This window comes from Zingiber officinale, chromosome 5B (assembly GCF_018446385.1).
Source record: "Zingiber officinale cultivar Zhangliang chromosome 5B, Zo_v1.1, whole genome shotgun sequence".
Classification (NCBI taxonomy): Eukaryota; Viridiplantae; Streptophyta; class Magnoliopsida; order Zingiberales; family Zingiberaceae; genus Zingiber; species Zingiber officinale.
In genome coordinates, this window is record NC_055995.1 from 24823115 (window position 1) to 24884750 (window position 61636).

The window sequence follows — 61636 nt, forward strand, 5'->3', positions numbered from 1 at the left end:
GACCTTGCGACCGTGAGTGCGCCTGTGGCAGGAGCACCCAGGGCACCACCTAGCGAGGGAGATTCTGGGATTTGTGGTTACACAACGAGGACGTTGTGTCTTTAAGTGGGGGTGATTGTAATACCCCGGTTCTAAGATTATGGTTAAGTATGGCCTAAAAGGTTAGATGGTACTATCCATATCACCAAGGTGCACCTTCCTTTTCGGAAGCCCAAACTCAAAGAACTCCAAAGTTAAGCGTGCTTGGCTTGGAGAAATTTGTGGATGGGTGACCTCCTGGGAAGTTTTCCAGGGTGCGTGCGAGTGGGTGGTCTGTAGAGCTAGTCGTCAACCCGATGGGCAATTTAGGTAATGTTCCCGGTTCGGTTCGGGTGGGGTCCGCCCGGGCCGGGGCGTTACAGGAAAAGTCCAAGTATGGAGACTTGGCACTGGAAAAGTCCAAGTATGGAGACTTGGCACTGGAAAAGTCCAAGTATGGAGACTTGGCACGGAGAAGTCTAAGCAGGGATGTTAGGCGGTTGGAAAGTCCCGTGAGTGAAGTGGGAAAGTCCTAAGCAGGATGTTAGGCGGTTGAAAAGTCCCGTAAGTGAAGCCGGTGAGAAAGTCCTAACCGGATGTTAGGCGCTGTGTAAATCCAGTGAGTGAAGCGGTGGAAAGTCCCGTGAGTGAAGCGGGCAAGGGAAAATCCAGATGGATCAAGGGTGATCGGACATCCGTGTTGAGAAGTCCAAGTGAGTAAAGCTTGGCATATGGAGTCGGAGAGGGCTCGGTAGCTCGTTCTCGAACTAGGTTAGAGAGGATCTAAACCTAGGAGTTGGATCGGTCTGCACCGATCCGGTGATACTCGATGTTTCTGATCGGTGGTGACCGATCGATTCCACCAGCATCGGAGTTCTGATCGGTCCACGCACCGATTAGGCAACGAGAAGCGAAGAAGCTCGATCGGTCCAGGACCGATCAGTGTATCTGATCGGTCCACGACCGATCGTGAGATCGATCGGTCTCTCAGGGAGCTGGATGCGGGGCCGATCACAGGGACGATCGGTCGATCACTGATCGGTCCATGGACCGATCGAACAAAAGGCTTCTTCCCGATCGGTCCATGCACAATCGTGGTTCTAGCTGCTAGTTTCTTCAGTCTTCGCGCGGTATAAAGGGGCTGCTGCATTTTCTCCTTCCTCTTCTCTCTTCTTGGCCGAAACCCTACTCTAGCTCTCATCACAAGCTCGCGTGGTGTTCTAGCTGCTGGATCTGAGAAGCTGCTGCTTCATCAAGGTTCCAGTCGACAACAAGAGGCAAGCAAGTGTTTTACAATTTCTGTTGTTCTTGTTTGTTGTCTCTATTATTGTACTCCTTTGTTTGCTGTTGCAAAAGACTGTGGCGAGGTTTCTCCACCCATAAGGAGTATTTATTAGCCGAGTTTCCGGGGATTCATCCACCGACGGATTGACAGGGCTCGTCCACCTTACGGACACGCCGAGGAGTAGGAGCCCTAATCTCCGAACCTCGTTACATCCTTGTGTTAAGGTTTGGTTTTCTTCTCTTTCGTTTCTTTGTTGTATTTTCCGCTGCGCTAACCCTAGTTTGTAGAAAGAAACGCGAGCGTTTTGGGGTCGACTATTCACACCCCCCCTCTCTAGCCGTACGAAGAGATCCCAACAGTAATATGGGATTGGTGTGGTAGTTCAATAATAATTCTTTAGTGGAATGAGATATTATTGATGAACTCGAGTTGGGTGTTCGGGGCGAACACGGAAAGCTCAAGTTCATCGGGAGACCAAAACCAATTCCTCCTCTCGGTCCCTATCGTAGCCTCTTATTTATAAAGTCTTATACTCACCTATACCCACCTTCTTACCCACCCTAAGGTGGCCAGCCAAGCCAAGCTTGGAGCCCAAGCAAGGGTCGACCAAGATTAATCCTTGGATGGACAAAGTGGTGGTCGGCCCTAACTTGGAGCCCAAGTTGGTGGCCGACCACAATAAAATAAAAGAGGATTTTATTTTTTTAAAAAAATCTTTTCTTATGTGGAAGCCATGGTTTTAAAAGAGAGTTTAAAATTTAAATCTTTCCTTTTATAGCTTTCTACACAAGATTAAGATAAAGGTTTGATATCTTTCCTTATTTGTAGTTAAAAGGAAGATTTTAATTTTTGATAAAACTTTCTTTTTTTATAACCATCCTCATGATTTTAAAAGAGTTTTAAAATTATAAGTCTTTCCTTTTATAGTTTTCTATAAAAGATTAAGAGAAAGATATCTATCCTTATTTGTAGTTAAAAGGAAGATTTTAATTTCGGAGAAAATTTTTCTTTTTTTAATCATCTACATATTTTAATAGAGAGATTTTTAATTTATAAAAGTTTCCTTTTATAACCAACCATGAAGGAAATTTTTAAAGAGAAATTTTATTTTTAAAATTTTCGGAAACAAATTAGGAAGTTTTAATTTTGTGTTTAAAATTTTCCTTGTTTGGAGGAATTGAGGTGGCCGACCACATTAATAGAGAAAAGGAATTTTTTTTAATTAATTAAATTTTTCTTTTCAATGGCAAGGAAAATAAGGAAGGTTTTATCAAAACTTTCCTTATTTGCCAAGGCCAGGGAATATAAAAGAGAAGGTAGAGGTGCCTCACCTAATAACAATACATCTATTATTTCTTCTCCTCTCTTCCTTGGTGGTGGTCGGCCCTCATCCTCTCCTCCTTTTCTTCTTCTTTGGCCGGCGACATCAATTCTCTAGGAGACTCTTGGTGGCCGAATTTTGCTTGAAGAAGAAGTAGAGAAAGGAGGATTTGTTTCTTAGCATCCCTTGGAGTTTGGTTGGTGGCCGAAGTTCTTCATCTCAAGGAGTTTGTTGATTGGCCGAAACTTGCTTGAAGAAGAAGGAAGCTTGGGTGGATTCTCGTCTCGGTAGATCGTCGCCCACATGACGTCCGAGATAAGAAGAGAAATACGACAGAAGATCGTGAGGTCTATTAGCTATAAAAGGTATAACTAGTTATTAGTTTCCGCATCATAACTAGTTCATCCTTTTATTTAGATCTTGAAATACCAAACACAAGAGGCTAATGAATCTAGGTTATCAAATTTATGTTTTCGATTTTGTGTTTCTTTTGTTTTTCGAACTTGTGATTCGATTGTTCTTTTTGGTTAAACCTAGGGTTACTATAAGGAAATTAAATATTGAATTTCGTTGAAAGGTTTTGTCTAGGAAGTGGTGAATGCTCCCATACCCAAGAAGGCCTAGTGTCTCTCCATGTTTAACCTGAAAGTCGATCTCTGAAATTAATATTTAATTGAATTTGTAACATAGGTGGATTTGGATTAATAATGTTAAGTATTGTTTGCGATCCAAGTCCAAACCTCTAAGAGCAGATAAGTTGAATTTAGAATCAATAATGCTAAGTTCTGTTTGCGATTCCAAATTTAATTTCTAAAGAACACAATAGGTTGTTAGGAATGGTTCAGGACTTGTACAAAATTTTTGTATAGGGGGACCGATACGATATTCTGAGTAGCAACCAACACTAACAATCCTTTTTAAAGGTTCCAAGAGTTATCGATTCAATGGCAAATCACACTCATATATGCATGTGTTTGCAAATGATCACTCTAAATATCGGAACCTAAAGAAACTTTATTATTTAATTTACTAAATTCATCAATTAAATTCTTTTTTGTTTTGTTTTACTAATTTTTTAATTATACAAATAAGTGTAGTCCTAGGAACATGTGTTAGCACATGAATTAAGAGATTATTTATAAAAATATTCAAATTTGCATTAAGATTCAAAATTAAAAGAAAGATGCTTTATGGAAATAAATTTAGCTAATGTTTTTCTTAATTTATTATCGGAATATAAAAATAAACTGGAATCAGTACTATCGCTAGTTGAAGAAAATCTAGATAATTATGTTTGAGAACGGTCAAGTCTATATTCTGTCGGATGCTTCGCTTCTACGTGTTGTTTCAATGACTCATAGCCGCCACTGACTTGAAATTTGTAGAAAACATTACAGTGCTTATATTCTTCACACAATTTTCTTGAAGGAAGAGTGACATTCTCAAAATATTTAGTAAAAATAGAAGATCTTAGAAGAGGAATTTTCCGAACTTTAGAAGTAATTGTATCGGTATCTCCTTGTGTTTCGGGTGTCGGAATTGGAAAGTGTTCAGTCTTATCATCGGTGGATTGAATGTTGGGATTCTCGTGTGAATTCACTATTTCCTTTCTCCTCCGAGATCGAGATAATGAACCTCCACGACCTCCTTCCATTGTAATTAAAAATTGGAAACAAAAGTGCATAGAAATGGAGATTTGTAGTCGAAAATATGTACAGAATGTGAAATTGAATATGAGAGTAGAGAAGATATGTATGAAAATGATGAAATGAACTCTCTATTTATAGAGTTTGGATATTAATGGGTACTAAATCATAACTATTGATAAAAAAATGACAAATGATCTTAACCATCAAAAAAATACCCCCAAAAAATATCCTCACCCCCCTTGATGGCTAGGAACACCGACGGTTCCAACGACTAGGAGCGACCAAAAAAAAAAATGAGCCGAACTAGCAATTAATAAGGGGTCTGGAACTAAAACCTGCTCGACATCCTATCGGGTCGGTTCCACTTCAGCCTGGGGATCCGAGTCAATGGGCAACCGACACGTTGATCCAGTTACTGACCCAGCCGGGTTTGGGCTAAACTCGACCAGGGGTCAGGTCTACTTAGTGTTAGGATCCTTTGAACGGCTAGAGAGGGGGTGTGAATAGCCGACCCCAATCTTTCGCGTTTCTTCCTACGATTAGGTTAGTGCAGCGGAAAATACAAAGAAACGAAAGAGAAGAAAAACAAACCTTAACACAAGGATGTAACGAGGTTCGGAGATTAGGGCTCCTACTCCTCGGCGTGTCCGTAAGGTGGACGAGTCCAGTCAATCCGTCGGTGGATGAGTCCCCGGAGAACCGGCTAATACACTATACTCCTTGTGGGTGGAGAAACCTCGCCACAAATGTTTGCAACAGCAAACAAAGAGTACAAGAACAAAGAGTAAGCAAGAAATACAATAAGAATACACAAGCACTCTACCAATCTTGCTTTCTCGTCGACTGGATGAAGCAGCTAAAACTAGTCGAAGAAGTCGAGGAAGCTCACGCGAAGCTTTGACGAGCTCAACAAAACTCAAGCACAGCAGTACTTAGCAACCCCTTTATACCTGCGAAGAAGACGGCGAAGAAACTAGCCGTTGCGTCGCAACGGCTAGAACCCTGATCGGTCCGCAGACCGATCAGAAGCCTCGAAGGGCTGTGGACCGATCAGGCAACAATCTGTAGCTTCCTGATCGGCCTTTGCTTCTGTTTCGTCCCTGATCGGTCCATGGACCGATCAGAAACCCCTGATCGGTCCACGGATCGATCAACCTCTGATCGGTCTACGGACCGATCGAGCTTCTTTCTCCGCGCCATCGATCTCTCCCGATCGGTCTCCGCGATCGATAACCATCGATAGCATCGATCGATATCGGTCACGGACCGATCGAGCGATCATTGGATCGATCCAAACTTTTCAACCCTAAACCTAAGGCTTCCACACCAACATCCGATCCTTGACTGTTGGTACATCATGCCTAGCATCCGGTCACCCTTGACCGACTCCCGCTAAGTGTCCGGTCAATCCTTTGACCCACTTAGACTTTTCAACACTAAGTCCGATCATCCCCGATCCATCTGGATTTTCCCTTGCTGGTTTCACTCACCGGGACTTCCCAACCGCCTAACATCCCGCTTAGGACTTTCCCACTACCTAACATCCCAGTTAGGCACTTTCCGGCTTCACTCACAGGGACTTTCCAACCGCCTAACATCCCAGTTAGGACTTTCCCTCGTGTCAAGCTCCCTGCTTTTCCGATGCCAAGTCTCCATACTTGGACTTTTCGCTGCCAAGCTCCTGCTTGGACTTTTCCGTGAGTCTCCATACTTGGACTTTTCTAGTGCCAAGCTCCTGCTTGGACTTTTCCGCCAAGTCTCCATACTTGGACTTTTTCCCGAATCAGGTCAACCAGGTCAACTTTGACCTACGGTTGCACCAATAATCTCCCAAACATCTATTCTTGTCCCATATCAAGAATACAACTCTTCCACGAGTGTCAAACATCAAAATACAACTCAACTAGGTCAACCTCGACCTAAGGTTGCACCAACAATCTTCTAAGTCAAACATCAAAATATAACTCGAGTCGGTCAACTCGAGTCGGTCAACCAGTCAACCTTGACCTAAGGTTGCACCAACAATCTCCCCTTTTGATGTTTGACAAACCATAATCAAGTTAGGTTAACCCGATAACCTAACTTAGGTTTCAATCATCTTCCAATGTCCAATGTTCTTTCCTTGAACATTCTCTGGACATTCTCCCCTTAGGTTAACCCGATAACCTAACTTGGGTTCTCCAATAATTCTCCCCTTTTGACATACATCAAAAGAATTCCAATGTTCTTCCTTGAACATTCCTTGACATTCTTTCCTTAGCTTAGGATAACCTAACTTGGGTTCTCCAATAATTCTCCAATGAACACTCTCCCTTTTTGCACATCAAAAAGAACAAGGAGGGTATCAAGGTCAAGAGTTTCTTCCTAATGAAAGTCTCATACCTTTCATTTGAAACTCTTAATTTCCCCCTTGATACTAAACCCAACAATCAACTTAGTGACAATCCCATATCACTAATCCTTAAGAGTCTTTTGGAGTAAAAAAAAAACTCCCCCTAAAAGTCAACTTCCCTTGACAATTAGGTAAAACTCCCCCTAGAGGTCAACTCCCCCTTGACCATTGCACCAACAATGTCTTTGAGAGTTCCAAACCTTAGAAATCCACAAAAACCCAACTTCCAGCTGAAATTTCAGACCAACAGCTGAAAAATCAGAAACTGGCACGCACTGATCGGTCCCCAAACCGATCAGAATCCCCCTGGATCGGTCCCCAGACCGATCCACGCTTCACTGATCGCACTGGATCGTCACTGATCGGTCACCAGACCGCCTGGATCGGTCCGTGGACCGATCCACACTGAAATCAGAGATTTCGATTTCCTTCCGGAAATTCAGAAACTCCTAATAAATTCCAGAAAATTCCAAAAATCGTAAAATTCTGAGGATACACTCCTCATACCATATACTATCACGGAAAAATAATTTTCTATGAAAATAGTTTCCATTTTTCAATCTTAATACAAAGTTCAAAAACTTTGAAATAGTTCAAAGTTAAGTCAACTTTGTATCACAATGTTCAATGATGAATGCAATCACTAAGATGGCTTCATCAAGGTTTTCCAAATCAATTTCAAAATGATTTTAAAATCATTTGAATTTAGGACCATAATCTTAGGGCTAGATGTACATGACTTGTACACAAGCTTTCCCTATGATCCTCCATTTCTTGAATTAGGCTCATCTAGGTACAAGGACTATGCACCTTGATCCTAACTCATGATCCTAATATCTCACACACATCTAAAGTGTATCAAACACATCCAATTCAATTTTGATATGAGATATGGGTTTAGGTATCTTAGACTAAGGTCTCATGCATTTTCTAAACACAAATTTGATCTTAATATCAAAGTGTGTTTTTCATCCTTAAATCAATTCAATTGATTACTAATGCAAGAGATGATGACATGGCATAAAATGGTATCATAAATGAAAACATGTGCCAATGTCATGATGTCATGGCATAAAGTTTGAAACGAAACTAACACATGACATATAGATAACCTAAGCATTATCATGACATTTCAAATGATAATAAAATAAATATGATGTCATGGCATGGCATATGGCAACCAATCATGGCAAGTTAGCACAAATAAAATACCTAAATTCCCTATCTAAGTATCCTTAGCCTTAGCTAACTTAGAATCTAACCCTAGATTGCCCATATATCCCTAAGAGACAACCAAAATCCCAATTATGGTATTTCTCTAGGTTTTCTTAAATTTTGCCAAATAAGATTAAAATCGATATTTTTCAAATATGGCACAATTTACTCTTCAAGGAGTAAATAATAATTCTTTTTCATTTTCAAAAGTTATCAAAACCTTGAAAATGCTCCTTGAGTGTCAATTTCCTCAAAGTTGGGTTAACTACCCTTCTAATTGGAGTTGACACTCTCTAACCCATCTATGGGGTAGAGAAGATGCTCCTAGGAACCCAATACCTATTAGAGCTCATTGGGTTCACTAAATATTCACTAGGGATAACTTTCCTAGCAACCCTCCTAATGACCCTCTTAGGCTTTGAAGCCTTGGTCATTTGGGTCTCATCAAGGTCAACTATAGGGGTGACTCCCCTTGTAACCTTGGTAATGGTCTTCCTAGCCCTAGGTTTTGTTCCATAATCAAATGGAACATTGTGGTAAGTGGGCTTGACCATTTGGGACTTAGGTTTGTGACCCAAACCTTTCTTGTCCTTGGACTTGGGTTTTTGACTCTTAAACCCTAGAGATGACTTCTCCATGTTTTTAAGAGCCTTTTCTAAATTATCAAGTCTTGACCTCAAGACTTGATTTTCCCTCTCCAATACCTCAAGTTTTAATTTGTCATTTTCTCTTGAGATATTCCTAGGCATGTGTCTAGTCTTCTTGGGATTTCTACCTAGGTTTTCCTTAACTTTAGAAGTGTTAATCCTAGGGTTGGTATTTCTAGTGTTATCCTTACCTAGGCTAACATGTTTAGCTCCTAAGCACATGTATTGGTTCCTAAAGTTAACATGCTTATCATTATTAACAATTGCAACAAAACTACTAGCATGAGTTTTATTAGAATTGCAATAATGAACCTTAGAGGTTACCTTAGGGTTTGCCTTAGCTCCCCCTATCGATGTGCCCGGTCTCTTGCCCTTGTGAGGTTGCCTCCCCCTCGGACATTGGCTCCTATAGTGTCCCCTTTGCTTGCATTGGAAGCACACCACGTGCTCCTTGCCTTTGCGTATCGGGACTCCGGCTTCCTTGACCTTTGGCGCCGGTGGAGTCTTTCTTACCCTCTTTGGACACTTACTCTTGTAGTGCCCAAATTCCCTACACTCAAAACACATTATGTGCAATTTACTTGAACTTAAAGTGTTTGAGTTACCTAGGGTTGAGGATGAATGGATGCTCTCTTCTTCATCCCTCTCGGAGGTAGAAGCTTCTTCTTCGTGCTCCGATCTTGAAGAAGAACTCACTTCCTCTTCTTCTTTAGATGTTGAGTAACCCTCAACTTCCAATTTGCTCTCTTCATGATGTGAGCTACTTGGCTCACTAGGCTCCTCTTCATGGCTTGAAGTGGAGCTCTCTTCATGGTACTTGGCCAAGTTATCCCATAATTCCTTGGCATTGTTGTAACCTATCTTACACAAGATGTGAGTAGGCAATGAAAATTCAATTATTTTCGTTACCTCTTTGTTGATTTCGGATTTGTGAATTTGTTCTCTTGTCCACTCCTTCTTCTCAAGTGGTTTTCCTTCCTTATCCACCGGAGGAGTAAAACCTTCTTGTACACAAAACCAATTCATTATGTTAGTCATAAGAAAGTACTTCATCCTTACCTTCCAATACGCGAAGTCGCCGCATTCGTAGAAGGGTGGAATGGTGATGTCTTCTCCATAGAGATCCATCTCTAGCCCGTGCTCCCCCGGGTGTTGATCCGTCGAAGAGCGGCCTCGCTCTGATACCACTTGTTAGGATCCTTTGAACGGCTAGAGAGGGGTGAATAACCCTCATGGCTGCGTTTCTTCCTACGATTAGGTTAGTGCAGTGGAAATACAAAGCAAAGAGAAGAAAAACAAACCTTAACACAAGGATGTAACGAGGTTCGAGATTAGGGCTCCTACTCCTCGGCGTGTCCGTAAGGTGGACGAGTCCACCAATCCGTCGGTGGATGAGTCCCTGAGAACCGCTAATACACTATACTCCTTGTGGGTGGAGAAACCTCACACAAAATGTTTGCAACAACAAACAAAGAGTACAAGAACAAAGAGTAAGCAAGAAATACAATAAGAATACACAAGCACTCTACCAATCTTGCTTTCTCGTCGATCGAGTCCGGATGAAGCAGCAGCTACAGGAAGCTCACGCGAAGCTTTGGACGAGCTCAACAAAACTCAAGCACAGCAAACAGGAAGGAGGAAGAAGTTTTTGCGTACTCGACCCCTTTATACCGCGAAGAAGACGGCGAAGAAACTAGCGTTGCGTCGCGGCGGCTAGAACCTCGATGCGACCGATCGAGTGTCGCGATCGAAGCCCGATCGGCCGGACCGATCAGCAACATCCTCGATCGGTGCGGACCAATCGTGAAAGAAGCCTATGCTTCGTTTCGTCCTCGATCGGTCCATGGACCGATCAGAAACCTCCGATCGGTCCAGGCATCGATCAGAACCTCTCGATCGGCCTACGGACCGATCAGGCTTCTTCTCCGCCGCCATCGATCTCCCGATCGGTCTCCGACCGATCGAGATAACCATCGATAGCATCGATCGGTCACCGATCGGTCACCGGCCGATCGATGAGCCATGTATCATTGGATCGGTCTGCAGCCCGATCCAAACTTTTCAACCCTAAACCTAAGGCTTCCACACCAACATCCGGTCAACCTTGACTGTTGGTACATCATGCCAGCATCCTTGACTTGCTAGCACTCCCCGCTAAGTGTCCGGCCAATCCCTTTGACCCACTTAGACTTTTCAACACCAGAAGTCCGATCACCCGATCCATCTGGATTTTCCTTGCCTGGTTTCACTCACCGACTTCCCAACCGCCTAACATCCCAGTTAGGACTTTCCCACCGCCTAACATCCCGTTAGGACTTTCCCAGTCACTCACCAGGACTTTCCAACCGCCTAACATCCCGCTTAGGACTTTCCTCGTGCCAAGCTCCCTGCTTGACTTTTCCATACCAAGTCTCCATACTTGGACTTTTCGCCAATCAGCTGCCAAGTCTCCATACTTGACTTTTCTAGTGCCAAGCTCCCTGCTTGTCCCCGCCAAGTCTCCATACTTGGACTTTTTCCCGAATCAGGTCAACCAGGTCAACCTTGACCTACGGTTGCACCAATAATCTCCCAAACATCTATTCTTGTCCCATATCAAGAATACAACTCTTCCACGAGTGTCAAACATCAAAATACAACTCAACTAGGTCAACCTTGACCTAAGGTTGCACCAACAATCTTCCTAAGTCAAACATCAAAATATAACTCGAGTCAGGTCAACTCGAGTCAGGTCAACCAGGTCAACCTTGACCTAAGGTTGCACCAACACTTAGTGCTGATTGCCTCTTCCATGATAAGTTGTTGAAACTTGGATTGAGATCAAAGTCATAATTGAAGGATTAGTTGGAGTGGTGGTGATTGTGCTCTTACTTTGGCTTGATCGAAACTCTAGAGGAGATCAAAGTCTTCTCTGCTATTGGCACATTTACTCTAACACTTCTCGGATGCATTTGTCCTTATTGATAGGGGTGAGTAAAAATTCAATAAAATCAAATTAATCCAAATCAGATTGAATTTAGAAATTCTATTCGGTTAATTTAATTTTCATTTAAAAAAAAATTCAGTTCAATTTTCAGTTAATTCGATTCTGTTTCGATTTTAAAATTAGTAATTCAGTTAAATCAAATAAATCAAATAAAAATATTAATTTAATTATTTTTTATTTTAAAATGTAATTAATTAAATCAAATATAAATTTGATTAATTTAGTTTTAAAATTTTAGTTAATTCGGTCGAAAATTAAATTAATCGGTATTTAATCGGTTCGATTTGTTTAGTTTTCATAGTAAAATTTAGTTGGTTCAATTAGTTAAAAAAATTTCAGTTTGTTCGATTTGTTTAGTTAAAATTTCAATTTGTTTGATTAGGTTAACTTTAATCGAATGCTCAATCCGGCTGGTTGACGAAGGAACTCAAACTCAAATGATAATCAATTGCTCAAATGATGTTCAACAAAATGGATTGCCATGCCCAACGTATAAAATAATTCTCTATTCAAATGGAAATGGCATCTACAGCTCAAATCTAGACTGAGTAGCTTCATTCGAAATGAGACTGCAATCAGCCACATAAACTTATTGAGGCTTGACCGTCTCTCCCATGAATGCACCAATGAAACTGCACCTTCATTGGATTTATCAAGTACCCTAAAAGCATTTGAGGTCAATAATTTTAATTAATAATAAAACGTTATATTATAAATTAACCCAAAAAATCAATAATATTTTAGCACAAATATTTATTCCTCGCCAAAGTATTTTTTTTAACAATAAATAGCTTGAGACTTGTCCATAAAACAGAAACAATTTATCTCATAGTCGTGTTATTTAAAGAATAGAATAGTGACAAAAAAAATTATAAAAAAAAAAACTTTTGTCACAAGTATAATCTTTGCCGACTACTTTCTCAATACATATACTTTTAGTGCAGCTAAAATTATTTCGTTGTAACACATAGGGATGCCACAAAAACTACAGATGAAAATCTAGAATAAAGGTGTAAAATATAGTGTACAATGTGCATGAACATATTGGATTACTTCATGGTCAAAACAGAACTATAAATGAGAGCAGCCAGTTCTAAGAAATGGGGCAGATAAGGAAGAAACTGCCACAAGCTTTCAAATCTGTGCCTCTGCAACCTCTATGTCACTCAGTTTCTGCAAATCAGATGAAATTCCCATCTCTTCCATCCTTTTCTGTAGGATCAGTAGCTTCTCCGGACTTCCAAAATTACGATAACCAGATATCATTGCACTACAAATACCCTTGTCAGGAAGCAATTTCTTCTGCAACATTTCTTCAAATAAAGTTTCAGCATCTTGCATCCTTCCTTCTATACTCATCTGAGTAATCAAAGCGTAGTAAGTTGATAAGGTTGGTCTGAGGCCTAATTTCTCCAACTGTCGGTAAAGCTCAATGGCTTTCTCTGCAGAGCTTGTATCGCAATAGGCAGATATGAGAGTATAATATGTAATTGCATCAGGGCTAAGGCCTTTATCTTTCAAACTAAGGGCCAGGTCTTGAGCTTCTGTTATCTTTCCACTTCCACATAGACCTTTTATGATAATATTATAGGTAACAATGCTAGGCGATAAACCGGTACTCTTGATCTCCTCTACCGTTTCGAAAGCCTTTTGCAACTGACCCTGTTTACAATATGCATCAATTAGAATATTGTATATCTTCAGACTAGGTTGAATATCTCTTAACGACATATCTAGAAAAAGAGCCTCTGCTTCAACAAGCTTGTTGTTCTTGCAAAATACATTGATCAGTGATCCATACGTCACAGCATTTAGTTTCATTCCCATATCATTCTGCATCACATTGACAATATCGAAGCACCTCTCAAAATTACCAGCTCGCCCATAAGCATCAATGAGAGTGTTATATGTTGCTACACAGGGTGAAACGCTCTTCTCTATCATCTCCTTGATAAGACCCTCTGCCTCTTCCATCCTCTGCAATTTGCATAGACCATTTATCAGTGTATTGTACGTAATATTTTCGGCTTTCAATCCAAGTGACTCCATTCGTCTCACTGCTTCAAAGGCTCCGTCTATATCACCTATCCGACAATAGCCATCAACAATTGTATTATAGATCACATTGGTTGGAGCTAATCCTTCCTCTACCAGCCTTTGCAAGACCTCCTCAGCTTTGGCAACTTTCCCATCCTTACAAAGTCCATTCAGCAGTATACTGCAAGTGTGCCCTCCAATTGGGACGCCAGCTCTAACTAATTCCTCAAAGAAAACGTCGAGGTCGCCAAATCTTGAGTGACCATCAAAGAGAACACTATATGTGAACCCATCAGGTGTTAGACCTGCTTTTCTCATCTCATCCAACAAGGCATTTGCATCATCCATCCGGCAGGCACGACAAAGCCCAGAAAGCAGAGTATTATATGTAATGAGGTTTGGCTTCAGCTTGGAAGCCAACATCTGATCCCGAATTCGAAAACCAGCATCCAAGTTCCCGACTTTGCAGTACCCATCAATCATCGTATTATAAGTGACGAGGGTAGGTGCAATTCCCCTCTTCGTCATTTCTTCATACCACTTCTGAGCGTCATCCGAGCGCCCTTCCTTCCAGCAACAAGAAATAAGACAATTAAAGGTGAAAAAATCTGGCACTAACCCATCCTTGTGCTCCATGCACTGGAATAATTCGGTGGCTCGGCCAAGATCTCCAAATTTGACAGCTGACTGGATGGCCTTGTTGTAGGTGAAGGTGTCTGGGCGGACTGGGGAGGCGACCACCCGGTAGAATAAGGACAAGGCGTCGGAGTACCTCTTCTGGGAGACAAGTGTCTCGAGCAGGAAATTGCAAGCCGAAAGAGAAGGGAAAAGGTTCGGGCCTTCTCGTTCAACCAGAGAGAACAGATGAAGGGCGTCGTCGGGCAGGTTAAGCGAGGCGTACGCGAAGACGAGAAAGTTGCAGGCGGATTGGGGGAAGTGTGTGTGACGATTAGGGGATGCGCCGATGAGGGATCGTAAGAGGTGGGAGGGGGTGGGGAAGAGGGCTTTGTGACAGCGGATGAGGGTTTGAGCGAGGGAGAGGGAGGAATGGGATCGGACATCCTTCTGCTGGATCTGGTAGCGTAGCTTGATCAACAGCTTCTCCGCTACCTCATTCGCACCTCCTCCTGAGCCACCGCCTTCGGCGGCGGCGGCCTTCTCCGTTCCTCTTCTGAGGCCATCAGCTTCAATGGAGGAGAAGAATCTTCCTCGAGAAGACGGAAGGAGGAAAGGGGGAGTTGTTAGGGCTCCGCCAAAAATGCGACGGACGAACTTCGACATTCCGCCGTACCTTTCCTGACTGGCGGCGGCGTTCTGTTTCGACGCTTTGGGGTTTTTGACATTTCAAAGGGGGCCAAGAAATTTCTTTTTTGTATATCCGAAAACGTAAAAAGATATTAAATTTAAAATTTTTAATATTAAAAATAATTTAATTGATATATCCAAAAAATTGTCTAACTCAAAATTTAGTATTTTAGAAATTACTAACTCATGTAATTCAATTATAAGTATAATTTTTAAATTTATCAAGTATACTGCCACTTGCCACATTTACCTCCGAATTATTTTTTAAAATTAATACAGAATAACCTTTTTCGGCTTAAAATAATTCTCTATCACCGCCATTTCTGCGGATTCTTTTCAATCTCTTATTCGTTTGTGTCGCTGCCGCTTTGTGTTGAATCTTATTGATAGGGAAGAACAAATTCTTCCCAATTCCTTCTCATCCCCAAACCTCCACGAAACCCTATTCCCGATTGATTCCATTGGCCTGACCTCCCTTGGCCGAATTCGATTCGCCTACGCGACCCGGAAGTGATAAATCTCTGCCCCTTGAGACCCGGATACCCTAATCTTTGCACCGTTGTTCAAATCGTTACTTCGATTTTAATTCAAGAGCGGCGAGAGGGTAGGTTAGGTTGCCAGATTACCTTTTTGTTTTGTTTTGTTTTGTTTTGTTTTGCAGGTAACGAGGATTGGAAGCTAGAGGCGAGGATGGTTTTCTACTTCAAGGCCCGCCCGGATGTCGGGGACTACACCATCTTCATGGGGTTAGACAAACACGAGAACGAGGAGCTCATCAAGTATGGTTTCCCCGAAGACATTTGGTAATTACCTTTTTCCATAGTGCTGATTACTTAATCTTGTAGTCGATGTTTCAGGATATATCTATTTGTTGTCTTCTTCTCAAATTCCAATGTTATTGCATATTCATAGTCGATTGTGAGTTTGTATCCGTAGTCATTCTTTGTCCAGCCTGTTGTCATGCCAATTGTTATTCTACATTTTATCTGTTGTCTGCATGGTAATTTGTTTCAGTACATAACTTTTCCTGTACGGACCAAATCTTGCCAGTCATATAAATTTAAGAGAATTTGAGGATTATCAAAATGGAGAATTGAATTAGATGATTCTACTATGGTCACAAGGATAGGACTGGTCCATGCGCAATTGGGGTTCAGCTTATTTGGTGTTTTGGTTCATGTCCATCTTCTAAGGGGTTTCTGCTTTGATCATTGTCTAGTGCCTTTTAACTTTTCTTACTATCCATGTGTTGTAAATTCTAGGCTCCTGGTGTCGAAGTACATAAGGTTAGGACCAAACATGTTCAACCGTCTAGTCCCTGATATGAAAACAAATCTTGTTAGGGGGTGAATTAGGAAATTAACTGGTATACCTTCTTTGCCTAGTAGTATGTAGATCCGTAGGCTAAACCTAATCCTCTGAAGTCATTCTCAATTAGTGATCCTTACCGAAAAATTTGGCTTCTCATCTCATTCTAACTTTAGTTTGGTAGCTAATTGTTGTTGATTAAATTATGTGTGCTTCTTGAGTTAATGAGGACCGAGACAAGATGTGAGCAAATGATGGCTGACTCTTGCATTAGTTGAGATTAAGAGTCCCTTTGATGGCCATTATTGAATATTTGAGAGCCTTCTTGAGCATCTACTCCATCTGACATGAACAAGCAATTGCGCTTGTTCTCCCATGAGAATGGTTCATCAAAATTGAGGAAGAGACTTCTTGCACATTGTTTGACCATCTCAAATTGTTCAAGCATCAGATAGATAGTTTTTTTTTTTTTGCCTTAAGTTCTTGCAGTGTTGTCATTTCGTTAGATCTCTAATATTTTTTGTTCATAGAAGCAGGCAAGACGTGGGACACTAGTGTGATACTTTGGATGATGTGCCTTAACATTTATTTGTAGGTGTGGCAATAGCCTAGAGGCGAAAAGGTCCACCTCTTAGTTGGTTAGTAAGGGTCCTACATAAGTAAGCACTCGAACTAGCACAGGTTCTCATTGACTGAGCATGTATGTCGGAGCTTGGTTAGTTCTCTTAACATCCCATCTTGATCTGGTTGTTTGAAGTGATTGTAGCAGAGCTCCTTGAATTATTTCCACCATTCTCAATTTTTAAGAATCATAGTTGTGCATTTCCTTATAATTGGTAAGAGATGATGTTAATTTTTTCATATTTATTTCCGGTGTATGAAGAAGAGACCACACCATAATAACCATGTGAACAGGTCTTCTCCAATCATATTAGTGGAGTCAAACCTCGGGGCTTGATGTTACAAATTTACAATCACTAGGGGAGGCACTCCTAGGAGAAAGGGTTCCCTTCCTCAGTTTCCTTGATTGCCCTCTGATGCTTATGGTCCATTGGAGCCTTCATGAACTGATATTGTCGTCTCTTATTAATGTAGAGGTCTAAAGGGCCTACAAATCCGGGGTTATTGTCAAGACTTGGGTGGCTAACCTTGCACTTTCTTCTTGACCCTTGGCTCATTCTTCTTTTAGTTCCTCCATAAACTCCAGCACGCTTAGTTGGAAATTGACACCCATGGCTATCTCTGATACTAAGTTGTTGTGGACACGAGCTTAGGAACAAGTTTACAGGCAATTGAGCTTCAATTTGAGCTCAAAAGTGGGAGCAGTGATCTTTGGTTCCCCCTTGGAAGCCAGCGTAACTAAGTTGCAAGAAGAAGAGGTGGCCGGCTAGATGCACAAAGTGTAGAAAGAGAGAGACCAAGGGAAATAGACAGAGTTAGAAGAAGATAATTTTATTGCTTCCATTATATCATTATGCTGCATTTCCCCTCCTATAAAGTAACTTATTCAATTTGGTTGCAATATTTTTGCTAACTAATGAGAAGCTAATTTTTTGCAAACTATTTTTTTGTTGCTTTGTCTGGTTGGTTGCTATTAGATTGGTTACTGTCCCATCTTTTCTTCCATCCTTCTTAAGTACCTCTTTTATCAAATTCTTTGAAGAATACCATAGACATTGTAGGCTTCTATGGTTCCTTTGTGGTGCTAGGATATGATGGTTCAATTTGGCTATCTTTCCAAGAAATTAATGCTCCTGCAAGAATATCAAATTCTTACTGAGTGTCATTATGAGTGTAGGTTTCACGTAGACAAAATGTCTTCTGCACATGTTTATTTGAGATTGAACAAGGGCCAGACTATTGATGATATAAGTGAAGGTTTATTGGAAGATTGTACCCAGCTTGTCAAAGCTAATTCAATACAAGGTAAATATATAATAGAAGAATATTGTCTTTCCTTTTCTGTAAAATTTTAGAAAATATGTTACATTTATTTTATAATCCTGTGTATTTCTCTGTAGGCAATAAGATGAACAGCCTTGATGTTGTTTATACACCATGGTATAATTTGAAGAAAACCCCTTCCATGGATGTTGGCCAAGTTGGTTTTTACAATCCTAAGATGGTAAAGCTACATATTTGTGCTCACTTGATGGCTGTATCTTTCTCAATATTATATGTTGGCTTGCATGGAATTTCAGTGTTCTTCACTTACAAAGTTTCATCTGAAATGATCAACTTAAAATTTACATTTTGCAAGCTGAAGTGTTTATTACTCTAGTAACCATTTGGATCTAATAGTTTATGATGCACTCTTCAGCTATAGTCACACCATAGCACCTCATCGTGTTCCTTTCATTGAAATGAAATGAGATTTAACGTAAATTTATTGGATTTGTGTAGTGAGATAGAGGCCTAGGATATGATCTAATGCAATGATATTAGTGGCCTCTTGGCTACTTTCGTAGGCGGCTTGGTAAGCCAGGGCTAGGCTAGATCGCATCAAGCTTATCCTAGGTGAGCACCTTTCAAAAGCATGCAGCACCTCACTCTAGGCACTCAACTCTTTAAGGGCACCTCTTAATGCAAGGAAAATAATGCTTTTTTTTTTCTATATTGCCCTTGAGGTTCAAAATCTTGAGCTGTGCATTCGTGTAGAAGTTTTGGTCTTTGACTAGAACAATATTGTTTTGATAGTGTGCCAACGCTTTGATGTACCGTGCTGGCGGCAAATTAGAGGTGGAAGGAGGAAGGAGATAAAGATGACCAAAAAAAAAAGATTAGACAACTATATACTTGAGTTTGGAGTTTGTGTTACATATTTCTTATACAATTTTGATATTATATATAGACACAAGCTAAAAATAATAATAATATTATGATGCAGATTTAAAGATTCTATCTTTTTTTAAAGTTATTTTCCTCTTTTGTATTTTTTTGATTTTTGAGTCAGTAAGGGTTTTTAGGATTTTGAGTCTGTTAAGATTTTTCTTTCTATAAGGATTTTTTCTTTTTATTAAGATTGTTTTTTCTTTCTTTTGCATCTTAGGATTTTGAGTCTATTTAAATAATTGTTTAGTTGATGCTAAAGTAAGTTTTTGAATGAATAATATTTTTGTATGTGCCATTTTTTTCTATCGTCCCAATTTCCTAGTATTCTTCCGGATCAACAAGTTTTAGAAGATTATTTCCGATATTCCTATTTGAACCATGGGAATGAATACAGCTGGCAAGATAATTGCTATCCTGTCTAGCGTTAGTTGATATTATTCATTCAAAAACTTTCTTTGGCATCAACTAAACAATTGTTTAAATAGACTCAAAACTCTAAGATGCAAAAAAAAAAAAAAAAAGGAAAAATAATCTTAATAAAAAGAAAACAAAATCCTAATAGAAACAAAAAAATCTTAATAGACTCAAAATCTTAAAAACTATAAACGGACTCAAAATCAAAAAATGCAAAAGAGGAAAATAACTCTAAAAAAAGATGAAATCTTTGGATCCTCCTCCATCACATTATTTCAATTCATCTTAACTTCTATTGTAGCATCCCATTGGATGTTGAATGTTGGCATAAGACAATATTCATTAACATGATTGACATAATGATATAAGAGATATTGTTAGTGCCAAGTAATATTAAGTTCTAGTTATTCATGGGAATAATATGTTTCGTATCACATGATGTGGTACGAGATTTCAAATCATGATTGCCCTTTTATTCTTTAGTGTTATGATAGTAATTTCTAGAGATTCGTAGTGATGATGAAAAGATACTAAACATGGAAAGGAGAAAATAAAATGTTATTAAGCAAGGACTCATATAAGATTACATGGTAAAAAGAAAGGTTTTCTTAGCTATGTCTATTGTTATAATGTCTATCAGGGTTTTTGTTATGATGCATCCACAAGATGAATTTTTTACTTAGTACACATTCAAGGTATGGGAGAAGATGGACACACCGAGTTTCGACTCCAAGACCTCATGTGACAACACCCATGTCTTAACTACCGCACCGCCACAAGGGGACCTTTTAGCACCATTTTATGTACTATGCTACATTAGATTCTTCCAATATTTTTTTCTTGATCTGCAGTTGTCTATTTTGTATTTTAATTTGATTTTGTTTTGATCTATTCTGTTCAACCTAGTTTTTTTTTTCCTTCTTATCCACAATTACCCTTTTTGATAGACTGGACTATGGAGATGGTTATATTGTAATTGTGATTACATTTGTTTGTTATTTGAAATGAAATTTGGTTTGATATGTCTGTCTTTGTCTTCCTTCTTTTGAAATCTCTGTAACTGGCCTTGTTTATTCTGATAGGTTAAGACAGTCAAGGTAGAAAAACGCATAAATGAGGTTGTTAACAGGTTGAACAAGACCAAGGTTGAGAGGAAACCAGACTTGAAAGGTATCAATTTGCAGTTGAAATTTTTGGGTAAATATGAAAACAATAGACATTATATTCATTAATATGATATAATTATAAGTTGAGAGACTTAGCTTATATTGCAAGCATGGCTGAGATTGCACTTTGCAAAACATTGTTATTTGAATTTTTCTCTTTTCCAGACTCTCATTGTATTTCATTTGAAGTGCACAGTAGAAGAGAATCACTTGTAACTAGCTTTTATATTCCATTCCGGTACATATATTGGTATTTTGTTTGAGCTTGACAATTAACTTTCTTTGTTTGAAGCTGAGAGAGAAGCTATCAATGCTGCAGAAAGAGCAGAAAGGAAGGCCCAGCTAAGGGATAAAGTGAGTTGTTTTTCATGTTTAATGAATAAGCGCATTTTGACGACATACTTAGGAAATTGTTAATTGGGGACAATAGGCAGCTCTATCAAGTACAGCTAGGTTTCTTCTATATTCATGAGGTTCAATTTGTGCTATGAATTATCTTATTCTGCATGAGTGACTAAAGAATGTTTGGAACATTACTTGTTATTTGAAAAATCTATTTTCTTCAGCCCCTCGTTTTCATGGTCTTGCAGAAGAAGAGGGAAGAATTGCAGAAGCTTGAAAAGGAAAAACAAGCAGAGGTAAGAAGCTACAAGAGTCTGATGGTCTCTGAGAAGATGACATCCAACAAGCAGATTGCATCTGCTAATAAATCCCTGCAAGAACTTGAAGATGACTTCATGTGAGCGTTGACAGAAAACTGTTGGTTGATAGAAAAGTTGAAGCTTTTAAAGATCTGCTTGATCACTCTGGAGATGAATTTTGTGATTCCGGTCTACTCCAAGACTTTCATTCCCTGGCGATGAAGCCCTCACTGATCATTCATCGAACCTGTAACTGTACTACATGGTTTCATGGAATGTGAAGAGATAGTTGGAACTCTACCAATATTCTGATCAGTAATATTTTTGATAGCAGCATGCGACCAATTGGATTTGCAAAATTATACCGTTACATTTGTACTTATTTTTCTATTAGACTGTACTTGATGAGAAAACTATGCTTCATACTGGGAATCAAGCTGTGTTTGTGCATTCATATGAGAATAAGTTATTTATCGAAATTGAATTTGTTTATTTGATCAAAGGATGATCAGCACATTGCTTCATACTGTCCGGTCAAGTGCAAAGCAAGCCCCATTGATACGTCAGTGTGATTAGTCTTTACATAATTCTGTCATGTTGTTTATTTTTTATTTTATTTATTTTATTTTGTTTTAGTTGGTAAATCCGTTCTTCGAATGATTAATATTGTACGGATATTTTTCACCATCGGTTATCAGGTGGGAGGAGCTTACCTATAAATGTGCTCATACAACATGATTGGGCTTGATTCATTCTTTTCGGGACGGTCTAGTATCTAGCACATGAGATGTTATCATCATGAGATCTAGGATTCGAATATCGATAAAGTTGAGATAAACGTATTCTTTATGTGTTAGTCACTATTCCAAAGACTAGTAGTCGTTCATGATTTACTTCTTCTATATTAATCTGGGGATAAATTGATAAATATTCAGATGAATATATTCATCTTTCGTCATGATAATTAAACTTATCCAGAAATGAATTTATGAATCAGTTTCACTTTAATGGTTGATTTGAACTTTTTAACTACTTTTTAAATTTATGTTTTAGGAAGTTTGTCATCACGTAAGTTGTCATCTCCTAAAAAAACTGACAAATTTTAGAATATTTTGTATGATTTATATCGGTACGAATAATGTAATTTAAGGTATGATATTTAAGATACGATCAATACATAAATACTGAATCGGATCGGATTTTCCCCCACGGAACAAACAGCCAATCCAATGTCAACACATAAAAACATTTCATTGGCGGCGCCCCAACAAATAAAAAAGGCAAAACAATAATAAAAAAAAAAAGAGAACGCCGACTTGCCTTCTCTCTCGAAGATGAGGGGAAAGCGAATTTGAGTTGTGTGCGCCGGCTTCTTCCTTAGGGATTCGCCTTCGACGCCGTTTCGCCATCTCGATCCCCCTCTTGAGTTGATTCCCTTCCGGCCGCATCCTCCTTGATAGGTTCGTTTACTTGTTTGGGGTTTTGGGGCTTCGGCGATGGCGGGCGCTCTGGTGGATCGAGCCACGAGCGACATGCTCGTCGGTCCGGATTGGTCGATAAACCTTGAGATCTGCGATGTCCTCAATCACGAACCCGGGTATGTGATTCTGCACTGGCTTCTGCTTCCTCTTTCCTTACGTTGTTTATTTCTTTCTTCTCAGTCGGAGTTCCTGCTTCTTTTGTAGCGGATTTCTCTTCAGAGTGTAAATATTGATTTTGGTTGTTGTTTCTTTCGTCTGTTGTTTGCATTTTGCCCCTCCAAATTCTTTCTTGTGGATGTCGGGTTTTATGCTTTTAAGTTAACCTTTTAATTATAAACAAACATAAGGTTTATCGGCCTGGAATTCTCGTCCAATGGGTCAGGTAGGAACTACATCAGAAAAATTGCCTTTTATTTCAATTGTTATGCTTTGGATGAGACTAATGAATTGGAACCATCGTATTCTTATTTAGTATCCAATACCAAAAAAGAATGCTTTGGTTTAGTTGCACTAATAACTGATCATTTCATTTTGCCTTTATTTTTATTTGTACCTTTCCATGTTTCATATTATCGTAGACACTGATCATCTACTACTTTCTCTTTCCTAGAGAAAGGTAACAAAATATATCCATTAAGTGATTGTAATTATCCATTAAAGTGGAGTTTAAAATTTTGGCATACATGTGAATGTTGACTGGACGCCAAGTCAGTTTACTTAAACTGACCTTGCTTCATATCCTGACCGGCATACTTGATGCTGGTATTTTACAGCTCAGTGACATCCTGTTAGCTCCAATCTTCAGTAGTTCATTGTTACTCTATTAATAATTCAAATGATAGTAAGGCAAGAGGCTTGAATGCTGAATATGTTATTCTTCGCCAAGTTCTGAATATTACAGTTGAACGAGTGCAACTGGATTGTTATTGGTGAAACTAGATTGCAGCAAATGATTAATACTCTCACGGGAGGTTGTTTAATGGTTTATGGCATCTTCAATACAAATGTTATTAAGCAGAATTGGTAGACAATGTGATGAGAAAAGTGCAAACTTTGGAGTCTGTTTTTTATGTTTTTTTTTGGGGTGGGGTTGGGGGATTAAAGTTCAAAATTTCAAATTATAATTACATTTGTTACATACTTTAATCCTTAACCTATTTAGATGAGAGAACTAACTTATTAACTTGTCAGACTGCACCATTGATTTAAAATCCTTAAGTCCAAGTTAATAATATCAAACTCATCTAATCTTATAGAACTCCTCTATTAACCCACAATTCACCATGTGGGGCTAAATTACGGTGTTATAATCTCCCCCAATTAAGGCTTGAATCATCACTATTTATTGGCATGTGAGGCATAATGATGGCTCCACTATCGCGGATGCAATCGTTTCCAATACCTCAGCATGGTTTGAATTAGATTGGCTATGATACTAATTAAGTTTTCATAATGTCTTTGTTTGAAACAAATTGCTTAGCAAGTCTTGACAAGTCTGATAACAAGTGATCATGACATTATTACATAAGGTGAACTAAAAGAAGATAATAACGTCTCTAACTTGCTCTTTTTTGCAGTAGGCTCACTATGCCGCTCATTGTAATTTAAAAAATTGTTTATGCAATTGTGGTCAACACAACCGGCAGCTGGATAAGGTTTTCCCCGAGTCAAGGTTAAAGTAATTATATAACAAATGTAAGATCAATAAAATATATAGAAGTGATTAAGAAAAGCAATAGTGGTGCATTTTACTATGAAAGCATAAAACTATAAGGGTATGTTTGGTTCAAGTTATCATGTATAACCAAGGTTATCGGGAATGAAAGATAACTAGAGGATGTTTGGTTCGATTTAGGTAATGCAATAAAACCTCGTTTGTTTGGAGGTTTTAGTACATAACTTAGTGTGATATTTTATCGTATTATTCTTGGTTTAATAATAATAATATTATTATTATTAATAGTGATATATATATATATAAATAAAATTGGATAATTTTTTTATTATTTTAGAATCTTTTTAGATAATTTTATTGGGCTTTAGATTATATCTATTTAATTTATTCCAACTATAGATAGAAGTTGATTCATTTAATTAACTAAAGTTTTAATCAAATACCCAAGTTTAAAAATAAAAAACAAAAAAAATACCATCATCATCTTCCTCCCCTTCGCTGCCCCTTTGTTGTCGCCGCCCACTTGCTGCCTGTCGCTTGCTGCCTGCCGTCCACCGTCGCTCATCGTTGCCACCTCCGGCCGCCACGCTATCGCTGCCCACGGCTCGCCTGCTGCTGCCGCCCACTGCTGCCACCTCCACCACCCACTGCTGCTACTACCACCTCCGTCACCCACTGCTGCTGCCACCTCTGTCACCCACTGTCGCCCACCGCCCATTGTCGTTGCTGCCACCTCCAACTGCCACGAAGCTTCGCGGCGATCTGCACGCGTGAAGGAATGCAGCGTCGCTGTCTGTTGTCACCTCCGCACTGCCCCGTTGCTAATCCGGCACCGCCCGCCGCCCACTGCCCACTGCCCACTGCCGCTCACTGTCGCGGGCGTCGCCCACTGCTGTCGCCCACCACTGCCACCTCTAGCCACCTCTCCACCGCACGTCACATGAAGCTTCGCAGCGAACCTTCGCACCACACCGCCCTGTTGCGCTCCGATCCTTCTTAGGGTAATTTTGAAAAAAAAAAATTGTTTAACCTTCGAAATCGAGAAAAACCTTGGGTGACCCATGGTTTTTTGATTCCAGGTTTGATGCCGAGATTGATGATGTTTGCTGACGTTTCGGAATAAAAAAAAACTTCGGAATCAAGAAAACCCTCGAACCAAACACGGTTATCCTAGATTGCCGCAGGTGGATAAGAGTATAGAATGCAAACCTGAGACACGAGTGACTTGTTGAGAAATGCTGACACTCCTTTGGAGTGGTATACACACCTACTGCAATGTGCCGCAAATTCATGCAGTAAACTTGTTGTTGCCATGTTTGACAATGAGGTCCCAATAAGGGACTACCATGTAACATAATCTACCAATCTTGATTTCCCACATTGTAGGGTAAAACGAGTATTTGGGTATACCATTAATAAGAATATTATTTCATATATATATATATATATATAAGTTGCCATATTTGTATATATTTATTACCATATTATCGGTAATTAATTAGTTAATATATATATATATGGGTCAATTAGGCTAATTGTAAATTAACCTAATTATAATTTCGTAAAATAGATCCTAGTTTGTATATAAATATGTCTCCCTCTTCAATAAAGTTTTATTGTATTCTCTTGATCTCGAATTACATGGTATCAGAGCCATTAGAAATTAAACTTGGATTCTCCTTAGAAATTACATTTCTTCTCCCGTTCTCACTCGCACGATCGATAGATAGGCGTCGCGACCAACGATCGATCGCCACTCCCTGTCCTCATGTTCAGCCACTCGCCGTGTCACTACTCCTTGTCCTCGCTATCAGTCACCGTCTGACTTTCCCAATCACACGCCATCGCCTCGCATCATCATCTTGCGTTGTCGCCTCGGGCCACTGCTGCGGTCTGCCACGCTTGCTCATATCCCATCTCTTCTTTTTGTCTGCCATCGCCTTGCGTTATCTTTCCTTCCTCGTTGCTGTCTTTGCCACGTACTTGTGTGGTTGAGCCCTAGCCGTCATTGTTGGAGACAGGGGCTTAGAGCTCGTCGGCAACAACCTCTTGGTTTCTTGTCATTAACACTACTCGCCGTCCAGTGCCATTGCTGCTACCAAAGGGAGCATCTCTAACCATCTTCATCCGTTGGGTTCATAGCTAGGGGTTTCTTCTTTAGGTTAAAAGAGGAGCCTCCACGTCTCCACAGATCGCAGCAGCTCATCGTTGGTTTGCATCCATCCGGACGACCAACTTCTTGTTCATGGTAAATTTGTGATTCATTATCATTGGTGTTTGCTCTCAGATCCTCCCGTAGCTGTGCTTTCTTCCGTTGCTACGTTTATACTTGTTTTGTTGTTGTGCTTTCTTCCTGTTGCATTTTTTCTTTCCCGCACAAGCTACAAATCTGTGCACCAAGGCTCCATCCTTCTGTTGCTGCATTGTCGTAAGATAAAATCTTATGGCCAAGTATAAGCCTTATATTGTGGCGGATGTAGTGCTCGTGATGTCTAAGATCACAAACCATAAGCTAAATGGTTTGAATTAGTTAGATTGGAGTAAGACTGTTCATCTTTATCTTTAAAGTATTGATAAAGATGGTCATTTGACTGATTATCCTCCTAAAGATGATTCAAAATAAACATGGCTAAGAGAGGATGCTCGCTTGTTTCTTCAGATTTGAAATTGTATTGATAGTGAGGTAATTGGTTGATCAATCACCGTGAATTTGTTAAAGAACTAATGGATTATTTGGAATTCTTGTACTCTGGAAAAGGGAATCTCTTCCGCATGTATGAGGTTTGCAAAGCCTTTTACCGTGTGAAAAAACAAGATCAACCTTTGATCAATTATTTTATGGCATTCAAAAAGACATATGAGGAACTTAATATGTTGTTGCCATTTAGTCCTGATGTGAAGGTTCAACAAATCCAACGAGAGAAGATGGCGGTCATGATCTTCCTTGCTAGTCTATCTCCTAACTTTGAGTCTGCTAAGTCACAAGTTCTCTTTGGTTCTGAGGTCTCCTCTCTACAAGATGTATTCAGTCGCATTCTCCGCACAAAAAGTACTACACCCACTCCGCTTAATGGTGCTTTAGTAAGTCACAATATTAATTATGTGCTTGGAAAATCAACTAGTCACATTGGAAACAAAGGGGAGGTTTTCAGGACTTTCAAACTTGAACGCCTAATTCAAGTGGTATTGTGTGCAATTACTGTCGTAAGCAAGTCATATAAAATTTGAGTATAGAAAGCTTCAGTACAAAAATCAGCAAAGACACTTGGCCCATATTGCATCCACTAATGATGCCTTTGATAAATCAATACTTATTTCTGCAAATAAATATGTCAAGTTCTCAAAATATCAAGAATCATTTGAGTCATCATCTCCCTCTGTCACTGTTATTGTTGATTTAGGTAAACAAAACGCATGTCTTCTTTCCTCATCCTCCAAATGGGTCATTGATTCTAGTGCCACATATCATATGACAGGTAATTCTAGTCTCTTTTCCACTGTTCAGTCCAAAGTTAATAGTCATACTAATACTTTAGCTAATGGGTCTACATCTTGTGTTCGTGGGCTTGGCAATATCAATCTTAACTGTCTTACATTTTGTCTTACATTTACCTAATTTATCAGTTAATTTGCTCTTTGTTAGTCAACTAATTCGTAATCTTAACTGTTGCATCTTATCTTTTCCTAATCATTGTTTATTTTAGGATCTTTTGATGAAGAAGATTATTGGTAAAGGATATGAGTCTGAAGGCCTTTACATTCTTGACACATCGCTCCTAAATTATTTTTCTTGCTCTAGTGTCACTTCTCCGTTTGAGGATCATTCTAGGTTGGGATATCCATCTCTACCTTTGCTAAAAGCTTTGTCCACAATATGGCAAGGTGTCTTCATTAAATTGTGAGTCGTGTCAGTTTACAAAACATCACATCTTAGTTCTTGTCCTAGAGTAAATAAACGTGCTACTACTCTTTTTGAATTAGTTCATTCCGATATTTGGGGCCTTGTCCTGTTTATCTTAATCTGGCTTTAGGTATTTTGTTACTTTTGTCGATGATTACTCTCGTGGGACCTGGTTATATTTAATGGAAAATCGTTTGTCCGGTTTATTTCAGTCGTATATGGGTCAAAATAACATGACCTCTTGCGTTGACGCTTCATCCCAAAATGGTGTAACTAAAATAGGCATCTTCTTGAAACTTCACGGGCCCTTTTATTTCAAATGAATGTTCCCAAACTTTTTTGGGCTGATGCAGTTTCTACAACATGCTTTTTCATTAACCGCTTGCCATTCTCTATTCTTCATGATGAGATCCCTTATAACATCCTTTTTCCCAATAAGTCGTCGTTTCCTATTAATCCTAAGATATTTGGTAGTACTTGTTTTGTTCGAGATGTTCGTGCACATGTCACTAAATTAGATCCCAAGTCTTTGAAATGTATCTTCCTTAGTGATTCTCATCTTTAGAAAGGTTATAGGTGTTATTGTCCCAGTATTAACAAATATCTTATCTCAATTGATGTTACCTTCACGAAAGACACACCTTATTTCTATCCTCACCTATCCCGACTCATCAAAGGAAGGATGATGATTTATCAGTGTATTCCATCACATCCTCCACACTTGTTCCAGAATCGGCTCGTGTCAAGCTTCCTATTATTCAAATCTACTCTAGGCATCACCCCCTAGATTCATATCCTACACCTACTACTTCGCCATCAGATCCAGTCCCAAGCAATGATCTTCCTATTGCGTTATGTTAAGGTAAACGACAATGTTCTTATCCTACTTCTTTGGTTTCTTATAACGGCTTGTCTTCTTCCTCTTGTTCTTTTATTACTTGATTCTCTCTCTATTCCTAAGACTGTGCATGAGGTCATATCTCATCTTGGTTGGAAAGAAGCAATGATAAAGGAGATGAATGCTTTAGATAACAATGACACTTGGGACTTGGTCAATTTCCCTTTAGGGAAACGGGCTATTAGATGCAAATGGGTATTCGTAGTTAAAGTTAATCGGATGGGTCAATTGCTAGATTAAAAGTTCATCTTGTTGCTAAAGGCTATGCTCAGATCTATGGGGTAGATTATTCTGATGTTTTTTAAAGTTGACATTTGTTCAATTATTTATTTTGATGGTTGCTACTTATCATTGACCTTTACCTTAGCTTGATATCAAGAATACTTTTCTTCATGGTGATCTTCACGAGGTGTATATGGAGCAACCTTCTGGTTTTCTTGCTCAAGGGGAGTCATAGCAAGTTTGTCGTTTCGAAAATCTTTATATGGTTTGAAATAAAGTCCTCGTGCTTGGTTTGGAAAATTTAGTAAGATTGTTGAAAATTTTGGTATGTCGAAAAGTAAGTCTGATCATTCTGTGTTCTACAAGTAGTCAGAAACTGATATCATTCTATTAATTGTATATGTAGATGATATTGTTATCACTGTAAGTGATACTACAGGAATTTCATCTCTTAAATCTTTCATTCATACTCAGTTTCATACAAAAGATTTGGGGGTGCTAAAATATTTCTTGGGAGTTGAAATTATGAAGAGTAAAAAAGGTATATTTCTATCTCAAAGAAAATATATCCTTACTTATTAATTGAGGCGGAAAAATTAGGGGCAAAGCCTTGTAGTACTCCAATGACTCATAACATGCATCTCACAAGAGATGAGGAACTATTTAAATATCCTGAATGATATCGAAGGTTGGTTGGGAAGTTGAATTACCTTACCTTAACTTGTCCAGATATTGCATATTCAGTTGTCATCAATTTGTCATCTCCAATCATTCATTATTGGGCAACATTGCAGCAAATTTTGTGTTACTTGAAGGGAGCACCCGGAAGGGGTATTGTATATAAAAATCATGGACACACTCGTATTGAATGTTTTTCAGATGCAGATTAGGCAGGTTCTAAAATGGATAGAAGATCTACTTCAGGTTATTGTATCTTTATTGGAGGAAATTTAGTTTCATGGAAGAGTAAGAAGCAAAATATTGTGTCATGATCTAGTGCAAAGTCAGAATACAGGGCTATGACTCTGTGTGTGAGATAATATGGATATATCAACTCTTAACTGCAATAGGACTTAAACTTTTAGTACTACCTAAACTATGGTGTGATAATCAAGCTGTTATTTATATTGCATCCAATCCTATATTTCATGAGCGAACTAAGCACATTGAAATCGATTCATTTCGTTCGTAAGAAAATTTAACAAAACTTGATTTCTACTGGATATGTGAAGACTGGAGAACAACTCAGGGACATCTTTACAAAAGCTTTAAATGAGGTTCGGTTTGATTATCTTTGTAACAAGTTGGGTATGATTAATATTTATACTCCAACTTGAGGAGTATATATATATATATATATGGGTCAATTAGGCTAATTGTAAATTGGCCTAATTATAATTTCCTAAAATAAATCCTAGTTGGTATATAAATATGTCTTCCTCTTTAATAAAGATGTATTGTATTCTTTTTATCCCGAATTACAAATATGAAGTTGATTATCAAGAGCAAGATAATATACAAATAAAAAAGAATTATTTAACTTTTTATTATGCGAAATAAGTTACTATGTTATGTTATTGTGACGGATGATTTATTAGCCTCCAATCTATTTGTGATGGGTCAATTCTTTCTAATTTTTTTACCACAATTTATACTTAATCAAACCTAAATCAAAGAGTTTGGTTTCATTAAGAATGAATATGAACCTTGTGTCTAAAAAGGATTAGTGGGAGCACCATTATTTTTCTAATCTTGTATGTAGATGATATACTTCTCATTGAAAATGATATCCCTATCTTATAGTTTGTGAAGACTTGACTTGAGAATTATTTTTCAATGAAAGATTTAGGTGAAGCAGTCTTTATTTTAGGCATCAAGATCTATAGAGATAGATTTAAAAGATTACTTGACCTAAGTTAGAGTATATATATTGACAAAGTACTTAATCATTTTTCCATGTAAAATTTTTAAGAAGGGATTTTTGCCAATGTCACATAGAGTGAGCCTTTCAAAGGCTCAGTGTCCCTTTAGTAGGGAGGAAAGGGATAGCATGGACAAAATTCCTTATGCATCTGCTATTGGATCTATCATGTATGCCAAGTTATGTACTCATCCTGATATCTCGTATGCATTAAGCATGACTAGAAGATGCCAGTCAGATCCAGATGAAAGTGACTGGACCGCTATCAAGAATATTCTTAAATACTTGAAAAAAACTAAAGATTATTTCTTAATATATGGAGGTGCTGAGGAGCTCGTTATAAATGGTTACAATGATGCAAGCTTCCAAATCGACAATGATGATTCAAGATCATAGTCAAGTTATGTGTTTTGCTTAAATGATGGTGTTGTGAGTTGGAAGAGTTCAAAGCAAGATACAGTTGATGATTTTGCAATAGAGGCTGAGTATATTGCTATTTCTAATGCAGCAAAAAAGGCTGTTTAGATCAAGAAGTTCATCACAGAACTTGGTGTGGTTCCTAGAATTTCTAACCCAATAGACCTCTATTGTGATAATAATGGAGCTATTGCACAAGCTAAGGAACCCATATCTCATCATCGGTCCAAACACATTCTTTGGCGGTTCCATCTCATTCGAGAGATTATCGATAGAGGAGATGTAATGATATGTAGAGTATTGACTGATAACAACATCGCGGATCCACTAACCAAGGCCTTATCAAAGAGGAAGTATGAGAGTCACACTAGGTCACTCGGTATTAGATACTTCAGTGATTGACTCTAGTGCTAGTGGGAGATTGTTAGTATAAACCCTAAGAGCCAATCATGAGTTAATTAACTTAGGACATATTATATCATATTTATCAATAAAAGGTAATGTTTGATTATTATATTTATTTCATGTTTGTGCTAGCTGAATAAATATAATAATGCTTTAGAATAATGGTTCTAGTCTGTAACATATCAATTGTTGAATTGATTGTGGGAGGTTGTTGATATATATAGAAAACACTATTCTTAATTATTTCTAGTCAAGTATTAATATACAAGGGCAATATTAATACACTAAAACTAGTATGTAGGTTAATTGATGACTTATTCACATAAGACATAGATATAAGATATCAAGTTGACACATAGGTATATATTAGAGAATATGTACTGAATTGACCTGCCATGAGAAGTTTCGGATCGTTATATGAGTGTCATAAATATTCTCATAATGATTATTAATATAAATAGTCCTTAAATCTGAAGTCACTACAATTTCCTACACAACGAGTTATGTACTTTAGTATCGACAAACATCACCTATAATGAGGTGGACTATAAAGTCATTTCATTAGGTATGCAATAGGCTATGTAGAGAGATGTGAGTGATGTAGATGGAATTTGTCCCTTCCATATAATGGAAGAGATATCTAGGAGCCCTTTGATTGAGTAGGACTACTGAAATGCATAAAATCTTGTAGATTGCTTGACAAAGCATATGTATGTATTTGTTAAAGTCATTATCATCTAACTATTGACTAAGCATATTTATTTAGTTTAAAACATTTGAAATAAAAAAAACCCGATAAATTAAAGAAAGATCCCTAAATGAAACTTCAACTTTGCATAGTCCCCATCTTCAAAAAACTTTATTTTCATTCCCTGCATGTAAAGTTTTGTTTGCTTCAACTCCCTCATGCAAAGTTTTGTTTGACTCACCAAGTACACTCTTGATTACTATTTTCAACATGATACCATCTTATCTCATATCGTATTTTAGAGTTATCGTATATTTCACCTAATGCTTGTATTCTTACCTTATTAAATATATTTTGCTTCTCATTCTTTAACTTTCACTACTTAATTTTAGGAGTCGTGTATATTTTCCTTCTATTGATGCAATGATTGAGGTGTATATCCAACATTATCTTCCTAACCATAAGAAAGTTAATTTGCGATTTATTATTCCAACTTTTAAACATGACCAAATGTTTTTCTCTTTTCTTAAAAACATATTGGCTAATATAAGGTCATATGTTATTGCAAAATCCAATATAGTTTTCCTTTTTTATTTCTTGTTCCAAACTCATAACTCCATGCATCCTCTAATATTTCTCATTTTTCACTTCGACATGCACATTTAGATCACCTTCTATTTAAATTATTTTATTTGGCCGAATGTTTTATAATATTTCATCTAGGCCGCCCTAAAATCTTAATTTGATATCTCCATACTACTTGAGATGTATATATGTTAATTATATTTATAGTTTCTTTCGCCACTACTTGAGAGCTATAATTCTATCATTCTTTCTAACTACTTACTTCATCCTTTAACGAACTATCTACAACAATATTCGCTTCGTTTCTTGTTTTACTCTTTTCTATGTACTATAAATTAGAATCCGAGTTTTTTCTATTATTTTTACCTTCTCGCTATTCATTTTGTCTTTTATACACGTAAAATATTAATTCTTCTCTTAATCATAGTATCTACTACCTTCATTATTTTATAGTGAGAGTTTTGTTCCATGTTTCAAAGTTTATACTATTAGTTTTCTTGTAATATTTATTCAATATAAGTCAATCATACAATATAAAATATATAATACAACAATATAGAATAACTAATATGCATATAATTATCAAAAATATTTTTCATTTTCAAAAGAATGACTGACTTTAACATTTGCCAGTTACATACTACCACATTAGAAACTTAATTTGTTGGTCTTTTTTCTAGAGCAAGATATCACAAAAGTCCTCAAATGAGTTTTTGACCATCATACAAATTGAACTATATTTTTCTTTTCACATCATCAGTTATCTCACATAATCACTCAACTTGTTGGACTTCTTGAGTGCTCAAACTGTCAAAACAGTATATTGCATGTGCAATGCAATCCCTTGCCTCTGTAGAAACTTGAAGATTAGTCAGGATCATTGGTAGACAACCATAAGAATCCAACAACACTAAGAATAATTCACAAGGTCTCTTGTTTCGATATCAAGGTCATCTTCACATGTTCAGACAAGTTCTCTCATAGATAGAGGATTCACGTTACGCTATTGTGTTGTTTTGGCAGAACATTAATTCTTTTGGAAGAGAGTATCAAATTGTTGTAGTTAGGTCAAGTGCAAAGGCAGCACCTAGAACTATCATCCTAACAATATAGGCTCATTTAGATCAGATAATTGATGACTGTGTTGAGATATTCTTCTGCAGAGGCAATAGAGTTGTACTAGTATAATTAAGCTACTTTGTGCAACCACTAGTCCGGTGTTCTATGAGAGGATGAACCACAATGTATTGGAGACCTAATTATAAACACCATATATTCTACAGGGTAATGTGTAATGATATGATCCCCCCTAACTTGTGCCTTGTTGAACCAAATAGAAGTCATTGTCACAAGTTAAACAGTTTGATATTAGAAAATTACATGCTTGGTTATGTTATTCCCCATAGAAATCTTGTGTTCCATGACCAACAGCCCTGTTCCCTCTATTATCAATTGCAAGTCTGTTTCTCCGTGGCCTAAGTGATTAGAGTTTAAAAATCAAACTTTGAAAAAAAAAATACATTAACTGATCCTTATACCCACATTTATGGCCCCACCTAGAATCTTTCATTTACCTTTGCCCTTTGGTTCTTAATATCCTTGGCCATGTATTTGTGCTGCATCTCTTCTTGAGAGAATTATGTTTCTTGCCATTTAATATATGTTCATTATCAACTGTATATTTCACAGTATCTGATAATTCAAAGCTTTTCCAAGTAGTGATCCAATTCATTGCTTTGGTTTACAGACAAGCTAAAGAAGTGGTAAAGATACTGAAGAAACGTATTGCACATAAAAATTCAAAGGTTCAACTTCTTGCACTTACGGTAAGTTCATCAAACAGTTGGGTTTCAGTTATCACGATATCATTTGGAACTATTCTTATTGGGTTTTCTGTTGGGTTCAATTATTATGATATCTGCTGGAGCTATTCTTATTGGGTTTTCAACATTGTAATGTTGATTCAACCATGTTAATGAGTTGGTTAATTTATACTTCTTTTCATCCTTGTATGTGGCATTGTAACCGAACATCGTGACTGCATTTATCTTGTTTTCTAGAGCCACTTTTTATTGGGCTTTCAACATTGTTGATGTATTATTTGAAAGATAAAATAGATAAAGAATAATTATTCCTAGAATAGAGTAAAGAACAACTATTCCTTATCAATTAGAATAACTATAATAATATATGTCATTTTTGCAACTATGAGGATTTATGGGGAATAGAATAACTATTCATATCAACTGATTACACCATTATGTTTTTCTATTTTCAACATTAATATATTAATTAATATAATTAAATTTAAAATAATTTTCACTTATTTTTTTATTTTAATGTGTATCAAGATGAATTGATATAACTTCTACTCCTATAATCTTCTTTTTATAGTTTTCATCCATTTGATTTGTTTACTTTCAAAAAACAAGAATATACCAATTAGATAATCAATTAAATTAGATTTTTAGACAATAACTAAAGAAATAAAAATATTACTTGGATTCGGCTTAGGACTTGCTAAAGCATGCTGAGTGTCGACATGGTATGCTATGTATTAACATGATTGACAAGGGTAACACAAAAAGGGTTATCCATGTTGATTAGTATTGGAACATGAATAGATACGTCTCAACCATGCAATCTAACATCATTTAAGATTTCAATTCATGGTTGAAAGAAAAATTGCTAAAACTGATCTCAAGGGGCATGCGAGGTGCTAAAGTAGGAGGATGCTCTACCTTCTCCACACCAACCCATTGCTGCTCTAAGTGCTGCCCTGTAAAGGAGCAGTTGCAACTTTAAGCTCAACATTGATTCACCATTTTTCATTTCTCAGCTGGGATTCACAGGTAGTAGGATCTGAGGGAAGCACCAAGCAAAGGTTGGGTCACCACTGGATAGATCTGGAAAGACCGCAAATCATAAGGCTTGAATGTCTTTGATGGCCTTGACGAAATTAGTTGTGTCTGCAGTCAAGTCGATATAGTGAGAAGTAGCATGGAGAGGACAACACAAAGGTGAAAGATCATACTCTTGGCAGTGTTCAACAAGGAGTAAGGCAAGTGTCGGTGTAACATAAGAGGCTTGCCAGATATGGTAGTTTGCGATGGTGGACATGTGAGGGCGAAGTCTCTCTAAAGATATGTGTTGTTGAAGATGCTTGAGATGGAGGCATCACGTAGAGAAAGGTTGGGAATCCAAAGGTTTCCAATGAGATGCTTGCCCTGAAGTCACCAGGAGGTTGCATGTTCGTGGATGTCTATGCCTCACCATATGGAGATAGATAGGGGAAGAGTTACAAACTCTTTGTGGAGGATTAGCATGGTTGCAAACACAGGAAGAAGTTGAGGTGCCTTTTCATTGCAGGTGGGCATATTTGGAGATGGGTATTGCATGTGGAGGAGGAGTTCCCACACATCCTTCAGTTATTTTTTTTATCTCCTCTTTCTGTCTCTTTCATGATTACCACTTCACATGGAATCCAAATCCCATGTGCAAAAAACTAGTGTCCTCTTTATCAATTGTACTTGTAGATATGCCTTTGGTCAAAGTCTTAGTAGTACCATTCTAGAGAGTCGATGCTGCATTCTCCTGCTTCCATACATGTTTCTCTATACCCTGTGTGTTCCTCCACGTGATCTTGGTATTGCTGCTCCAAAGCAGTTTCTCTTCCAGATCTTGCTTTGTGGGGTTCTTAATTTCTACTGCAATCATTTGTTCCTTCAATATGTGATCTGTTTTGCCTTTTCCCTGTTAATTGAATGATCTGCACTGCCAGCTCCTTGTATGTCCATGGGCAAGACAACCTCTGCACTCTTCTTCAGGTTGCACAGTGAGGGAGTCCTTGGTCATTCTTCTTCCTTAAGCTTCCCCTTGTTCTTATCCTCTTTTACCGTGACCTCCCAGGCCACTTCTTGCATTTTGACATTGCTTTGGATCTCTTTGTTCCTTCTTTAAGCACATCATCTTCTCCATTAAAGACCTAAAACCACAAGAGGTAAAGCATTACGTTCTCAGTGTGGTACTTCTAGTGAAGGGTCATGTTGTCCTATCCATCTCCTGGGGAAAAATGTCTCAGTCTCATTTCACTACTAGCAAAGAGCCATACTATCTTATCCATCTTTGTCTCCAAGACCCTTGAGCTTTCCTTTCCCTCAGGTGATTAGGTTCTATGGTATATGTTGTTTAAGGAGATTCTCACTCAAGAGATTTGTTCTCAAGAAACCTTAGAGAGAATCCCACTCAGGAGGCCACTCTCTTGGTAAGGCATACAGTTCAAGAAACCTTAGACCTATCTACCAAGATAGAGAGACTTGTTTTTTTCTGGGTTGTCATAATTGGTGTTGCTACTACCACAGGGCAGCCTATGTTTCTGATGGCTCTTTAAATGACATCACTAATCCAAGCATTAATATGCTGGACGTTACATGTTAGAGCATATCATGATATTGACATGCACAAAGTGAAGTTGCTTGTGATGGAAATGCCAGTGCATACCTTATCAATGTTTGGCTTGTGGTTATTGGCGATCTCATATGACAACTAGGATAACAGGCTATCATGTTTAAGTATCCCTTTTGCCATGAAAAAAAGGTCTTGCTCAACTCTGATAAAGGTTTCTTTTGTCTGATTTAATATGATTCTGATATACCCTTGTTTTTCTTATCTAAATTCCAACTAATTTTTTTTTTCAGCTTTTAGAAACAATCATTAAAAATTGTGGCGACATTGTGCACATGCATGTTGCTGAGAAGGATATATTGCATGAGATGGTCAAGATTGTCAAAAAGAAGGTTCTTGTTTCTCTCATTCAGATGCATCACTATTTTCTATACTTGCTGATAAGACTGAATCTTGTTTCCTTGGTCTTTTTTCATACAGCAATCTGATTTTCATGTTAAGGAAAAAGTACTCATATTAATAGATACATGGCAAGAAGCTTTTGGTGGCCCTCGGGCAAGATATCCACAATATTTTGCAGCCTATCAGGAACTGTTGGTATGCTTTTGTATTTTTTAAGCCGCCTTAAAGATAGCTTGTTGCTATTACAGATGTTATTTATCAAAAAAATGTTTAAAGATGTGAACTAGTTAAAGTTTTGGTAGACAATGATCATGTTTGCCAATAACTTTCTTTTCTTTAATTTCTTATGTTTTGCTCAGAGAGGTGGTGCTGTTTTCCCTCCGAGAACAAAAACGTCTCCACCTATCTTTACTCCTCCACAGACACAACCTCTGCGAACTTATCCTCCATCCATGCGAAGCCCTGGTTATCAAACTGAACCACCTGAGTCTTCAGTTGCATCTGAATTTCCTGCTTTGAGGTACTTAATTATGTTCTCATAATTTTCTTTTGTGTTGTTGAGTATATATTCCTTGTTAGCTACTTTCTTTTTTGTTTTTCACTTTGATGGCTTACCTTGTCTAGTAGTACTGTGTCTATTCAAGGGAAAGGGCTATTTTAGTAAGCCTGGGACATCAAAACATTTAAGTTATAAGAAAGTATGGCTTTTGGGATGCCTTGCCATGTAGGGGCTATGGTTAATACCTGTTATTGAAGACAAATTTTTAGTTCATTAGCATGAAATATACAATTTCCATTGTACTTTTTTAACAAAAAGTTCTTCATTCACTCTTTATCTGTTTCACTTTCATTTTTTTTCCAACACATTCATTTCTTATATTTATTGTGTATGTCAGCTAATATGAAAATTTGGAAAGTACTGATGGTGGTACTAAGTAATAAAGATTGGGCTTTCCAACAGTATAAATGTAAGCCTATGATCTTAACCAGATTTGTTGAGGTGAGATCATCACTCATATGAGACAAGAGGGGTATTTACCATTTGAGTATCTCGATATGCAAAGGATGGGCTCAGGAGTTAGGTGCCAGAAGTGATCCATCTTCAACGCTTGGATTGCAATGAAAACTAGCAAAAGATTCTCATATTTTTGTGGGCCAATCTTGTACTGATATTCGTGATAATTAGGAGAATATTAAACATAATAAGTTTACAGGAGCAAAATGAGTTGGAGAGAAATAATGAGAAGAAATATGCAATATATAGGCTTTAAATTTGTGTTCATTGTGAAAGTTCAAATTAAAAATGGAATAGGTATCATCTTAGATAATGATAAGGCTGTCAAGAAGTAGCATTGGCATAATATATTGAAACACACTGATAATTCTCATGTTTTTTTTTCCTGCTGGTCATCTCTTTATTCACTCTTTACCCAGCAATTCCTGTTTTCTTGATTCTGGTCTTCTTTGGTGATGGCTCCAGCATGAGTGAGCTCCTAAATTGTTATCCTGAACTTTTCTACTCTTTAGGTTGAGCTATGGGATTAAGCTATGATAGAAGTCATTTATTCCAATTATATGACACAGTCAGTACCTAGGAGAATATTAACTACACGAGTGTATGAGTTGCAGGTAGTTATAGATTGTAGTGTTTCAACCACTAGACTTGTTGGATTATTGTTTTTGATGTAGCATAAGAGTAGGGATGACAATTTCCTCCGAATCCGATGGAGGATCCGATACCTGACTCGAATGGAGGAGGGTATGAAGGGATTTTTTGGAACAGATTAAATAATCGGGTAATCAGGTATGGAAATTTTCAGATTCGGATATGGATGCGGATCTGATAGAATCTTTCCCATATCTGATCTGAATATTCGATTAAATTATTCATCTTTCTTTTCTCTGATTTTTCAGATTTCAACCACACTTCTATATTACTTACATCTATTAAAAAATATTTCTTTTATCAGAACCACTAATAGGGAAAGGTGATGAAATGTTTCAGAAAAACTGGCGTCTGCAGTATGTCCTAAGTTTCTATCATTCTATATATATATATATAAAAGACAGGTTCTTCTATGAAAATTTACATAAATGATTTCACTTGCATGATCAGTTCGTGCCATGTCAAATCAATTTCTTAAAATCTCACTATCTAAAAAGAAAAAAGCTATAAGATAGCAATCAAACCTACCATTTGATATTACACCCATTGTACGTTAGACAAAAGTATAGATGGTAATAGGATATATGGGTAAGGTATGGATATCCGATCCTCCGATGGGTATGGGGATGTGGATGGATATAAAAAATAGGGACGAGGATGAAGGATATGGAATCCGATCCAAATCCAACCCATTGTCATCCCTACACAAGAGTGCTTTTATATCAAATTGATGCAACATTTGATCAAATTAAATCAGGATAAAATTGATGAAGCACAAGATAATTATCTCACATACAGAACTTCTACAAATAATTGAACAAGGAAAATACTCTTAAGCACTTTTATAGAGTGATAATATGATTTGTTCTTTGTGAAATAATATCTTAGTTCATTCCTAATAAAACTCTAACAAACTTTTTGTAAAAACTCTAAACAACTTTTTCAAATTCTTTAAAAAAAATTATCTACAAAATATTTAAACAATTTAGATAGTTCTAAAACTTTGAATAAATTTAAATGAGATTTGAAAAGTGATTTTTCTCCAACCAAGGAGAACTTGACTCAGGTGAGATGTTAACACTTTTTCCCATTGCCAATTTCATGCAAAAAGTATAAATGACCTTTCCAAGTTTGTTGAGCATGATCTCTTATTATGCTTTCTCGGGTGACCTTTTCAATGATTGATTTCTCCTTTATTTTTGGTCGCCCCTACCAATGAATAGGAAAGTGCATTAACTTTTCATAGCATGAAGATGATGACCACAATTTCATAGTAATCTTTGGGTGTAAAAGAGAAAATATTGAGGATGAATACAAATAAACGCTATCTTTAATAAAGCCAGCATTTAAAGGAGGTTCAAATTTCTCCCAGTAAATCTACACATTCTTCAATTTTAAAATTGAATTAGTGTTTAAATAAATTGGCATTTAATTAGTTAGTTAAATAAATGACATGTTAAATAAACTAGCTTTATAATCAAATTTCATCTCAACGTAGCTTCAAAAGTATATGATATGAGATAAATTGGATTTATATTGCAAGATGAGAATTTATCATATTACTAGTTATTTTATAGTAATTATTTTTAATATAATTTTATTCCTAGTATGGACACACGTCTCTTGTTACTTCTCATTAGAACTCTTTGTAAGGTGGCTAGTAAATAAAGAAACTAAGACAATCTTTTAAGTGATGAATAACTGGACAAAATACACATACTTATAGGATTTTTAATTGATTTTCCAATTTTAAAATTGATGTTGTCCATTCTTAATTCATGATATGTGGCTTCTGAACGATATATAACTTGTGAGCCCAAATCTAAGTCATACTAAGTTACTAACAATTTTTTCTTTATTCAAGTTATTAGAGAAGTTCCTTAAAGTTAATTTATCATACATTTTTAGGGTAAAATTAACAAAGTATTTTTTCCCCCAGATTTCAACTCTTTTATTTTAATTAGAAGTTCTTTGATATTAAGTGAACTAGAGGCTTTTGATAACATCTTTGATTTTGATTTTGGGCTCTATTAAATTATGAAGGGACATATTTTTTAATATTATTTTTTCATTTTATGTCAATATATGATGGTTTTTGTGTCTATCATGTAATGGGTTTTAAACATTTTGCTAAAATTCTCTACCAACTTCTACAGTTTGTTGTTGGTAAATCGTGCTCGTTTAGTAAAGGTCATCTTATAAGGACGAAAATATTCCTTAATGTCAACTAACCAATCTTTAAATTTTCTAGGGTTTCCTTTTCCATCAAAAGTAACATTGTCATGCTTAGGCTATATTGATTGTGATTCTCACTCATTCTCATGGAAATATATTGGCTCTTCTCTACCAGCTTCTACAACTTTGCCGGGAATGATGATTATAAAGTAAAGCAATGTGATAAATAAAATACAATGCAGAAAGATACTGAGTAACAGGGACAAAAACTAACATGTGAGTAAATAACAAACTATCTACATGAATGAAACTTTGTGCTTTTAAGAATAATATACGATCATACACAAACATTTATGAAAAAAACTAATTAAATGTAAGAAATGTAAATTTATCAACTAGATAAACAAATAAAAGATGATTAATGAGATGATGAGGTTGCCCCAAGTTGGAATCTCTAATCTAGCAAATTTTTTGTTGCAATAGTGTTGTAGTGATCTGGATTGCTTATTTTGCAATATGCCTTGGACCAAATCCAAATAGTGTATGCCTCCACTTGAATTAATCTCATTCCCTCAATTTTATAGCCCCCGCGGGTTGACGTAGTTGGTATATGCATGGGTGTTTGCTCTAATAGGTCTTGGGCTTAATTCCCAGCTGGTGCAAAATACCTTGTTGAGTGTGTGACCTCTCCCATGAAAAGGCCGCTGCTATAGGGCAAAATGCCCCTCGTGATTTACCTGTGTATCTTGCTATGGGGCCGGCGATACTGGGCCACTTGGGATGCGCGATATCACCTTTTGCTTCAATTCCCTCAATTTTGTACCAAATGCCTAGATCCCTTATTTTAATTAAACTGAAGATGTTCTATTAATTAGCAAATTGGACCAGATCTGTTCCTTCAACGAACGTGCCTATGGCTTTTTCTTTTTTTATTTCCTGTGGATAGCTAGCTTCCTATGGATAGATCCTTTCCTTGGTCAGGGAGGATTGTCAATGAAGATGCGGTGTGGAGATGGTAGATGGGTGGAATTGTTTGATCAGGAAAGGCAATGAAGGCTTCATCAATGGATGAGCAGTGGGGTGGCACAAAAGAGGTGGCGGATGGACGTGGAATGGTGAAGAACACATGGGGGGAAATGGAAGTATTAAACATTCAATTGTGAATTTAACATAGCATCAATTTGAACTCTTAAATCACATAGAACATTAGGAAAGAATTAATCAATAAAAGGATGACTATTTAACAGAAAAAAAAGAGATAGGATATTCCTAACTCCTTTTATATATTGACGATAAGATTTATTCTTTTGTAAACTAATAACTTAGTTACTCCTATCTAAACTGTAACAAACTTTTTCTAAACAAGGTCTAATTTTTTTTTATATCACGCTAAAAATTTAAGTAACTTTGACAACTTTGAAATTAAAAACAAATTTAATTTGGATTTGAAAATTTCAGTTGCATTAGTTTCCTCTATTCACACTTTATATCCATAGTTTTTCATGCTATACTAGATTACTACTAACTTGAAGAGGAGCATTTTGGTTCACATGCAGGGAATGAAATCTCGAGCTGTGTAACAGAAGGAAGAAGGAATCAAGATTACGACTTACCCAGAAGGAAGCATTGGCGAAAGATTAGGGTTTAGGGCGAGGCGACGGTGAAGCTGAGGCGACGTCGAGGCGGTGACGGTGAGGCGACAGTAAGGCGATGGCGGCAAGCAAGGGGGAGCAGGGAATCGCGATGAGAGCAGCAGGGAAGAAGCGGAATCGCGATGAGAGAAAAAGTTAGATTTTATTAAATCATTAAATTATATATAGAATTTCTAATTTCTAATTTATTATTATATAAATTATAATTATATATTATATAAATTAAAAATTAATTAAATAAACTTTTAATTAATAAATATAATTATAATATATAATTTTATAATTTTTATTTAAAATATAAAAAATAATATATAGTTATATAATTTAAAATAATTTTTATGAATTTAAAATAGATTAAAATTTTATAAAAATGTTTAAAATAATTTTAAAATTTTATAAATAATTTTTAAAAATTTAATTGTTAAAAAATAAAAATAAAAATATATATAATTATTTCAAATAAATTTGATTTTAGAATGCAATATAAACTATATATATATATATAAATTAATAAATAAATAATTAGTATAATTATTATACATAATATTTTTTTTCTAAGAATTAATTTGATTTGAGATTTGAAACCATGAATATTAACATACATAGCTTTCTACTTTTAGATTATTACTTCCTAAGCATATGTAATACATATTTTTATTAGAAGTTTTATACGGTCAAGCTACACTAAATTAATATACAACTTATTCTTAAATTATATATATATATATATATATATATATATATATAAAGGGGAGCCTTAGCGCAACGGTAAAGTTGTTGCCATGTGACCAAAAGGTCACGGGTTCGAATCTTGGAAACAACCTCTTGCAAAAAGCAGGGTAAGACTGCGTACAATGGATTATTCCTCGGGATCCCGCATGAAGGGAGCTTCGTGCACTGGGCTGCCCTTTTATATATATATATATATATATATATATATATATATATATATATATATATATATATATATATATATTGAAATCGCATCGGCACGGCACGATACGATATCGTTCCGGTTTGGAACTGAAACCTCGGCACGGATCGAGATTTTAAACCTTGCTCACATGTACTGATAATTCCATTCAATTTTGCATCTTCACTGAAATTCAGAATGTTGGTGGTATAGATGTTCTTGCTGAGATGTTAAATTCTTTAGATCCTAGAAAATCCATGGTTTTTCATGCTATACTAGATTACTACACACTTGAAGAGTAGCATTTTGGCTCACATGTACTGATAATTCCATTCAATTTTGCAGCCTCACTGAAATTCAGAATGCTGGTGGTATTGTAGATGTTCTTGCTGACATGTTAAATGCTTTAGATCCTAGAAATAAAGAGGTATGGTTTGCTTTGAGACTTGATGTTGTTTCTTTTACCCATTCAAATAGTACTTCTAATTTTGGCATAGTTGTAGAATGTGAGAGCAACATTGTCATCAAGATCCTACCTAGTCACAGATCTTGAAATTTAACAGTGTCATCACCGTTGTTGGTCATCAAACCATGTTTGCACAAACCATTTGAGGTTGGCTTATGGATCTTATGGCTTCTTCAAGTTCGATACAAGATTGTAATACTAGTTAAAATTCAAATCATTCAAACATTTTATTATTATACAAATTAGAGTTTTCTTTGGTTTCCTCCCCCTTTACACCTTGATTATCTTGAATCCCTTCAATGTGGTTGTTTTGTTAATCAATTTTCTTTCACTTTATTATTTATTCGAGCTACATCTATCACTCTTGAATGATAGCTTGTTTCAATCATAGCTTTCTCAAATCTGCCGCATTGAGTTTTACATATTTTCTAACACCTCTTTAACCTTTGTAAGCATGGTATCTCTACTTAGATATTTTCAACAATACAATTCTAGAAGCTCCTCTCCATTTCAACTGCTCACTTCAATCCTCTCAACAATATTTTAGTCAATATCTCCTTGTTAAGATATTTAAAAATCTTACTCTCATCCATTTCAACAGTTACATCAAGTCTTTCTTACAATTGAAAAGAAACTCATATATTCTCAAATCTACTCATCTTGGATATAATTGGTGAGGTTTATCTAGTACCACTATTAAAAATAAACATTTCTGAACATCATATTTAGCATTAACATATCTATTAATTTCCAATATCTAGATTATTATCACATATTCTAATATCATAAAACATAATTTACAAAATTTCTACAGTGAATATATATACAGTATAATATAGATGATAACTACTGCAAGTAGTAACCTTTTAAAAGATTGGCATGAAAAATTAAGGTCTTTATTCAGAAAGGGTTCAAAGTTCCTTCGACGATATGACATGAAAAATTAAGGTTTATTTTAACAAATGCTAAACTTTAAAATGTTTATGTTAATACAACTCTATTCCAATATTTGATTAAGTCAAGGTTGTCATGCTCGAGATTCTACCTAGGAATCGGTGGGGAAGCATAGGAATGAGTCATGAGTTTGAAAGATTCCAACCCAATTTAAACCCTACTTGTAGTTTGGACCATTGAGGCTAATTTGGGTTGGAGGAATCTTAAGAATCTAAGAGCTAGATTGTGTGCAAGTTTTGTTTTTATATCTTGGTCCAATGTCCAGTTTGAAGGGAATAAAAAACTAAAGCTGATTCCCCACTTTTGAAGGGAGTTTTGTTTATAGATTGTCTTAGTTGCATTCTCTGGAGTTAGAAGTTATGTCTCAGATTGAGTTGATAACAATACTTTTTTACCTTTAGAAATCCATTTATGATAAACACTATCTGTGCAAATTTTATATTTAATGTTGAATTTTCTTAACCAGAGTGATTTTATATGCAGGGGCTTAAACAAGAGGTAATTACTGACCTTGTCAGTCAATGCCGTACCTATAGACAGAGAGTTGTCCATCTTGTTAACACAACATCGTAAGTCCTCTACTTCTTTCATTTTCTATGAAATTTTTGAAAGATCCAGTCTAGTGAAGTTATGTAGTAGTTCATCTTCTTGTGCAAAAGTGATGATCTATATGGCTAAGAAGTTTTCTATTTGTATCTACATCACTATTTATAGTTAAAAATAGCAAAAACTTTGCGCATTCAATTCACATTATTTGAACTTCTTGTATCATTCTTCTTTCCTTTGCCTGCCTTGCTTTATTTTTTCAACTCTCTATTATGTTTCTTGATGATGGCATATTAAAGTTGAATGTTCTGTTACCAACATCTTCTATCTGATGTTACATTTAAAATTTTATTTCGTAAGTTATCTGGTTTTGCTCATCACTTGTCATGAGTGAGTTTTTTTTTTTTTTGCCATAATCCAAGTCTTGCTTTATTACAGAGATGAGGAGCGACTTAGCCAAGGACTTGCTTTGAATGATAATTTACAGAAAGTACTAGCAAAGCATGATGCTATAGCTGCTGGAATTGCAGTTCCTGTTGAGAAACAGCAAAAATCTCTCCAGACACTTATAGATGCTAATGCTTCTTCATCTAGCAAAGTTTCAGTCCAAAGGTAAGAACCTTTTTATTTCTGTAGGTGGTAGTTGCTACTCTTGAGTCTTGAAGCCATGCCCATGTTATAATAATTTTGAATTTTTTATACAAAATTTTTAGGTCAGCTGTTGCTTACAATAGGTTCCTGCAAGAATTCACCTCATCTGAAATCTTTAAGTATAGTTTGAAGATTCTTACTATCCTCAAAGCTTAATAAATTCAACTCACCAAAATTAGCAGATGGTGTTAATGAAAGATTTGAACAACTTCCATAGAAACCTTAGTAATTTTTGGCTTACACCTATAATACTAGGGATAATTTGATGCTCTTTTTTATTTCTATTTGATTTTTGACATTCTGGGATAGGTTGTCAGCTACAAGCACGAGTGCAAATAACCAACCTCCTCTACAGCAATTATTGTCGCCCACACCACCTCAACCTGATGGTCCAAAATCTTCTTCAGTTAAATTAGATCCAAATATGGACCTTCTTAGTGGTGACAACTATAACAAACCTGCAAAGGACGATCTACTAGCTCTAGTTCCTGTTGACCAACCAGCTACAATTTCTGCTTCAGACCAGAACATTTTAGCTCTTGCAGACATGTTTCCCCCAACCAACATTAGCAGTAGCACACCTCCAACCAACTCATTTGATTCAAATTCTGCATTTCCACCACAACAGATATATCCTGCTGGATCCGGATCCAATCTTCAGATGCAACTCCAGCAAACATCACAATCACATGCAGCGCCCTTTGGTAATGGAAGTATTCCAAACTCAGTGGCATCCCAATTTGAACAGGCAAGCTATAATAATGGGGTACAGCTAAACCAGGCAACAAATGCATGGAATGGTCAACTTACTCCAGCGCACAATCCACAGCAGGAAACCCTGGGCCATGGTAAGATCATTTTTAATCCTTCTTTTACCTGTTCTTTGTTTCTATTTAGCAGTTTTTTTATTAATTTTATTCTCTCTCTCTTTTCTTTCCATTCATTGTGTTTGTTTCTGGACACAGCTATCTGTAATAGAGTAAGGATGAATTGCTAAAATGGGAAAATGCACTTACTTTCTTGCAGTGTTTGCATAGCATAAGGTCTTTGTTTTCCTTATTAATTCTTTAATGAGTAAAGTATGCCTAGTTTTGTGCCTGTTGAATATACTTGCATTCTTATCTTAAACAATACAATTGTATTTATGTATGATGTACACATGGGCATACGTCCATGCACATGTGACTTCTTATGAAAATGTGAATATATGTCATTATATTTCTGGAACGGCTAGTGCACTCTCATCTCACTTATCTCAATTTTTTTATCAATTAATTAATTTCTCAATGGTTGTGTGCCAAGTGTGTACGAGTATGCATACATGTCTTATTAGGCATTAACTTTAAGACTAGACATCCATGCGCATGGCTAATGCGAGCTACCAAATCAGGATTCCTTGATGATACTTATTGCCAAGAAAGAATGTTGTGGAGAGCTTCAACTGTTCTGAAAAAGAATTATTTATCATAGTTTTAAACATTATAAACGCAATTAACAGAAACATTTCCTTGGAAAGTTGTACCTACACTTATTTGCTTGGATAGTTAGATGGCTGTTCTTTCATTCTATTGCAGTTGCAACTGAACAAGACGAGGCTTTTCCCCCGCCACCCTGGGAATCACAACCAATGCAGAATGAAATAGCTGGCTTGAAGCCTCAACCACTCCAAGCCGAGCAAGTTGGAGCTGTACAACCTCAACCCATGCCAGGTGGACAGATGGCGGGGATGCATCCACAGCATATGTTGGGTGTCCAGCTTCCTGGGGGTTTACAACCTCAATTTGGGCCAAGCGGTCAATTTCCAGGCATCTATCCTCCAATGCATAACAGTCAGGTGATGCCTATGTATCCGCAACAAATGCTCGGAGGTTATGTAGGTACGAGTCAACAGACAATGCAAGGGTTTCAGCCAACAGGTTATGGATATGGCCAGCAACCTGAAGCTCAGTACTATGATCCATCGAGATCTGCATATGCTTATTCCAGTCCGAATGAGCTCCCACAGAGAATGTATGGGCTCTCTGTACAGGATAGTAACTCTTACTCAAGCATGACTTCTTCCTACCAGATGCCTTTATCCTCCCCCTCATATGTGCACAAATCGAACAAACCATCGAAGTCACAGGATAATCTTTTCGGTGATCTTGTTAGTATGGCGAAAACAAAGCAAAATAAACCCACTGCTAGTAAAAGTTGAAAGCTTGTGAAACATACGGAGCTATTTTTTTTTCCCTTTTACAAATTGTTCCAGTTATGGCGTCTTTCTTTCAATGTATTTTCCCGTCTCCACATTTGTTAAGTCTCTTCTACTAGCAATGATATATATATTTGTATCTTCATGGGAAAAATGTCGAGGTTGATTAGAAAGATATTAGAACTTATTGCTTTCACATCTGATTTGTTCCAATCTCTGAGCTTGACGGCTAGATTGAGTGTAATTCTGGAACTAGCTTCTGAATAAGTATAGTGTTTGCTTGGTTCAAATTACCTTTGTGGTTTAACTTGCAAGAGTTGAGGTTGATTAGAAAGATTTCTAATTACCTATTCATTTCACATCTGATTTGTTCCAATTTCCGAGCTTGAAGCCAAAAGTCTAAATCGAGGGCACGTATAGTGCTTGCTTGTTTCAATGTACCATTGTGTAAAATTATTATCATGTGACTTAATAATTACGGATTCGAGTCACAAAATGGTTTTTTATATTGCAGGATAAGCCATAAGACTCACGTTGATGAAATTTTCATGCGTCAGGCTAATTCATGGTAAATGATAAGCCTTTTCGCTCCTCTGGTGTTAAATATTAAATTTAGTTCAATGATTTCCATGCGGGATTTTACTCTTCTCCTCTCTCCTGTAACTTGGTGTATGAATGCTGATTAGCGTATTCAAGCCCGAAGTTGCAGCGAAGCTATCACCTGTGCTGTAGGCGAGCAAGGCGGGATAGGAATCTGCCATGATTGTAGAAGTACGGTGACAAATTTACATTTTATCATTGCAGATAAATAATAATAGTGTTTATTAGATTTATAAAGGTAAAATTTATAACAAAAAGTTTTTTTTTTTTTTTTTTTTTTTTTGAAATAAGCCGTTTTAATCTGTCAAATATTATGCATACAAATATTTAATAGACTAAGTATAAAAAAATTATTAACAAAATATATAAATGAGCTTAAAAGATTTAAGATAAATTTTAAAACCTTATCGTCTGAAATGGATAATATTTACCATTCCGGTACAAGATGATATCAATACTTACTGACACCGAGATCTCTTTGTGCCCTCGCTGTAGCCCTCTGCGGGTTGCAATAGAGATACCCGCAGGCCCGTGGGTCACGATGGGAACACCCACGCGATGTTAGAAAAAATAAAATAATAACTAATCTTGAACTGGTTAATAGTTTCAATAACTTCTAGTTATAAAATATAGCACAACGAATTTGTATTTTTTTTTTGTATTTTAAATTTTTTAATATTTAGATTAAATTTTTTTTATTTTTAATTAATATATTTATATTTTAAAAATATCAAAATTATATTGACATATTAAATATAAACTAGATGATAAAACATTACCAATGTAGATCCATTAAACAATTCTAATAGCTATGATCCTGTCCGAATGCTGAATCAACAGACGCTGGGCACGTGGCGCTCTCCGGGTCACTGACGTGGATCGACGATTGGTCGTATGAACCTCCGGCGAACCTGCACAGAAGTCGGGCCGGGAAGGGGTTCCCAGCGGCGACCCTCCGACGCTCAAGTCAGGCAAGCGAACAGTAAAGAAGTGGTTCCAAAAATATCAATACGCGTACCTCCGGCGAAGCATAAGGCTCCTTATATAGAGCGGTGAAAGAGCTCACGCACACCTACCGAGGCAAACACGCGTCCTTAGCCCATACCTCGGTATGTGTTTGTCAGAAAGCTTACCTGACACCATACTGCTACAGTCCAGACACGTCTTCGATGGGACAGCAGAACACCTCGTAGCCAGACTTGGAGTATGGCCTAGTCATAGGACTTGACAGCTGTCAAAAGATGTTCCTTGTCTTTCTCTCCCTACCCCATGCCGGGGTGTCCGTCCGACCGGCTGGACGAGGCGTCCGTCCGGCCGACCCTCATCTTACGCCAGGCCGGACGGCACCCACATTACGTCCGGCCTTCCGTCTGCATCGGTATTTTGGGGAGATCTTTGGTAAAGTGTTATGGAGGGACTGCTAGCAATATGTTACCTTATGTCTTCGGCCGAGCATGACTTCCGCTCGGCCCTTCGTTATTGTTCATTCGAGTGCCGGAGCCCCGACCCCTGTCAGGGCGCCTTTCGCTATCGGCTATTCATCGATCGGCCGGACGACAGGTAAGCCCATCCTTCTCCGGACGGCCGACCGGTCCGCCCTTCTCTAGTCGACCACCTAGCCTTTTGACTCCCACGTGACATTGACCCCTCAAAATGGGGGTCCCCTATTCTAACCGTCGGATCACTTGCCTCCCCCTCAAGTCTAGTCGAAGGAGGCGAAGTCCGACTGACTGGACTGCCGATCTGACTGAGTAATGACCGCTACATTAATCCGCTCGACCATGCTTAGGGATGCTCATCCGTTCGGCGGTGTCTTGCCCGTGCCTCGTATTCCCTTGGAATCCATGCCGAATCCTCTCCCCTACTGCCCATCACGTGCGCTGCGCACGGTAAGGGGCGCTCATTAAATGCGACCTGTATCCTGTTGACACGTGGCAATCATGCTTTTGTCAGCGTATGGCGGTGACGTTACTTCCGATGGGACAGTCGCCGTTTGAAATGAACGGCTGGATGATGGCCTCGTTCTTCACGACCTGGATCGGACGGTGGAGGCTGCTCGCGGGCGGCGATATAAAGCTCGCGACTCCTTTCTCGCCGCATTGTTGCTTCATCCACCTCCAGCACCCCTCTGCTCTTTTTCTTCTCTGGCGACCTTGCCCCTCGACTCTTCGGCCACCCCCAGGCCCCAGTCGATCATCCCTTTTGCTCGTAAGACTCTTTTCCTCGCTCCCTACATTTCCTTCTTTCTGTTAATTGTTTCATTCAGTCGGTTTCCCTTCATTCCTTGTTCGAACTTTTCCTTTTGGTCCTGCATTCTTTTGTCTTTCGACCATGACTAGCGCTTCACAGCCGACCGCCGACGCTCCTGGTCTTTGGTACACGACCATGGAGAGTCGGTTTGACAAGGAGGACGCGCTGCGCCTCGCTCGGACTTATGACATCCCTTCCGACCACCACATAGTATTAGCCACCCCCGCCGATCGGCCTCATGAACCGCCGCCCCGCACCGTTCTTTTCTTCCGAGACCAATTCATGGCCGGGCTACGCTTTCCACCCCATAAGTTTTTCCTGCAAGTTTGCAACTACTTCCGCATCCCGCTCGGCTAGTTAGTTCCGAATTCCATCATGCTGCTGAGCGGGGTGGTAGTTCTGTTTAAACTGAACAGCATCCCGTTGGACCCCAAAGTGTTCCATTACTTCTACTACCCCAAGTAAACCGAGTGGGGAACTTTTGTTTTCCAATTTAGGATAGGTTTCGTCCTTTTTGATAACATGTCGAGCTCCAACAAACATTGGAAGGAGCACTTTTTCTACATGCGTTTCCCCGAGCCACCGACTTTTCGCATCAAATGGCAAACGGCGATGCCAACGCAACCGGAGCTCGGCAAATTCAGGGGCGATCCGGCCTACCTTCATGCAGCCGACCGGCTAGTCGGACAGCGATATCACATAGACAAGCTGCTCCTTCCGGGAGTAATGTATCTATTCGGCTTGTCTTCCATCCCAGCCGATCTGCCTTGCAGCATGAGTAAGTTCTCTTATCTTCCCGTTTCTTTTGTTCTAACTGATTTATTCTTTGCTTCTGCAGCTGAAGTCATGTGGCGCGCCAAGGCTACTGATCGGCTAAAATTGAGAGCCGCTGAGATCGAGGCGGCCAAAAATAAGGAGGTCGCCGAACGGAACTTGGCCTCAGCTGATCCGGCCGGCGGAGAAGATGAGGGGACTCAGGGTGCCTCCGAAGCCTTAGACGCTTCTGCCTCTCTCGATGAGGCTGCAGGCGATGTAGAGCCTTCTACTCAAGTCGGGGTAGAGGGTCGTTCGGCTGACGACGTTCCCCTGGCCACTCGGAAGCGCAGACGGCCAGAGCCAACATCTCAACCAACTCCATTTGAGGAACCAACTCCATCTGATGAACCGCAGCCCGAGCGAGGTGAAGAAGCTCCAGTGCTATCCGGGACTGTCTCTATAGAGAGTACCCCTACACCGCGCGGCTCTCCAAGGGCTACCTCTGAAATGCCGCCCTCTAGTCCTCCCCGAACCATGCGGCGTCTCAGGCGATTGGGCGACCGTCCTTCTTCCTCCACCGGAGAGCCGTCCGGTAAGGCCGTTGCGTCGCAGGGTGATCCGAGCGGCCCGAGATTGATAAAGACTATCCTGCGTCTTCCGTCGGAGGAATACATGGCGGCTGCTGATCGGCCAGTGGTCCCCGAGCAGCAGATTACCCTTTCGGGTCCTCTTGCCAAAGCCTGGGAGGATGCTCAGCTCCGAATTGCCATGATGACTCCTGGTCAGCTCGGCGACAGCAATTTACAACAGGCGACCGGGGTATGTTCTTTTGCTTTGTTGGTTATTTTGGATCGAGTTTCTAACTTGTTCATATCCGTTCGTAGAACTGGGTGGAGCAGATTACCATCAGCAATCGACTTGCCGAGCTGGAGGACGAGCTGAAAAAGCTCAAAGCCGCGGGAGAAAGCAGACAATCGACGATCGCTCTGGAGAAGGCCAAAAAGTTGCTAGAAGCCGAACGGGGTAAGTCTTCCGGCTTGACGAGCGAAGTGGCTCGCCTCGAATCCTTGGTCAAACAGCGGGACAAGGAAATAAAAACCGCGACCACCCGGAAACTTAAAGCCATCGAAGACATGGATATGATGAAGGTAGAGAACCGGGGGCTAGAGTAGAGAGTGAAGGAATTAGACGCCTTGCTCCAGACTGAACGGGAGGGCCGTTCGGCCGATCAGGCTAAAGCGGAAGGGGCTCGGAAAGATCTTCAAGCTGCCCTCGACGCTTCTAAAGCTACTTTTAAAGAATATCAGGGCGGGGAGCCTGGTCGGTCGACGGAGGTGCGTAAAGCATACGTCCGCTCGGATGAATTTGGCGAAAGGTTTGGCGACAAGCTATCCTTAACTTTTGAAGAGGCGATCAAAGTGGCAATGGAATATCTGAAGACCAAAGGCCACATACCTGCCGAGCTGTCCGTTGGAAGATTTGGCGATCATGATGGGCTCCATCCCCGACTCTCTCTTTAACTTTGATGATAGTGAATGAGGGGTTTATGTAATTTCTCTAAGTATGCAATCTTTTGTATGCCTGCCGTTCGGGGCGAATATTATAAATTTTGTCGGTTCTCTGTTCTGCGCAAACGAATCCTCTTCTTTTGTTATTTATTTGTTCGACCAGCATCAAATATTCAACTTTTGCCTCGGTCCTAATTTTCTTGCGCCAAGTATATTTTATAAGGGAGCCGCCCGGCCGTACGATGGTTTCATTCTCGCTATTACAGCCGGCCCGATCACAGTTCGGCCCTTTCAACTAAGGACCACGCACAGAGCCATTCGTCCGACGGCCTTACAGGCTCCGGCTGCCCGTCTTTTAACATCGAATTTTATCATCGGAACTCGACTACCTTCCGGTCGAAAGGTTTATAGACGCCGGCTCGATTTTAACGCCGAGCTCGACGATCTTCCGCCGGGAGTTTATAGACGCCCTCTCGATTTTTAACGTCGGAGCTCGGCGGTCTTCCGCTCGGAAGTTTATAGACGTCGGCTCATCTCGATTTTTAACGCCTGAGCTCGCGGTCTTCCGCTTCGGAAGTTTATAGACGCTCCTCTCGATATTTAACGCTGAGTCGCTCGACGATCTTCCGCCGGAAGTTTGACGCAGCTCGCTCTCGATTTTAACGCCGGAGCTCGGCGGTCTTCCGCCGGAAGTTTATAGACGCCGCCTCTCGATTTTTAACGCCGGATCTCGGCGGTCTTCCGCTTCGAAGTTTATAGACGCCGGCTCCTCGATTTTTAACGCCGGAGCTCGACGGTCTTCCGCCGGAAGTTTATAGACGCCCTCGCCTCTCGATTTTAACGCTCGAGCTCGGCGGTCCTTCCGCCGGAGTTTATAGACGCGGCTGCGTCTCGATTTTAACGCCTGAGCTCGGACGGTCTTCCGCTCGGGAGTTTATAGACGTCGGCTCGTCTCTCGATTTTTAACGTCGGAGCTCGACGGTCTTCCACTCGGAAGTTTATAGACGTCGGCTCGTCTCTCGATTTTTAATGTCGGAGCTCGACGGTCTTCCGCTCGGAAGTTTATAGACGTCGGCTCGTCTCTCGATTTTTAACGTCGGAGCTCGACGGTCTTCAAGGCTAACTTTAACACAGTCGCTCGGCGAACACATTAGCCATCCTTTGGATTAAATTTGCTTCCTGCATTACAAGGGCATGGGCGACCAGAATATATACAAAAATGAATTACATCAGTGCACCTTTCAACCAGCCGATAAGGCTGGAGATGATTCGCGCTCCATGGTCGGTCCAATAATAAGCGCCCGAGCGGAGCTTTTCGATAACCTTGAAGGGGCCCGCCCAAGGAGCTTCCAGCTTGCCGACGTCGCCGACCAGCTTGACTTTCTTCCAGACAAGGTCGCCGACCTGGAATGATCTGGGGATTACGCAGCGGTTGTAGTTTTGCTTCATTCGCTGCCGGTACGCCATCAGCCGGACGGACGCCTTGGCTCGCTCTTCGTCGACCAAATCCAGCTCCATGTTCCTCCGCTCGGCGTTATCAGAATCATAATTCTGGATCCGGACGGACTCAACGCCGACTTCAACTTGGATGACTGCTTCACCGTCGTATACCAGATGGAAAGGCGTGACGCCCGTTCCTTCCTTTGGAGTCGTTCGGATGACCCATAGGACGCCCAACACTTCATCCACCCAACTTCCTCCCAAGTGATCGAGCCGAGCGCGCAAAATGCAAAGAATTTCTCTATTGGCTACTTCAGCTTGACTATTGCTTTGGGGGTACGCCATGGAGGTGAAGTGTTGTTCAATGCCGAAGCTTTTGCACCAATTTTCGAGCAATTTTCCTGTGAACTGCCACACGTTGTCGGAAATAAGTCGACAAGGGATGCCGAACCGACAGATGATGTTCTGCCAGATAAACTTCTTGACCATCTGCTCGGTAATCTTGGCTAGCGGCTCGGCCTCCACCTATTTGGAAAAATAATCAACTACCACTAGTAAAAATTTCCGCTGCCCGGTCGCCATAGGGAATGTACCCACAATATCCATTCCCCATTGGTCGAAGGGACAGGATACAGTGGCTGCTTTCATTTCTTCTGCCGATCGGTGTGAGAAATTATGATACTTCTGACAAGAGAGGCACGTCGAGACGGTACGAGCGGCGTCTGTTTGCAGGGTTGACCAGAAGTATCCGGCCAGCAGTATCTTTTTAGCCAGCGATCGCCCGCCCGGATGTCCTCCGCATGATCCTTGGTGCACTTCTTGGAGGATGTACGCCGCGTCTTCCGAGCTCACGCATTTCAACAACGGGCGGGAAAAAGCCTTCTTGTAGAGTTGATCTCCAATAAGTGTGAACCGACCGACCCTTCTCCTGAGAAGTTGGGCTTCATGGTGTTCGGATGGCGTAGCTCCCGAGCGGAGAAACTCCATGATGGGTGTCCTCCAATCACTTGGGAATCTGAGAGCTTCCATCCGGTCGACGTGCGTCACCAAAGATACTTGTTCGATTGGCGACTGGGTGTCGAACGACGTTATTGCACTTGCAAGTTTGGCTAATTCATCGGCCGCTTGATTTTTCGCTCGGGGTATCTTTTGAATGATGACCTCTCTGAAATTGGCTTTGAGCTTCTCAAAGGCTTCAGCATAGAGTTTGAGCCGAGCGTTGTTAATCTCAAAAGTACCAGAGAGCTGCTGAGCGGCCAACTGAGAATCTGAATGTATTGTCACCCGTCCGACTCCCACATGCCGAGCTGCCTGCAAGCCAGCTATGAGGGCTTCATACTCAGCTTCATTGTTTGTAGCCCTATAATCCAGCCGGACGGATAAGTGCATCTTCTCTTCTTGTGGAGACAGCAATAACACACCCATTCCACTCCCGAGCCGAGTGAATGATCCGTTAACAAATATCTTCCACATGGCTTCGGGCTCTGGCCTTTGTACTTCGGCGACAAAATCCGCCAAGGACTGCGCTTTTATCGCCGACCGGGGCTGGTATTGAATGTCGAACTCGCTCAACTCCGTTGTCCATTTGATGAGTCGTCCGGACGCTTCTGGATTCAGCAATATTCGTCCGAGCGGGCTATTAGTTTTGACAATGATGGTATGCGCCAGGAAGTATGGGCGAAGGCGCCGAGCGGCGAGGACCAGAGCGAAGGCCAACTTCTCGAGCCCCGTATAGCGAGATTCAGCGTCTCTTAAAATATGGCTCAGAAAATATACAAGCTCTTCTCCGCTCGCCCTTACTAATGCCGAGCCGATTGCTTGCTTATTTGAAGATAAATAAATACACAGAGGCTCACCTACGGCTGGCTTGGCTAGTACCGGGAGGGAGTTCAAATATGTCTTCAAATCTTCGAACGCCTGATCGCATTCTTCGTCCCAGTGAAACTTGGTGGCTTTGCGCAAGATTTTGAAAAATGGGAGACTTCGATCGGTGGTCTTCGAGATAAATCTGGACAATGCTGTTATCCGACCGGTCAAGCGCTGCACTTCCCTCAAATTTCTTGGAGGCGACATATCTTGTAAGGCTTTCACCTTGCTGGGATTTGCTTCGATTCCCCGCTCGGTCACTATGTAACCCAGAAAACACCCTCCTTTTGCTCCGAACAGACACTTCTATGGATTTAGTTTAACGCCGTACCTCCTCAGCGTTCGGAAAGTCTCCTCCATGTCTTCGAATAGATCGGCCGCTCGGACGGACTTGATGAGAATGTCATCACGTATACTTCCAGATTTCGCCCGATCTGCTCCTTGAACACTTTGTTCATCAGACGCTGATATGTGGCTCCCGCGTTCTTCAGTCCGAATGACATCACATTATAGCAATATGTGCCGTCGGCTGTGACGAAACTAACCTTTTCTTGATCTTCACGGGCGAGCGGCACTTGATGATATCCTTGGTAAGCGTCGAGCATACATATCAGCTCGCAGCCAGCTGTGGAGTCCACCAATTGATCGATCCGAGGCAAAGGATAAAAGTCTTTCGGGCAGGCTTTGTTGAGATCCCGAAAATCTATGCATACTCTCCACTTGTTGCCTGGCTTGGAGACTAACACTACGTTCGCCAGCCAGCTCGGGAACTGAACCTCGCGTATATGGCCGGCCTCCAAAAGCTTCTCAACCTCCGCCCGGATGATGGCGTTCTGCTCGGCGCTGAAATCCCTTTTTCTTTGCTTCACTGGTCGAGCGTCCGGTCGGACATGTAGCTCGTGCTGCGCTATGCTCGGCGAAATTCCGAGCAACTCATGCGTCGACCAGACGAAGACATCACAATTTCTTTGGAGGCATTTGATCATTTCTTTTTTCTGGTTGGCTTCCAGATCGGATGCAATAAAGGTCGTGGCCTCCGATCGGGTCGGATGAATCTGCACTTCCTCTTTTTCTTCATAAACTAAAGAGGGAGGTTTTTCAGTTATAGCGTTCACCTCGATCCGTGGCGACTTCCGAGCGGAATTGGCTTCTGCTCAGACCATCTCGACGTAGCATCGCCGAGCTGCTAGTTGATCTCCCCGTACTTCTCCCACTTTGTCCTCGACGGGGAACTTGATCTTCTGGTGGAAGGTGGAGACAGTCGCACGGAACTCGCTGAGCGCCGATCGTCCCAAAATGACGTTGTATGACGAGGGGGAGTCGACCACCACGAAGTTTGCTGTCCGCGTCCTCCTGAGCGGCTCTTCTCTCAGCGAGATAGCCAGTCGGATTTGTCCGACCGGCAGGACTTCATTACCCGTAAACCTATAGAGGGGGGTTGTCATGGGCAGCAGCTCGGCTCGATCAATTTGTAGTTGGTCGAATGCCTTTTTGAAGATGATGTTGACCGAGCTTCCTGTGTCAATAAATACGCGATGAATAGTGTAGTTGGCTATTACCGCTTTGATGAGCAGAGCGTCGTCGTGGGGCACTTCAACTCCTTCCAAGTCCCGGGGCCCGAAACTGATTTCGGGTCCACTTGCTCCTGCGCCGCACCTGCATTTGGGATTTGAGTCGCGACGCGCCTCCTTGCTCGTGTTAGAGTCACCTCCGGTCGGCCCGCCAGAATAATGTTGATTTCGCCTCGGGAATTACTTCTATTTTCTTCTTCCCGAGCGGACGGCCGAGACCGCTCTCTAGACATTCGGGATTCCGTCTCTGTCGGCGATCAGATATAGTCCGATCGGCTTCATGAGTTCTCTGTCGCCTGGATGAGGGCGATCGTCGACCACCATTCCGGGACCGGGATGAGCAATCAAGGAAGACTTGACAATCCCTTGTGTTGTGCGTATCCGTCCGGTGGAAGGAGCAGAACATCGGGTCCATTTCTTCTTTGGCTTGAGCCGAGCGGCAGCCACTTCTTGACGTGCAGGAGCAAGCGGAAATGCATTGCCCCGGGTCCTCTGGGTGGGTGAGAATTGTGCGGCCGCTCGGCAAGAGGAGCCCGCTCGGTTGGAGTTTCTTTTCGCCGGGCCGCCTGGGCTTCCTCCACATTGATGTATTCGTTGGCCCGGTGCAGCATATGATCATAGTCTCGGGGCGGCTTCCGAACGAGCGAGTGGAAGAAGTCCCCATCCACCAGGCCTTGTGTGAAGGCGTTCATCATGGTTTCCGAGGTGGCCGTAGGGATATCCATGGCCACCTTGTTGAACCGCTGGATATAAGCTCTGAGTGGCTCTCTTGGCTCTTGCTTGATGGCGAACAAGCTAACACTCGTCTTCTGATAACGTCGACTGCTTGCAAAATGATGGAGGGAGGCCGTTCGGAAGTCCTTGAAGCTTGTGATGGACCCGTCCGGCAACCTCCGAAACCATCGTTGAGCCGATCCAGAGAGGGTGGTTAGAAAAACTCGACACTTCACCCCATCCGTATATTGGTGAAGAGTAGCAGTGTTGTCGAATTTACCCAGATGATCATCCGGATCGGTGGTCCCATTGTATTCGCCGATCGTCGGGGGCACGTAGTGCTTTGGCAGAGGATCCTTCAAGATGGCTTCTGAGAATTGACCCGCTCGGGCGAGGCGTCCGATCGAGGGGCTTTGCCTTTTCTGTTATCCCGCATTGGCACTTCATCTGACGAAGAGCCTCTATCCCGATTAGCTGCTGCGGCTTCGGGGAGGAGTGCCGAAGAGAGCTCGATGGAACGGAACTGTGGCTGGGGGTGCTTTCGCTCGGCCACCGGATGCTGATGTTGCTTGCTGCTCAGGCCGCTTGGCTGTCGCCTTCTGTTTCTGTTCGACGAGCTTAGCGGCCCTCAACTCGATCAGAGCATCGAGTTCCTCCGTGGAAAGCGCCGAATGCTGAATCAACAGACGCTGGGCACGTGGCGCTCTCCGGGTCACTGACGTGGGTTGACGACTGGTCGTATGAACCTCCGGTGAACCTGCACAGAAGTCGGGCCGGGAAGGGGTTCCCGGCGGCGACCCTCCGACGCTCAAGTCAGGCAAGCGAACAGTAAATAAGTGGTTCCAAAAATATCAATATGCGTACCTCCGGCGAAGCATAAGGCTCCTTATATAGAGCGGTGAAAGAGCTCACGCACACCTACCGAGGCAAACACGCGTCCTTAGCCCATACCTCGGTATGTGTTTGTCAGAAAGCTTACCTGACACCATACTGCTACATTCCAGGCACGTCTTCGATGGGACAGCAGAACACCTCGTAGCCAGACTTGGGGTATGGCCTAGTCATAGGACTTGACAGCTGTCAAAAGATGTTCCTTGTCTTTCTCTCCCTACCCCATGCCGGGGCGTCCATCCGACCGGCTGGACGGGGCGTCCGTCCGGCCGGCCCTCATCTTACGCCAGGCCGGACGGCACCCACATTACGTCCGGCCTTCCGTCTGCATCGGTATTTTGGGGAGATCTTTGGTAAAGTGTTATGTAGGGACTGCTAGCAATATGTTACCTTATATCTTCGGCCGAGCATGACTCCCGCTCGGCCCTTCGTTATTGTTCATTCGAGTGCCGGAGCCCCGACCCCTGTCAGGGCGCCTTTCGCTATCGGCTATTCATCGATCGGCCGGATGGCAGGTAAGCTCATCCTTCTCCGGTCGGCCGACCGGTCCGCCCTTCTCCGATCGACCACCTAGCCTTTTGACTCCCACGTGACGTTGACCCCTCAAA

General features: G+C 39.8%; 3 protein-coding genes and 1 pseudogene across 3 annotated transcripts; 3 read left to right on the forward strand and 1 right to left on the reverse strand.

Moving 5' to 3' along the window:
- Window positions 1–12485: 12485 nt before the first annotated feature.
- Window positions 12486–14897, reverse strand: LOC121984249 (pentatricopeptide repeat-containing protein At5g12100, mitochondrial-like). The gene has a single exon (XM_042537089.1). The coding sequence runs from the start codon at window positions 14829–14831 to the stop codon at window positions 12648–12650; it is 2184 nt and encodes a 727-aa protein (XP_042393023.1). The 5' UTR covers window positions 14832–14897; the 3' UTR covers window positions 12486–12647.
- Window positions 14898–15164: 267 nt separating this feature from the next.
- Window positions 15165–21803, forward strand: LOC121984250 (coiled-coil domain-containing protein 25-like). Its single transcript, XM_042537090.1, has 6 exons — window positions 15165–15658; window positions 17962–18089; window positions 18185–18288; window positions 20492–20579; window positions 20868–20929; window positions 21166–21803. The coding sequence occupies exons 1-6, from the start codon at window positions 15546–15548 to the stop codon at window positions 21316–21318; spliced, it is 648 nt and encodes a 215-aa protein (XP_042393024.1). The 5' UTR covers window positions 15165–15545; the 3' UTR covers window positions 21319–21803.
- Window positions 21804–22500: 697 nt separating this feature from the next.
- Window positions 22501–49725, forward strand: LOC121984252 (TOM1-like protein 9). Its single transcript, XM_042537091.1, has 10 exons — window positions 22501–22813; window positions 35157–35235; window positions 38107–38205; window positions 38294–38410; window positions 38575–38735; window positions 44967–45048; window positions 46525–46610; window positions 47026–47199; window positions 47548–48086; window positions 48813–49725. Exons 1-10 carry the CDS (start codon window positions 22713–22715, stop codon window positions 49433–49435), a joined length of 2061 nt encoding a protein of 686 aa, XP_042393025.1. The 5' UTR covers window positions 22501–22712; the 3' UTR covers window positions 49436–49725.
- Window positions 25948–29614, forward strand: LOC121984253 (annotated as a pseudogene).
- Window positions 49726–61636: the final 11911 nt, after the last annotated feature.

Bases quoted from the DNA above. Each gene is read 5' to 3' on its own strand.
- LOC121984249 (XM_042537089.1), bottom strand. From the start codon at position 14,831: ATGTCGAAGTTCGTCCGTCGCATTTTTGGCGGAGCCCTAACAACTCCC.
- LOC121984250 (XM_042537090.1), top strand. From the start codon at position 15,546: ATGGTTTTCTACTTCAAGGCCCGCCCGGATGTCGGGGACTACACCATC. The intron at 15,659-17,961 runs GTAATTACCTTT...TTATGAGTGTAG, and splicing joins GGTTTCCCCGAAGACATTTG to GTTTCACGTAGACAAAATGT. The intron at 20,580-20,867 runs GTATCAATTTGC...CTTTGTTTGAAG, and splicing joins GAGGAAACCAGACTTGAAAG to CTGAGAGAGAAGCTATCAAT.
- LOC121984252 (XM_042537091.1), top strand. From the start codon at position 22,713: ATGGCGGGCGCTCTGGTGGATCGAGCCACGAGCGACATGCTCGTCGGT. The intron at 22,814-35,156 runs GTATGTGATTCT...TTTGGTTTACAG, and splicing joins GTCCTCAATCACGAACCCGG to ACAAGCTAAAGAAGTGGTAA. The intron at 35,236-38,106 runs GTAAGTTCATCA...TTTTTTTTTCAG, and splicing joins TTCAACTTCTTGCACTTACG to CTTTTAGAAACAATCATTAA.